The sequence below is a fragment of the Physcomitrium patens genome, chromosome 8, assembly GCF_059467195.1.
Source record: "Physcomitrium patens ecotype Gransden chromosome 8, ASM5946719v1, whole genome shotgun sequence".
NCBI classification, from domain to species: domain Eukaryota; kingdom Viridiplantae; phylum Streptophyta; class Bryopsida; order Funariales; family Funariaceae; genus Physcomitrium; species Physcomitrium patens.
Genome location: NC_143417.1, coordinates 4977218 through 5041397, shown reverse-complemented (window position 1 = coordinate 5041397; position 64180 = coordinate 4977218). Strand labels below are relative to the sequence as shown.

Below are 64180 nucleotides of genomic sequence, written 5' to 3'. Positions count from 1 at the left end.
TGGTTTTGTCAACTTCTATTGGATCTTCATCAAGAATTACTCTCAAATTGCTGCTCCTCTCACTCGATTGACATGCAAGGATAAGCTGGAATGGGAACCTCTAGTGGAGAAGGCGTTTCAAGACCTAAAGACGACATTTACTACGGCTCCAAGCTTGGTACATCCAGACTTTACAAAGGCCTTTTATTTAAAAACTGATGCTTTGGATTTTACTTTGGGAGCTGTACTTTCACAAATGGGAGAAGACAAGAAGCTCCATCTGATTGCATTCTATTCTCGAAAGTTCTCTGTTGCTGAAATCAATTATGAGATCCACGATAAGAAACTTCTTGCTATAGTGGATTTTTTTGAAGAATGGTATCACTTTCTAGAAGGAGCTGCACACCCAGTGATCGTATATACAGATCACAAGAATTTAGAGTATTTTGTGTCGGCTCGAGTTTTAAATCGACGTCAAGCTCGGTGGAGTATGTCACTATCTAGGTTTGATTTTGTTATTACTTATCGACCTAGAAAGCAACAAGGACTATCTGATGCCTTATCAACGAGATCGTATCTTGTACCAAAGGCTGGAGAAGCAGCGTTTGATCAACAATATACGACATTATTGAAGCCAGAGCAATTTCAGCTTTGCGCTACTATTGTTTCTATTGATGCTCACTTCTTGAATCAGGTATGTGCCATGACCATTGAAGATTCAGTAGCCATTGATATCAAGTAGCATGCCAATGATGACAAGTTTAAGGTGGAGAGAGATCTTTTATACTTTGAAGAGCGGTTGTATATTCCAAAAGGACCAGCACGACTCTGAGTTTTAATCTAGCCACGATTTTCCAGCTACGGGATATTTTGGATTCAATAAGACCTTGGAGCTTATTTCTTGAGATTTTTGGTGGCCCCAAATGTGGAAGGATGTGAAAGATTTTGTCCTCTCCTACGACATCTGTTCAAGATCCAAGAATCCTTGGCATCGCCCTTATGGACTTCTACAGCGATTGTCGATTCCACATCGACCATGGTCTTCAGTTTCCATGGACTTCATCACGGACCTACCATCATCGAACTCATTTGACAACATCTTTGTCGTGGTAGATCGGCTTACAAAGATGGCACACTTTGTCCCTTGCAAGAAGACATTGTCCAGTGAAGTCACAACTAGGCTTTTTCTTGATAATGTGTATCAATATCATAGACTACCAGATAATATCATATCAGATCGAGGAACCTAGTTCGTATCAAATTTTTGGAGATCTCTCTTTGAGATACTAAAGGTGGATATCAAGCTTTCTTCGACTTTTCATCCTCAAATTGACGGCCAAACGGAACGGGTGAACGAAGTCTTAGAACAATACTTATGATGCAGCATCAACTATCAGCAAGACGATTGGACCGCATATCTGTCGCTAGCTGAGTTTGCATATAACAACACCCTCCATGCATCGACTCAATACACACCATTCTTTTTCAACTATGGATATCATCCGAAGCTTGATTTATTGAGTCCGTCAACAAATAACAATCCAGCAGCTAAAGGATTTGCGAAACAACTATCAGAACTTCAAAATATATTGAAGCTTCAATTACAATCCGCTCAAGAATCCTACAAGGCGTCTGTAGATTGATTTCGAAATCAAGCATCCACTTTCAAAATTGGAAATAAAGCATGGCTTCTTCGATGGAATATCAAGACCAAGCGACCATGTGATAAGTTGGACTATCGAAGATTGAGACCATTTATCATCTAAAAGCAAATCAATCCAGTGGCATACAGTCTAGAATTACAGGCTTCTATGAAGGTACATTCAGTCTTTCATGTTTCTCTGTTGGAGCCTTATCAAGAGTCATCTTTTCTTGGAAGAGTACAATGTCTGCCACCTAGTATTGAGATCGAGAACCACGAGGAATATGAGGTTGAAAAGGTGTTGAATTTACGACGAATATGAGGCAAGTTAGAGTATCTTATTCATTGGAGCGGCTACGATATTAATGAGTGAATGTGGGAGCCAGCTAAAAATCTCGCCAATGCATTGCAAAAGGTACAGGAATTTCATCAACAACATCCTCATAAACCTAAGCCAATTCGACGATAGCTTCTTTCTAAAGCTTGCTCACCCAAGAATATAAGAAAAGGAGAGAGCACCACCAAAATTCATAGTTGATGTAGTTATTTTCTCCAAGATAAAGTAGAATTTTTTTAGTAACCATAGTTTGATCTTCTGATATGGATAGCCAAGAGATAGATACTATGCCAGTCAGATTATCTCAACCGACTAACTCACGAAGGCAACCCCGAGATGAAGAACCGCCTACACCACGACGACGACGGAGGATACTGAATAACCGATCACTAGTGATTGTATTTGAGTCCGAGCCTGCTTACAATGGTTAGCTAGAAGGCGTGTTTGTAGAACAATTTCACAATGAGGACATGGAAGTTCATGCTTGGTTAGAAGTCGAAAGAGTGGGCCACTACCGTTGGCTTCAAGGGCCGATGAACCACTTGCCCCATGAACAACAATTGGAGTTCATAGCAGACGTTATGCGACAAATCTTGCGTTGGTACTGATTAACAACAACATTGCTTCTCAGAGACCTCGAAGCTAAAGGAGAAGGTGATGTTAGGGACATAGTCATTAGAACCTTTTAGAGACAAGTTTCTAGAACCTTCTAGAAGCAAGTCTCTAAAACCTTCTAGAAGCTTCTTAATTGGTAGAAGATGTTAGGGACATAGTCCTTAGAATCTTGTAGAGACAAGTTTCTAGAACCTTCTAGAAGCAAGTCTCTGGAACCTTCTAGAAGCTTCCTAGTTGGTAGAAGTTACTTGAGAAGCTTCCTAAATAGGAGTATATATTGGAATCGAGGTTGAAGAGTTCTTCAGTCTCGACAACACATCTCTTGGAGCTCTAGCTCACCTCTCTGGTGTTGTTCTTGTATTCATCTGATTAATCTAGTTCTTGCTAGTTCTTCTCGAACTTCTTGTTAGATCTCGAGCCTGTATTTCTGTGTCCATGACAAGTCGGGGCTTCCTTGAAATTCTCACCCTTGAGAGGATCTTTCAACGGGTAGGATATTTCTCGGAACTGCATAGAGATCGAAACTGCTTGGAATAGAATCAAAGCCTCCATAATTGGGACCTCATTAGATTCTGCCATCGATTCAGGTCTCATACTAGATACAAAGCTCGTAACAAGACCTAGATTGGATGGTCCAGACAAATTGGTACATGGAACCGAATTGGGTTCCTCAATCTGTTGACGTCTCAATATTGGGATACGTCTTAATACTAATATTGGTTCATTTAGCCCCGTGGATGATGCTACTTACTCTCCTGCGATTGGTTCATCCATGTCTTAAATTGGATTCTTGTCTTTTTATTGGCCTTTGGTAAGCACTGCATTCGCCACCTCAAGACGATGTATTGGTGAGTCTCATTGAACAGGGCCTTTGTCCTTCGTCGGTTGGCTTGTTTGCATTTGTTGGTCTCGGTTATTATAATTAAAAGGCGCATTGCACTACTGATAAGTGTGACCAGACTGCTTATAATTTCTATATATTGGAGCATAGACATCACTGGCTCTTGGATTAGGACATTCACTAGCATAATGTCTGATTTGTCTGCAACGATAGCAACGAAGTAGTCTCCTACCAACTCCTTCAGGGATATTGGGTGTCTCTATTGGTATATAATGGCTAGGTCTGTTCCATGTTGGATGAGTAAAGGATCCTGATTGATCCATTGTTACTGTAGACTCTGGTATTGGCTTCGTCATGGGTAGATATTGATGGTATCCTGGTTGGTTCATCGCCAATCCATGAGTATTGGATACACCTTCTTAGTAAAATTCAAAGTTTAGGAAATTAGAATAATTCATGTTTTGTTTATTCGCTCAATTTCCATTCCATCCAAACGTATTTCCCATTTGTACTTGATTGACGTTTCACTGGGTTGGTGGGATCTTTATCTAGTTACTGAGTTTTTGTTGCTTCCGTAAATTCCAACAGTTAGTGGTAATATGCTTGCCTCTGCAAAAGGTATATTGTATAGTCATTTGGAGAGGTGAAGGACATTCTGTTACTAAATGACCTTGCTCCTTAGAATTACTGCAACAGACATTGGGACGCATTCTTGGTTGGTTTATGCTTTTTTTCTTTATCCTTGGCCAGATTCACAGCCAATTCATCCATTTTTTTTGTCAATGTTAACAGCAATGACTCATTGGGATCCCTTGATACCAATGCATTTGGCAATTCCTTTGTAGGTATTGATTTTTGATACATGGAATAAGGCGCATACGGGTGTAATGATAATGGTGGTACAGCTTACAATAGAACGACATCCACTATTCCCTGTGGAATTGTACCATAATCATTCCTTCCTAGATAACTTTCCAATGCGTCATTCCAATTTGTCATTTGATAACCTCCTTGAGATGGAATCATCGTGGCTCCAACTGTTAAGTTTTGGTCATAGTGACATTCTTCCCATACTTTTGCTCGCTCAAGAGATGATGCAATGGTGGCTGATTGGGCCTTCTTTACAAACATCTTCAATTCTGGTGGGTGTAGTCCATTAACCAATATGGACAACACAAACGATTTCGGTATTTGGTTATTTGGTCATTTTCAAAGTATATCTGCTACACAACCATAATATGATTGTACCGCTTCCCCTGGTACCATTCTGCTAGTCATTAATTTTTCTCTAAGACGTTCTTCAAAATCAATTGGTCAAAAATGGGCTAAAAATGAATTTTTTAATGCCTCCCAATTGATAAATTGTTCCACAGATTGGCGGTTATACCACTCAAACACTGTGTCTTTCAATGTCATTGGCAGCCATCTTAACCAAATGTCTTCTGTTCTTCCATTATTGGCTACACATGCTATAAGAAACTGAGACAAATGTTGATCGGGATCCGCACCCGAAAATCCCCGAAAAATAGGTAGTAGCACGACACTAGTCGTACAATCGCCTACTGCATCCATTTATACTGCAATTGAAATGGTTGGTCTTCCTGACACCATTGAATTTCTTGTTTTGCTAAACTCTATTTTAAAATAATCTCTACTTTCTCTTATTCTAATTTTCGAGGTCTCAGTGCTCCTCGATTTACTGTTATTTTCCACAATTAGTTTTATTGGTTGAATTGTAGGTGAAAACATCAGATTTTGAAATACAATATAATTATCTTTATTGACGACCAATTTGTGCCAATCTCAAGAGCCACTATTGCTTGTTTCAACGGTACCTACTACTGAAAAAATACCCAATGGAGTATCAAATTCTTCTACGCCTCCTTCTCTTTCAGTTAACGGCCTCAAGATTTCCACTGAAATGTTAACAAAATTTCCTGCGAGTGTTCTTGGCAATTTTTCTAACAGTACATATGACTATAGAATTAACACTCTGTCCGGTTCTTGATATGTTCGAATGCACCGACAAGCTTGCAACCATGATTTAATCCAATTCTGTCGATGCTTCCTTTAAAGATTACGTTCTTGCTCCTCTCTAAGCAAGTTCCTTCCTTGTGTTCTTCCTTGTCTTTCTCTCAACTGATTTATTTTCCTCGATGCAATGCTCTTGTTCTTATTAACCATAATCTTGCTTCAAACACTACTAAAATCGTCTTCCATTGCCAATTTTCTCACACGTTTGGTAATTAATTTTTAATACTCAAAGCTATTATCACTCTCCGGCAACAGTGCCAAAATGTGATTGCTCATTTTACTTATTTCGGAAGAAACCTCCTAATATAAACCCGTATATGGAGATTCAAACACGAGGAATGACTAGTTGCTTAAGCGTTCACATTAGGATCATACAATCAATTACCTCCTGAATGTATCGTCTCTATTTCCAATATCTGAACACACAAGGAAACTATAATCTCCTCCTTCATTTTAACGGTCTCTTCCTTACAGCAATTCAGTCATACCAATAACTGCTATTTCTACCAATATATTCACCCTCATAATCTCCAACTATAATACTCTGCCTTCACAACTTTCAGCACACAATTATCCTCGTTCCAATCACTAGAATTCTTCACACAAAACTGCCATTCACATTACAGTGTTTCACACAAACACAGACTCATTCTCTCTGCTGAACTACAATCAGATTTCAGCATTCAATCTTTCTTCTTCTCAAATAATACCAATCACATTTCCATTCCATAATTCACTTCACAATATTCAGAAACTCTCAATCTTCTTATTCAAAGAAAATAACAAACAAAAGAAAAGAGGTAGCACCAAGCTTACCTCAGCTCACACTATCACAGCGATGGCCCTTGGCTTACGACTCTCACAATCTGGCCCTCAATTAACTTCTACAACTCCTATATACTTTCCCTTGATTCTCCAGATTCTAACAATAATTCTGTAATTAACCACTTTTAATAACTAAATCACTCATCTGTCTTCCTGAATTTCCTATTATATGGACTATTAATATATTTTACCAATATCTTTCAAAAACGAATTAATATCTATTCTACAACGAGCTTGTCAACAATTACAAGGTGATTTGTAAGTGCATGCACCTTATTGATATGTACCATGAGGTCTTCACCTTCCTCCATCTTACATGTAAAGAACTTCCTCCTTATATAGATGATGTTGGATAAATTCTTACTTTCATAGATATTGCAAAGAATCTTCTATGCTTCCACTAGTCCTTTACAAGAGATAATGTCGGAGAAATTGACTTCATCTATATTATATGCAATCAATCCAAAGGCCTTCTTTTCATGATATTTATAGTCTTTCTTTTCCTTTGTATCAACATGCATGCTTGGAGGCTCTTTACTTTCATCTACAATATTCCATTGGTCCAAAGAAGCCAATAAAAGCTCTATTTTGACCTTTCAATAGTAGAAATTTTTACCTCTAAACTTTTCAATTGCTCTTAAGCCTTCACTCTGACTTGAAGCCATGCTTGAAGAAGAGATGTATTAAAAAAAGATCAAGAAAAATAGTCCTAAAGCTCTCAAAATCAGCAAGAAGGTGTTACTACCTTAAAATCTTAGAATGCCTTCTTTATGAATAAACTATTGTTTTTGCTATCAAAACACTCTTAACTTCAATTCTAAGACCTTGCACAAGTTCAATGATCAATATAAATGTCTCAAACCAGATTTTTCACTCTTCTATCACTTTTATGCTCACAAATCATCTTTAGATACCATAATAGTTGTTTTAAGCACCTTAAACTCTTTTAACACATGCAACTACAAAGTTAGTCTACCAAGGATCTTAACCAATAAGAAAATATAATACTAGTATTCTATAATATCATCATAAGGTGCAAATCAAATCCTAAATCCAAGATGAACTTAGGAACAAGTAAGAACAAATAAAGATCTAGATCTAGATCTGAATCTAAAAGTTAGGAATTTTAAAATTGTAACATTAGCAACAATAATATAATCTACTCCATACAAAAATAAAGACTTCATAAAAATTCAAAGAAATTCACAAAGAAATATTAGTGGGTCCATAATCTATTGAAGAAAGAGAAGTTAGAAGTGACAATACTTAGCATCAGCAAGATTGCATACAAAATGAATTGTAGACTAAGATAACTCTCACTTCCAACATTCTTTACTTATAGCTAGAGTTTACATCAATTATAGATAAATTTAATCATTTTCATCCTTCTTTCTTATATCCAATTAAATCCTAGATTTCTCTTATATTAGTTGCCACTATAGTAACATCTTTTAATTCTTTATTATCTTTTGACTATTAATAATTTATTATGGTTTCACTTTATGTGATGGCAACTATGTAGGATCTTGTTAATCTTCAACATAGTCTACTCTCTTGAAGAGAAAATAAATAGTATTAAAAAATTAAATTATTAATTTAAATGTAAGTAATTAACAACCTTCAAAATATAATAATAGAAGTAAAATACTCCATTTATTTTTAAAAATAAAATAAGAATAATAAATTAGTACTCTTATCAAAATTTTAAAGATATAAATCTTAAAAGACTAAAATATTAACATACTCTTGTTTCATTCAAAAAGATTAGAAAATCACTCAAAGATAGTATAATATTAAATTAGAATAACTTTTGCCAAAGATAAGAAGACTAGAAAGTCTTAAAATAAGACTAATGACTACAAAGGCTTTGACAAGAATGAAGAAGGCTTTACTCTTGCTCCCAAATATACTATCTAGCTAAAAGTTATGTAGCAATGTTTATAAGACCTCCAATACATGTCCAATTTGTGAGACACATGTTATAACTTGTAAGGAATTTTTTTTATATATATACCATATAATTAGCTTATACCACAAGCTATCAACATATGATACCTTTGACTAACTTGTTGACTAAGTTTCTAACCTATTAATCAATTATAAACATGTGTAAAGTCAAAGACAAATCTATAAAGGTTCTAAAAAGCTTTTCTACAAGATATTATGAAATTTATCTACTTTAATTTAATTCTACCTATTTATATTATTTAAGTTATTATTAATATATATATATATATATATATATATATGTATATATATATATAAATATATATAATTTTTAAATCTTAATCTAAATTAATAGTGAATTGTGAAGGTAAAATTCACCTCTTAATTTAAATTAAAAGATGACCTTATGTAAGAATTACATGTTATTGGCAGTGTAAAGAAGAAACAAAATTAATAAGTATCAAAGTTATAAATCACAAAAAACCAATGGATTGATACGATTTTATGTCACTATAAAAGAATATATAATTATTCAAAGATGATATAATATTGAATTATAATGGCTATTGCCAAAACAAGAAAAACTAGAAACTCTTCAAACAAAACTAAGAATAAGAAATGCATTGACAAGAGTAAGAAACTCTTCACTTTTGCTTCTATATATACCATCTAATTAAGAGATATATAGTAATATTTTATAGAACCTTTGACATGGGTCTAATTTGCAAGTTTCATACATGTGCGTGACATGGCCAACTTGTACCACAAGTTTTCAACCTACCAATTACCTAGAAATACATATAAAGTCAAATCCATGTCTATAAAGCTTCTTTAACAAATATTATCAAATCTACATACATGTATATTCTACCTAAGTCTTCTTATTTAAGTAAATATGAATGTTTGTACTAACAAGAGACAAAGAAGCATAAGAACGAAATAAATAAAAGAAATGTAATAAAAAAATTATATATTATAAAAATTAATTACACTTTATTTATTAGTTTTTTATTTAATAAAAATAAAAATAAAAAATAGTTTTTAAATAGATAAAATTTTACCTTTCTAATGTTATATAAAAAAATTTAATTCAAAATACTATAAATAATTTATAAATATTTATAAATAAATATGTTTTATTTGAAGAATAATTTGTTTAAGAAGTCAAAGATTCAAGTATTACCAAAGCTCACAAGTAATGTATGTGAGTATCTTAGAAAGGCTACAAGATCTTACTCTTATATTTTTACTTACATCCAAGGTGCTACACTCCATATGAGACATGAATACTTCATTTTCTACAACTACTTCACTAATTTCTTTTCTTCCTATTTTGTATTAGTAAAACTATTTTTTTTTTTTTTTTTGTATTAATAACTTTACCATGGTATTCAAAAGCATCTATTTTCCCTAAGAACCTTGAAGGGCCTTCTAATCTTCCTTGAATTTTTTATAATGGCCTTTCAAGTTAAATAAATCATTTATACTAAAGTCTTAAAAATATGCTATAAAAATTCTTTAAAGTAACTTTAAATTTATAATAAATTCTAAAAATTCAACTAATATTTTTATAATTATAATTTTAATAAAAAGTTTTTTTTCTCTATTTTGGTGATTTTATAATAATAGAATCAATTTAAATCAAGTAAAAATCTAACTTTCTAAATAAATAAGTCAAAAGACATGACGTTCTTTTTTATGCATCTTGTACCTATAAACTAACATTTATAGATTTTGAATGAGTAATACGTATAGATAGAAAGATAATATAGATATTGGTCTCAATAACTAAATATTAATTCTCACAATTAAGAAAATATACTAAATCAATAAAGATGATTATCTTTAAGATTCTATTTTTATGACTTTTTTTCTAATATGACAATTAAAATTATTAAATCCTAATAAAATATAAAAATACTTAGATAATCAAATAGACTGTCTAATATCAATATTTTTACATCTTATTTTTTAAAATTGTATCAGTAAAGATGCTTAAATGTGACTCACATGGACTTAAATAAAATAAATATTTAATAAAAAAAATTAAAAATATTTCATTATGAATAACTTAATATATTACCAAATAAAGATAATAAGAAAAATATATATTATGAAAAAAAGTTCATAAAAATAAAAAATACATAATCATAAATAATTTATTAAATATTTTATAACCAAAGTTGCTAAAAATTTGAAAATTTTGGTTTCAAAAACATATTTTAGTTAACAAATTTAAAGATCAAACTTTAGTAAAAAAAAAATAAAAAGATATTATAAAATCAAGTATCTAAATATATAATTTTAATAAATTTTAGAAAGTAGATATACATATATTATTATTAAGGATAAAATAAGATAAATATTTTTTAAAAATATATTAAAATTTCTATATATAAAAATTAGATATTTTTTTAATTATAATTACTTTCTTTTAAAGTCAAAGAATTATTTTTTGAAGTACTAAAATAAAGAAGATTTGAAAAATATTAAAATATAGCTATTTTATAGAGATATTACTTTAAAATTATTCAACTAAGAATTTGAAATTAATCAAAAAAATTATTTATCTAGTTACAACATTCTATATACAAAATAAGATATATAATAAATATTAAAAGTTATGCTATAACTAAAAATATATATATTTTAGAAAAATTTTAATCTTAACTAAAAAATAAACGTTTAGACTAAAACATTAATGAAACTTGTTTAAGAAAATATAGATCAAATAAAAGAAGTCTTCTTTATAGCTAAAAATATTATTATTAAACAAAAATAGAAAAATTTAGAATAAAAATAATTTTATACCAAATTAAAATTTTATTTGGATTAAAATTAACATCTTATATTCTTTTATAATTCACTTTTTACTTCTAAATTGGATTGTTAAATAAAAAAAATATAGTAGGGATTATTAATATATAAATTATATTACAAAATAGTCTTGATAGATAAATAAAGTATCAATAGCTATTGGAATTATATATGGATATATGAAAGTTTAAATGAATCTAGATTATTGAAGTAATCTCATTAAAATTTTGAACTTATTCTTGTACACTTAATTTAATTTTTTTAATCTTATGATTTTTTATTAATTGTATTTTTTAATAGAAATAAAAATTTATAATAAATAAATAAATAAATAAATAAGGATGAAATAAAGTAAAAACTACTTAAAAGAGTTACAACTTAGTTTTTTTTATTATTATGTATAAGTTTCAAAAAACTTCTTCAAGTGATTCTTTGATAATTTTTATACTATATATATATATATATATATATATATATATTCTCAAAATACTTGTTACTTGGTCAATCAAAACAAATCACAAAACAAATTCTGCTAGAATTTTTTATTTTAATTTCTATATGAAGTTTTAAAAAATATAAATAATAAAATTATTAAATTAAATGTATCTTGACAAATTTCAAAAAAATCTAAAAGTATCCAAACATTTATAATCATAATAAATAATAATCTATTTTCAATTTACTATTAATTTTTAAAATTAAATTAATTTAAATCATTTTAAATTTTAAAATATAAATATAAAAACTATAAAATATTAAAAAGTTTAGAACAAGTTTGAAAATTAAATTAAGTTTATAATTAATAATTTCTTAAGATTTAATTTGTTAATTATATTTTAGAAAACCAAATTAATTTAGAAACAAATTGTATACTAATAGTTTATTATTACAGAATTATTTATCAATTTTACCTAAGATAGAAATTTACCAAAATATTACATTTTCTACTTATAATTCATATCAAAGCTTTTATTTCAAAATTGACTTTAGCTAATTCTTAGAAGATTTACATATAGTATATATATTTATTATATTGTAACTATCATATTCAGGTTACTTAAAATATGATTATAAAATTTTACATTACTTTTTTGTGTATTTAGATCAATACCATTGTCAATATATATATATATATATATATATATATTAAAATTTTCATACTATATTTGAATTAGTTTAAAATTTTAAAAAGGATAATTCATTTGAAATTATTCATTTAGAAGTAAGAGCAAGTAAATTCTTCTAAAAAATCATAATTTTAATATAAAACAATAACAGTGTTATGCTTTAAATAGATTTTAAAAAAACTAATGTTAAGTCAGAATTGTGATTTGTAAAAAGATTAAAAACAAATTTATTTATTTTAATAATCTATAAAAAAAATATTAGTAAATTAAATATTTAGTAACTACTAAGGCATCAATGCGGTTATATTAACAATAAATATTTATATTATGTAAGGCTTAAAATATAGCCAAAATTTGTGTTTTCTGAATGTTTTTTTAGCTAAAGAAGAAAAATGTTAATTTTAGAATTAAAATTTATAATTAATTTTTGCAAAAAAAAACGTGATTGTGCTTTTTATTAAATTTATTGACTTCAGATATATATATATATATATATATATATATCTACTTGAGGTTCAAATAAAGTGGTTTAGATACACAGTGTTATTTTTAGTTTTTATCTTTTTATGTATTATAAATCAATATGTTTTTAAATATCTAATATTTTAAGAAAAATTACATATAATTTCATTTTATAAAGAACTGACTTCTTAAATCCACGTGACATTTATATAACTTTTAGAATTAAAACTAGACATCTTTTATATTCTATAACATCCTAAATCTATACTTAATACTTTTAAAAATTCAAGGATAAGTTTGACAATTTAATTATCTTTCATAAAGCATTGTTTTATGAATCTGTAAGATTTAAAAACTACATATTTGATTGGAATATAAACAAATAAATCACCTTATAACTGCAGATACACAGTAACTCATTGAAATTTTAGAAAAAAAAATTCTTTCAAACTGTTTTTCTGATGCTAGCATGACTGTAATATACAATTATGTTTGAGTTAAACAATTGGATATCAAAAATTAATAAATAACAAAAGATAAAAATAAAGTAAATGTTAAACATATTCCATCTAACAAAAACATCAGTCTTTGGATTAGTTTCTCGCATCACAAATTGATGAATAAAATTCAATCATGACCCTTTTTCTCAAATACAACAATTTATTCCATGGCCAAAAAGAGCTAAAACTGTGCAACGTTTTTATTTTATTAACATGGATTCAACTTCAAGCACGCAACAAAAAAACCTGAAACGTGAGCTACACATCCTAAAATTAATCCATGAATCACAAAGACATCAACCCAACATGTCAACTTCAATGACCACCTTACACATCCCTTAATCAACCCATCAATCAAAAAATGGTCGATCTAACTTTTCAACTTTAATGACAATCTTTCACATCCTAATTGCCACTTAACCATCATAATATGATTGTACACTAAGACCACAAAACTGGGTACACTTTAGCTGTCAACCTGCATCATCAAGCTGATATCTAGCACCCATGGAAGGGCAGCTTTACCACTAAGTACTACGCAACTTAACAATATTGAAACCCTAATTCATGATATGACGACGCCGTCTGACAACATCCACGACGAATTCAGCACCGAAATTGTCTGCTTTTGCTACATTCCAGAACAGTTGCTCGAGTTTCTATTGCTACAATCCTTTGAGTACCATTGTGAACAGAAAGTGTGCAAACAACAATTCATGCACTTGCAACTAAACGCCGTCTAGCAGTAAGCCACGGAATGGCTTGAGGGAGGACATGTTAATGTAAAAATAAAATATGGCAACATATTTAGAACACGGTTTCGAGTTCGAAAAAATAGTGACAGTTGAGTGAAGGGTGAATCTGTGTCGATATGGCTGACCACAGTGTGGTTCGTTCACATGTAATTGGAAACGGAGCGATGGGGGCATGAGAACCAAAATCTGGTTCTCGTGATAGTGTGACAATCTAGACTCTGCATTGTAAACAGAAGCTGGCAAACATGACAATGGTCTCATTCGTGTATAGCGAATGACACAATATCCCAAGTCTCGTTGTTCGTATTGTATCTGAAGAGAGAATGAGTCGGTGTTATCATGTATATGGCCGTTATATTAATACAAAGGTCACAAGGGATATAAATACAGCCTGGAGTTTTGCTCTCGCACTATACTCCGATCCTCTGTAACATCAAAAGAGGCAGCTGAGAAGGTTTTAGGGTCCTATTTCCAGAACAAGACTCTGTTCTAGAAAGGAAACTAACTTTGTACAACATACTTCTCATTCATACCAACCCGCTTCTAATAAGCGTAAGACTTGATTCTTGACCATTCTACTCCATAACTTACAAGCCTCACGAGCAGACCTATTCTCACCACAGCAAGAAGTCAACATCAGTGACGAAAAACACTGGCCGAACAAACTGGGCATAATCATTAGACAACTGTTGACATCTCAGCACGAATCTCCGAATGCTTGACACTTAAAAGCAGCAAATTCTTCTTCACCGCCACGGAATCAAGACCAAGGCGACGACGAGCAGGACGAACAGCCCAATGCCAGCGCCATCGCTCTGTTGGCTCCCAAGCACGTCGTCCCCAGTGCAGGAAGCTCTCCACTCACGGGCGTTGGGCTGGCGAGCAGGAGAACCGGCAGGGTTCATCCACTTCTGGAAAGTGGATATGAGAGAGATGCCGAGGATGATGAGCAGTGGCGACAGATAAAGCAATGGCATCTGCTGCAGCCCAAGGACAGTTGCGGAGACGCAGCTTCTGATCCACGGTAGAAACGCCATGCCTACCATGGTCGCAACAAAGAAGAATGGAATAATCGGCGAGGGTGCATCATAACGCACCATCTTGCCACAATTATTCGCCGCTTGACAGTCTCCACCACCACAACAACTGTAGAGCACGATGCTAAGGAGAGGTAACCAAGCAGATGAGCACTGCTCTAAAGCAGGACACACTTTATAGCAAAGATCAACACAGCACCACAAACGAATGCAGTTCAAGCACACTAGAAACTGAGAACGGTGGTGAAGGGCGAGAAGAGGGCCCAATGTGAGGAGCAGAAAGATGGCAATCTAAAGGGAAGAGAAAACGGCGGGAGCCAGCCAAACGGGAGCTTCACTGCATGCAATAGAGGGGCAGGAAACTAAATGGTTGCAGGCGGCGGTACAGGGAACATCACGGCAACATATCTGTGCGACAGAGGGAGCAAACGGGGAACGACGTCGACGCCGTCGTCGTCGGGGCGTATTCATACTTCCCGGCGTCGTTGACGAGGTGGAATCCAGCTACAGTGCGGGACTTCACATCACCAACCTGTGATGCCATCTGGGGAAACGGTTCAATTCACAAGGAGAACGCATTCCAGACGTATTGCGCTTGCATTGAGGCGGCGAGTCTCGGAATCTGGACTCGCGGCGTGAGGCCGAATCCTTGATAGGTAACTTAACAACAGGCTCGCGTCGAGAGCAGCACCTGTAGCGTGAGCATTGCGGGGGGTTTACAGGATAATCTGGTTCCAGTATCCGAGAGGAGCGGCATCGGATTTAGAGCACTGAGCGTGAGATGGGTAATGGCGTCGCATGCGGAGGGAGCGCGGGGTGCAGGTGATGTCGACGCCATCGCCGACGAGTTTATGAGCAAAGCGTGTAGCAGCAGACAGCGGCACACTTCGCATTCATGGGCCGACGCCGCCTTCGAAAACCGTGAAAGTGAACTTTTAAAGCTAAAGTTAACGCAAACGTAAAAAGTCGGATACCATCAAAAGGTTGGCGTGGCTTTGTGGTGCCAAAGTTGGGTGGTCCGAGTAAATTAAATATTTAGTAACTACCAATGTTTAAACTTGTTATGTATCTACCAACAACCGATAAGTATAACAAAAGTGCATATGTTGTGAATAAATTTTTATTAGATCTTGTAATGAGAGACTTGGTTTAAGTGTTGTTTGTTAAAATAAATAAGTAAAAGTGAAAGTAGAATAAATTACCTTATAGATTATATTATCTTAGATACGTTGATAATGGTGAAAGGGTTGGCTTTTGGTATGTGAAAAAGCTAAGAGATAAGAAAAATGAATGGACAAAGGATCTGAGGAATATAGAAAATATGATAAAAAAATAACTTCATAGTAGATAAGATATCAATGGATAGTTTCTATAGAATCTTAGATAGATGTATTCATCAAAGGATGGAAGTTGTTTATTAGAACAACTACTACCTATAAGTAACAAGTATTGTAAATGAGAGTTATCTTACTCCATACTCTCTTTATATGCATTCTTATTGATGCTATGTATTATGACTTCAAAGTTTTTTTTTTTTTTTTTTTTTTTTTTATAGGTTATAAGTCTATTCACTCTTACTTATGAATTTTGAAGTTATTTAAAGTCTTTCTTGTTGAATGAAATACATCTTATAGTTATTGCTAATATTAATATTTGATATCTTCTAACCATACTTTTGTATCTAATTGTTGATGTAGTTTTTTCTTACTTGTTGTTAAATGCATTCATAGTCTTAGAGATTATTAGACACTTTAAACCAATATTTTAAAACACTAATATTATATTTCTTTGCAAAGTTACATCATTGGTGTGCTAACATTATGTTTTAATGTGCTAAAGTTCTTAAAAGTTCTTCTTATAGTAATAAGAAGTGTTTTATGAAATTAAAAGCTTTTTATGAGATTAGATGTAATTAAAGAATGATAAAACTTATAAAAGAAGTTTAGATACAGTATGATTTATAATAAGTCTTATTAATAAAGTTTTCATAGTATATTTAATCACTTGTTTACTCACAAAGAGGATATTTTGGATTTTTATGGCAGCAATATCTTTATCTTGATTTTGAAAGCTCTATCTCATCTTTTTTTTAATTCTCTTAGATATACCTCTTCTTTAAACATAGCTTCAAGTGTGGGTGAGGACTTTCGAATGATTGAAAAATTTAGAAGTGACAACTTCTAATATTAGAAGAAAAAAATATAGTTTTTATTGGTTTTATTATACCTTTGAAAAATTGTTGATGAAAGTGAAGAGCCTTTAAGCGACTATGATGATATCAAGGTGAAGAAAAAGTACAAACATTGTGAAAATAAAGATTTTGGATTAATTGTAACAAATCTTCATGATACCAATTTTTCACATGTAATTGCTTGTAATAGGTCAATATAAGTATAAAAGATTCTTTATAATATCTATGAGAATAGAAACCTTTCCAATATTCTATAGACAAAGAAGAAGTTCTTAAGAATAAAGATGGAGGAAAGAAATGACTTCATGGCACATATCAACAAGATAAAAGGACTTCTAAACCAACTAGCAGTTGTTGATAAGCTAGTTGATAATAATGACATTGTATTAACATTGCTCATGAGTCTTTTGAAGTCCAATAACTATTTTATTGTGGCATTAAAGTTAAAAGAGCTTACATTAGATTATGTCACATCAAAACTTGCCTATAAAATAACTAAGAAGAAAGAGAAAGAGCTTCAAATTGATAATTTGGCTTTATTTTTAAAATAAGATAAAGATAGCTATTTTTATCAATATAATAATTTAAAAAATTATTAAAAATATTATTATATTTATAAAAAATTAGATCATTTTTAAAGAAATTTCTATATAATAATATATATATATATAATACAAACAATACTTGTAATAATTTTTATAGAAATAACTATGCTTTCACAGCAACTGAAAGAACCTCTATGGCTGCCATATCCAAATGGATTATAGATTAGGTGCTACTAAGTACATGATATTGTATAAGTATTTATTTGACACTTATAAATCAATTTTAGTAACAAAAGTGTGGTTGGAAGAATATGGGATGGTACAAGCCATTGAAATTGGCTCTATTATAGTGAAGATTGTTATAAAGGACCAAACTAAGAAGTTCAAATTAATGGAAGTCTTATATGTTCCAAAGTTAAATAAGAAATTTTTTTCAATGAACAAACTTATATCATATGGTTGTTAGATTCAATTTAGCATGAATGAGTGTTTTGTGAAGATATTGGATGGATAAGATATTGCCATAGGCTTTAGAAATGGCAACATCTACTTCATCAATTGTAAAAAGGTCAATAGAGTTGAAATAACAATATTTGCTGAGTTTTTACAAGATTAAGATAAGTTTGAAATTTAGCATCAATGATTTGATTATTTGAATGTCAAAAATATGAAGGAAATCCAATCTATTATAAGTTACTTAAATCTTAGTTAATTTAGCCATAATACCATAATACTTGCTTGTAAAGATTGTATACAATATAAACAATAAATAGCTTTATTTCTAAATGGAATTACAATATATACTAGCAAATTGTTTAAAGACCAATGAAGATATCATCAATTGAAAGAGCAAGGTATTTTCTCACATTGATTGATGATTTTTCAAAAAAGATGTGGATTTACATCCTTAAAGCTAAGAATGAGTATTTTTTAAGATTTAAAGATTTTAAGGTATTTGTAGAGAAGCAATATGAATGTAAGATCAAAGGTATTGCACATAGTATCATAATATAATTGTTTATAATATGTTGATTGACACCTACATCTTAAGAGAGAGGTTCAAGGTAACAAAGTTAGGATATAATTTTATCCTTGGTATGCCATGGCTAGAGGTAGGAAATAAGTAAGTTGATTGGATAGTAAGGACAATCTCCTTCAAAGAAGGTGGATGCAAGGTGACTCTTTGTATCTTTGCATTGAGTGAAGAGAAAAAATAATTTGCAACTAAAGACTTACTCGTAGAAATGACTTTTATGAAGAAGCAAATATAACATAAGCAACCAGTATATATGGTGGTTTCAAATCTTGTATCAATGGTAGGAAAGACAACTAAAGGAATAAAATGGACAAAGTAACTCATACGAGAATATCTAGATGTTTTTCCAATCAACCTACCTAGTAGCATGTCTCCTTATCAAGGTGCCCCTTTTCAAATAGAACTATTGTCACGAGCCAAATCAATAAGTCAACCAATTTATTGCCTAGCACCAAATGAACTTGAAGAGCTTCAATATTATAATTTTTTTTTTTATACTAAAATTGAAGATGTATTTATAAATATATCATTACTCTCACTTGGACACATCTTTAAGTGTTCACAAGTACTCTTATACTCCAAAAATTCTACATCAAAACTCTTGAGGATTTTTTTAGTTTTTAAATACATTAGCCTATATGCCTTAATACCTTCACAATATTCAATAAGAATATATTTTGTATCTTTTGTATTAAGTTTAAATTTCATATATTTTAGTATTTTTTTAAATCAAAGTAAAGAGCTAAAGAAGGTAGACTAAAGTGTGTCTATAATTCTTATACAAGCAATGAAAAAAATTAAGACATTGAATATGATGATGATGAAGAGTATCAATCTTTAAATATGAAGGAATAAGTTTTAAGAAAGAAGAAGGTTATAAAAAACCTTAGAGTGCATGGAGGTGAATCTTCATCAAGTAAAAAGAGATATTTTATAAGAAAAAAGAAAAAAGAAACAAACAAAAAAAATTAACACCAATAATAACACAGTAAATGATAAAAGAATGACATCTTTTCTTAAGTAAGTAAAAAACATATCAATATTGTATTCTTTACTAATCCATTGAATTTGTGTGATGCAATGAAGTTTATAAATACTATGAAGTGAGAAAATGCAATGAAAAAAGAATACAAATTATTCATGGATAATAAAATATGAAAATTGCTTTAACTTCTACCAATCAATCTTCAATTGATTATAAGTGGGTGTTTAGAACCAAAAGAGATTCAATAGATGATGTTGTGAGATATAATACTAGATTGATTTTCAAAGACTACTTACAAGTTGTTTGTATTGATTTCAATGAGATATTAGCTCCCATGGCTAAATTCACCACCATTAGAACTATTATAGCAATTGAGATAACAATAGACTTGGAGATGCATCAAATGAATGTAAAGACAACTTTCTTATATGAAAAATTGGAAGAAGATATATACATGAATTAATCTCAAGGATTTGTTGAAAAAAGCAAACGATACTTTATTTGTAAGTTGAAGAAATCCTTATATGATTTCAAACAATCACCAAAGACATGGTACCAATATATTGACACATTCTTTGTGTATAAAGGATTAATAAGAAGTGAAACTAATTATTCTATGTATATAATGCAATCAAATGAATTCTTATTGATTATCATCTTCTATGTTGATGATTTAATCATCTAAATAAATACCTTAAAGATTATGAATTGATTAAAAATAAAAATAAAAAATGAGTATGAGATGAGTGATTTGAAAGAACTTTACGATTATTTAGGAGTGGAGTTTATTAGAGATCAGACTAACAAAACTATTACAATGAGCCAAAATAAGACATTGAAGAAGTATTGAAATGATTTAACATGAGAGAATGTAAGTCTATTAAAAAACCTTTCAAAGCCAATTTGAAGTTGATAAAGCTCATAGATGAGGAATTTACTAAAATTGAAGATGAAATACGAGGTGTTCTATATAAGGCAACAATGGCTTTATTTATGTATACAACAATTAGTACAAAGGTGGATTTTGCATATGTCATAAGTATTGTAAGCCAATACATGTCAAAAGCTGAACCAATCCATTGGATAATCATAAAAGAATTATAAATTATTTAAAAGATACTTTATACTTTAAATTGTGTTTTGGAGGTGATAATATTACTTTGTATGGTAATTGTGTTGATGATTGGATTAGAGATGCAAATGATAGAAGATAAAAAATAAGTCATATATTTTTTGTTGGAATAAGAGCTATTTCATGGAATTGCAAGAGACGACCAATAATTATAAAGTCCACAATGGATGTGGAGTACATAGCAATAAGCCATGGTACAATAGAAGCAATATAATTAAGACAAATTTTTGAAGATATTAAAGTGATGTAATTTGAAGCAATTCTAATGAAGTGTAATAATCAAGGATGTCTTGCTTTTGCAAAGAACTCAAAACATCATTCAAGAACTAAAGACATTGACATTCAACATCACTTTATAAGAGAGAAGATTAAAATGGAAGTGATTGAGATATAGTATTGTGCAACAAAAGACATACTTGCTAATTTGTTGACAAAAGCATTAGTGAAGGATAGGCATCACATATTGACAAGGATATTAGAAGTGAAAGTCTTTGATTAATAACAAAGTAGAAATATTAAAGTAAGTAAATAAAAATAAAAGTAGAATAAGTTATCTTGTACAGAATATTATCTTAGATAAGTTGTTAATGGTCAAAATATTGATTTTTGGTATGTGAAAATGCTAAGACATAAGATAGATGAATGGACAAAAGATCTTAAGAATACAAAGAATATGCTAAAGATATATCTTAATAATAGATAAAATATCAATAAATAATTTTGGTAGAATCTTAGATAGGTGTATTCATCAAAAGATGGAAGTTGTTTATTAGAGCAATAACCACCATCTTTTAGTAATGGATATTTGAAGTAAGAGTTATCTTACTTTATACTATATATTATGACTTCAAAATTTTCTTTCTTCAATATTATTGTTGTTTGAGTTGGATGATGAGTCAAATTTATTTGATGAATGATTTAAGCTTATATAGTTCTAATCAAATTTCAACTATAAAAAATCAAAATCTGATTATTAAATTTAAAAATTTTATTTGATATATTTTATATTATTAAAATAATAATAATTTTTGTTGTTATTTTTAATTAATTTGTAACTTAGATATTATAATTGAAAATATATAGAACTTAATTGATTTTTTTTATATTTTTGGGAAGTTCTTTGTTTTAAAGAATATTATAATAATAAATAATAAAATTAAAAAATAAAAAATACACACCATGAAACATACCTTAATATGTAAAATTTTATATAAGCTCGTTCCAAAAAAAATTTAATCTTTCATACATCAAACCAAATTATATGTATATATTGAATACCATTAAAGTAAATAAGTTTGCAAGTTTCCTCAGAAATATTCATACTAAAACCAACATTAGTATACAACAATTTCAATTTCTACATGACTTCTAAAGTTCACTTTGTATTAATGCAAAATTTCCTCTTTCAATACCAATGTGCAAGTATTCAATGATTTGATTGTGTAATCACTCTATCTTGTTGCACAATCTCACAAACATCTCAATTACGTCCATTTTGTGTGAAAAATACTTAATCATGTACAACTAATAATATCTCAACGTTTGCATTAGTTGTACAATATAATTCAGATCTGATCAGTTTCTTCATTGATATCCGGTTTTGATGTATAATTTTATTACTGTACTTAGAACATTTTACAAGAAACATTTTAAAATATCTGCATATTTGTAAGAACACCCAACTCCCTGAAGTTGAGGACTTTGTTTAATCTTTCATATTCTATACAAGATTTCTACACCTTAAAGCTTCAATTACTGAAAAACTCAATTTCTTCTATCAAAATTGATTTGGTGGGTTTGAAGGATGCTTTATAAAATAAATATATGACAAAATAAGATGTCCTGAGAAGAATGTGAATGGAAGAAACTGCAGAATCTATTTTACACCAACCAGCACAAGAATCAAGGAACTCGGTGCATTTCTGAATCATGCGTGCCAGATATGATGCATTATTCGTTACTGTCATCAACCTCATTTCATAACAGTGTCTTTACATATCCTTTCCCTGAATCAAGGAACTCTCACCATATATGAACATATGCACAGCTTTGAAAGCACAGACACCATATATATATATAGCGAGAGAGAGAGAGAGTTATCAACATCTGATGGTCTGTCTTCAATGCCTGGAACATTGAAGTGTGCGTTGCTGCAAACATCTAGATTTTAGTTTTCAGAAGGCAGTTTCACACACCGTTACACAATCTGTCATTATCATTATAGTAATTTGTATACTATGTCTGTTATCCTTATAAATAAGGGGGTTCGAAGCAAATTCCCAAAACCTGGACGCAGCTAAGAACATACAAACAGTGCCCTTATTATATACTCCATCAAAATTGACTCATTCCTGTGGCAACAGACGCAACATGATTCAAGCACCACCTCTACAGAAAAACGTTGCTGCGTACACATCTCATTGTTCGTATAGACCATGTACATTGTAGTTTTAATTGTGGACATGTGGGTTAGTGACCTGGTGGATGACTACATCAGCCCCAGCTTCTCCACAGCCTTCTTTGATGATGGCCTTGTCACTCATGCACCTCTCCTTGTTGGCTTTGCACCAGCTCGTTTTTTTCAAATTTTCAGCTGCCTTCATCCACTTTTTGGCGCTCATAGCTTCAATGAAATCCTTAAAATCACTTCCCTCAAACGCATCTTTACCTGCAACCGAGTAGTTGACCCTATTAGCAAGTATGTGAATGACAACGTGATTAATACTAATGTGAGTATTGCTCTCTTGAGTTGTTCTATGAGAATCGACCCGAAGGACATGTGGTATAGTATGCTTCATACGAATTGTGAAAAAGAAGTAGTACCTGATGGAAACAGCAACCAAAACCAGTTTAAGATCTCTAATTGTGAAAATTTTAATTGTCGTAACTACTAAGACGTATAAGTTCGGTTGCAGAATTACCCGCTGAGTGCTGGATGTCGCCAAAAACAGCCATGACAGCGCAACACTGCTCATCCAAGGACTTCACACTTGCAGCTGCTCTGTCTAATGCACGTCTCGTGTCAAGGGCGAGCAGTGCGCTGATTTGGACTGCGTTTAAGCAGCTCTCGCCTATGTAGACCTGCCAAGGCAGTCAACCTTCACATTCAAATCACAAATACAGAAGAAAAATCACAACAGTTTGACAATGAAGATTATAACTAAGTTTTAATTAAAAGATAACTAACAATAAATAACCCTAAAAGCGATCGAGATACAGGCAGTTGGGTTACCTTATCATAGTCTGCAAGGACAGTGCTAAGCTCCGAGCGCCGAGTTTCCACATCGTCGTCCAAATTGTATCCCACACCGGCTGCTCTGTCGCCGTTAGTCAAATTGTAAGTACATTCGTGTTTTTGTTCGTACTCTAGCAGCAACGATTCCGTCCTGGGAATACACCACGCGCGGATGGCAAAGGAGACCGCTCCTCTAATCAGCCTCCTGCTTGCCACGGCAGGGGTAGGCACGAAATTGCAGAGGAGAAGACAACACAGCAACACTGCGGTTAAGCTCTCAGCCCTAACCATGATGATCAACTACGACGTTCCAGGAGCTCAAATTTCTGCATCAGATAACTCATAAACAACCAGTTATGCTTCAATTGGATGACATGTCTCCAGAATACTCTATGCAAATGCGGATTTGTGCAAGTTGGATTTCCTTCACAAAGACAGTCCCGTCAGCAATGTTCATAGCTTCTTTGAGAATGTCGGATTATTTCATCTAGAAAACCGTATTCTAGCGACACGTCCTAGAATCAATCCTAGCCATTCTCAACCCTGAACACGACATCACGTAGCAAGACTTCCAACTTCCATGTGCGCCGTTTCATTTTATTACAATCACATCGAAGCATCATACATAAGTTCATCAGCAGGCTTGTAGAAATCCTACATCAGATCCTGCAGATGGTAACGGATATATCTGTAGTCACCCCAACAATCCCCTTCAAAACTCCAAAATCGGTCACAAACCTGCGAGAAATCAAGCACTACCTACATGTCTCGCACATGACACTAACCCTGCAAACCAAATCACACATTCTACGAGCTAACTTACTGCAGTACCTGAAACGTCGACAACTTAAGACTGCAGTAATTGACAAGCGAGACGTGATTGAGTAGCGACGTTGGTAATAGAGGGAGGAATGGAACCAAGAATCATTTAATGAATTGCGCAGCAGGGTCGGAATGCTGACGCAAAGGCTATGTGGGCGCCGCGGCAGAGCGCAACACCAAGTGGCAGCCTCTGCGGGCGCGGAAGAAAGGCTTTGGTCATATCTCCGCACACCCACATGTCTAACCATTCGTTTGTTGGGTGGCGCGACTTTTTCCGCTTCTCGAGGTTGGCGCATGGCCTGTTGCCTAGCCCTCACAATCCTACTGGCTCCACAGATGAATATAAGTGATATGCATCCAACACTTTTTCCAGTCGGGAAACAACTCCTCTCGCTTATTCTCATCCTTGGCAACGATTTCCGGCATCCGTCCACCTCTCCCAACGAAATTCGTGCTGCGAATGCTTTTCGAAATATCTTCGAGCTTTTTCTGCAAACAGGTCAGCTCTTACAGTCCAGTGGCGAGGTGCAAGGGCTTTGTATTGTTTAGTTTTGTTGCTGTTGCATGCGTTACATAGAGCATGTTCTCATTAATTGGTGAGCTCTCCCTCAGTTGCCGGATTTCGAAGAGTTGATTTAACAGATTTGCATTTGCTGCTGGATTGTTAGGTTACTGAAGTCAAGTTATGTCGCTCTCCCTCTCTTTTTTCTCTAATATCTGCTTCCTGTAGAAAGCGTAACCGTTTGGATTTTGTCAAGAGTTCATTCCCGAGTCGAACAGGCAGGTTGGGAATGAAAAATCGGAGTTCGGCAGGCCATCAAGCTCAAGTCTCATGAAAGGTAGGCCGTGTATTGGAGGCTCTGAGGCTCCGGGCAGGAATTTGGCCACGACTCAGCTTGATTTAGGGCACATTCCGGCTGCGGCTGCTTAGAATTCAAGACAAAATGAGGATAATCGGATTCTGCGATGTGTGCAGAGCCGTTTGTGGAGGGATCTGACCAGGTGTGCGAGTGACCTCCACTGCTTTGAGCCGCACAAGACAGCCCCGGTTCAAGGATTTGCCTTCACGCAGTCCCTGTGAATGGTCTAACGGGGGGATTCATGCGAATCAGGTGATCACAACTGGCTGTTTTGCTTACAATTTAGCTGATTGTGCGAAAAATTACACGAGGAATCCTTCAAAGCGCATCCATACACACACCCACATACTCAGCTTCATTCCATTGTTGTTTGCCTTGCAAAAACAGAAACAAAATTAGAAGTTATGATAAATAATATCTAAATTGTTGAATCCCTATGTTCTAGCTAGTGAATTCTTCCTACAATTCTCTATTAAAAGTGTAACCTAATTCAATGATTTTTTACTTATATTTGCATAGAATATATTATAACCAATCATTCTGTACACAAAAGATTTTTATTATTGTTGTGTTTGGTTCACCTTTTTGTTGTTTTTATTTCAAAATCTCTTCAAACTTCTCAATTGTAAATTACATCAAACAAATATTTGCATTTACTATTTGCATTCTTTTGAATTTAGACCTTTGAACATCTTTTTAGGGTGTGGTTAATGCCACTAAATTTTTTGCTGCTGCCACCATAAACTGCCTTAAATTTGCATTGCACACTATAATGCATTTTATATAGCATTCCTAAGGTACACCACAATCTTTAGTGTTCTGTAAAGTACATTGTGGTGTGCAATGTAAGTTCAGAAAAACTTGTGGTGGCATGAGCAAAATCTACTATAACATATGATGGATGGCAAGTTGCAATGATAGTAGCAAAAATTGTGGCATTAGCAAACAAACAAACAAATCAAACAAAAAATTACCTACTGAAACTGCCTGTCACAAATTTCTCATCAAGCTTTGACTGGAATCACCGCAATTATGAGAGGTGTACAACAAGCAAATCACTGTTTTGCAACTTCAACATGCTCGCCAAGGTGAGCTAAATTCGTTACAGTTCGATGGAGTAACAGTTTCGATCAAATGCAAAATTTGTGGTTGAGGTCAAGCTGCAATAATCTGGTGTTGAATAAACTGTGTCAATATTGCGATGTCTACCGTGAATGATGTAACTAGAGGAGGAAGAAGAAGAAAGAGCATATAGACTTGCGATTAATTGATTCGGCGTCTCGTGATAAATAAAAAAAATGCCTCACAATACTGAAGATTCTTTGTTAAATTTGTTAAATCATATGTTGCGAATGTCAAATATAATTTCATGCTTGTGAGATTGATGAAGACTGTACCTGCGTGTCGTTGAAGCTCTTCGGAGACGTGCTTGAAGTGGTTTTAGCTAGTCTCCTCGGAGCCTTCGTGATCTCTGGGCATCTTTGAGGCATCCTGCGGGGTATGGCAACGAAGTTCGTATCATAAGCATCACCATTGAAACAGTGCACCTTGGCGAGTGAAAAGATGACATATAAGATTTCCGTGAGCATGTTCAGGATTCCTTTCGCTTCTCAAGTCATCGGAGAAGGCATGAGGCAATATTGTGGCCGAAGATGAGGATCAGAGAAGAAGCGTCGCAACCTAGAATCACCGTGTTGTCTGCATTTTTCAATGGCGATGCTTGTGATACAAACAGGAGTTGCTCAACGACCTCACAACAATGAGAGCCGATTAGATTGCCCCCGAAGTGCGTAATCGTTGCACAGGGATGCAATCGACAAAACTGATTCAATTTCCTAGCGTTGCAGGCAGTGCAAAACAAATGCTCAAGACGTGACAAATGCAACCGAATTGGAAATGCCGAACAAAACTAGATTCAGGACCAAAACTTCATACCCGGATAAGACCCGCGTTCATCTGTTGAAAGGCACATACCCAGGCATCGGTTGAGAACGGGTATCAATCTTAATACATTAAACAATCCCTGTGTTCTTTTATTTTATGTCTACATATAATGTAATACAGTATACTTTGCTTATTCTCTTCGTTTCGTGGCTCTAGAATCATGCAATACAGTAAGTTATAAGAAATAACTAGTGCTTTTTTTGATCAATCACATCCATGCACTTCTTTTTGACATTGTGAGTAAAACTTCAAATGTGTGGGAAAACCACAATAAGTACCAAAATCGATTTTCTTACTTCTTCTAATCAAATTGGTATTTGTGCTAAGTTTAACCATGGTGACTTTTGTAACATGTCATGAACAATACCTTCATTTAAAATAAGACAAAGATGATTGATGAGAATGTTGGTGTTTCAAGCATGGTAGTTGAATGGTTTGACGGATTTTAGATAATGTTTTTTTTAAAAAAACAAAAACAATCAAATTATTACACGAACCTTATAAATATAGACCACTATAAGCCTCATGTAGTAATATTTATTTTATTTTCAATCAGGAATCAAAAAAATGAAATTCAGTAATAAAAATTCATGTGTTTAGCACTTTAAAACAATATATATATATATATATATATATATATATATAAACTAGAAGAAATCCATTTAGCTTGTCAATGCATTAATAACCTTGTTCTGCTTGCAATTCATCAGAAACACCTCAAAACAACAGACTCAGTTACGTTATACAAAGAAGTTCCTCAGTAATCAACTTTTGTGAGCGCTGCTTATTTGTGTTGCTCCTATTGCATTGTCTCGTTCTCCCTGTTCTTCTCTGTTCATTTTGATCATTGTATTGTGTAGCCTCTATGCCTGGTGAGTTACTGTTTCGAAAACAAAATCTCATAACCATGCTTGTGCGTTTATTTGTTTCTAATTCTAATTTGCTACTTGTCATTGTGGTGCTAGCAGGTGGCTTCACAAGTAAGAAATTTTATAATTCAAATACTCATTTTTTTTGCAAAAATACATAAATGTGGATCCAACAAGAATAAAGATCATTTATTTGTACTATTAGCATTTAGATTAGATGAATATAGGTCCAATAAAAGAAGAGATTATTTATTTGTGCATTTGGGATTTAGATTTCTATGCAAATTATTAATCTTTTGAATTAAGACAACACTTGCAAGTAATAGAGTTGCAAATGAGATAGAGATTGTCATGGATACCACAACCATTGACAACCATCTCACTATTATTAATGAGGAGATTAATTTTCAAATTGAAGGTGTTGTATTTGCATGTTACACAACCATTATCTTAGCCTAGTAATAAATCTTGATTTTTAATTTTTGTTTAATACATCATATCACACTTATTGTTATCAAACATGGAAAAAGCCCAAAGCAATCAAAAGAAGATAGGCTTACAATATCAAACTTGTACACTAAATAAAGCAAAATTGTGATTTCTAGCAATGCCCATATTCTAATTCTTAGAGACAAAGATTGTCACAAGCTTGTTGTCTACTGTTGTTACTTCCAAAGTATAGATGTTTTTATCAATGTGCTTGAAGCTCCTAAGATTTCCTCTTGATATTGTGACATTTAAAGAATTGAATTTAAAAGCAAGTTTTGTGAATTTAACAACAAATGGGAGAAAAATGTTTTTTTTCCTATCTTTGCACAAATGAACAAGAAAAACATGTTTAAACTTGGCATCTCCTAATATTTGTCATAGGTACCATAAGCAAAACAAATACTTCAGCTCTCAAGAGTTATGTTTCAAATTAGAAGTAAAACATGTTTTTGTCTTTGTGCCTATGTTTCAAAGTAGTGCTAGCATGTTGATGAACAAACAATCTTGTATGACAATTAAGACCAATGCTTGCACATTTAAATTGCAATAAAATTTCAATAAAAATCTTTTCTCATCCCCCTAAATAGTAAATTAGCAATCTTACCAAAGCTAGTATGGGCTCATACAAAGAATGTCTTTTATTCCATATCTACTATAACTTAGAAATTTAAAATTGCAAGCTTCCACTTAAATTATAAAACCTCACATTATTTATAAAATTTCCATCTACCAGGGTTTTAAATACAGCAAGGTACCTTTGTATATATATATATATATATATATATATAAACAGATCTATTATTCCTAGTGCATGAAGTTGAAAGTCTAATACATGATTAAATCAATGATTACAATGTATTCCGATTGATTCGAAAAAAAAAATTCACAAAATATTTTCCAATTAGCTTAAATATTAAGAATCATTCTTTCTGAAAAAAAATATATTGTGCAGAATTTTCTACTGCCTTATTTTAACATTTCAAAACTTTTGCAGTAACTTCACCAGTCGTTTAAAGTACATAATTAAAGACGATAGATACATCAATCAAAATAAATTAATTTAAGTCATTGACATACATAGGAATAATAAGGATAAATGTAAAGCTTGAGAATCATATCGTGGATGTAAAATTCTAAAAAAAAAAAAAAAAAAAAAAAATCTAAAACACTGTGATAACTTTTTCTTTCGATGAGTACAAGCTCAAAGAACAGTCTTAATTTTTACTTTATTTTAATAAAATAAATCAAACTCTCGTAGATTCTAAGAAATTAGAATTTTCTTAATTTCAAGAAAAAATCTTCTTACGTTTATTCATTTAACTATTATATTTTAGCATTTAAAGATTTATTTTTATTTTTATTTTTTTGCCAGATGAAGTTCTAATACAGATTTCGAATTTTTACAACTTGGAAGTTTAAAGTGGTGCTTACAGAGGTAATGTTAGAAACTTTTATGAACATTCTTAAAATAATATCAATTAAAAATTCATTTTTTTAAATGTATTTAATCATACAAGGATTTTGTAATTAAAATTAAATAATGGTTTCATTCTTTTGTAATTTATTTAGCCATCATGATAATTAAATGTCTTTTTATTGCAACTTGTTATTTTATATTATTAAATTTCCATATATATATATATATCAAACTATATTATTTTTATTTATTTTGATCTAAAATCAATATGTTATACAATTCATATTTTTAAATATGTATATATTTTTATGACTTTACCAAAAAAAAAAAAAAAAAAAAACTGCAATCAAAATAATTTTAAGGATATATATATACAGAAAAAGTTAAAATCTTAACATAAATCAATAAAATAATATAATATTAATATTGAAATTAGATTCTTGTAAGATCTTATAAAAGTTCGTAATAGAAGTTTAGACAATAAAATTTCTGGGATATTATTCTTAAAAAATTCGTCTTGCAGCTTAGATAGCAAGCTTATTAGAATTCTTCTCAAATATGCTTCTTATACTAACTTGTAAAGCAAGTCATTAGAAGTATGGACAACATGTTTGTAGATCTGCAAATTGGTATGAATAGAAGTAGGACCAAGCCTATCCTTAATTTCTTCAAATACATATATTTTTTATTTTATTTATCTAGTTTCTCTTGCAAACATTAGTATTTAGGCAGAGAAAGAAAAATAGGATCTCAAAGCATATTTAATGTTGTCAGGTGTATTCTCAACATCTACTTGAAATGAATTCAATTCAATTCAATTCCTTGTTCATTTCTTTGTACTTTTCAGAAGCATGTCTTATTCACAAATGTAATTCTACCTGCTACCAATGCAAACCCTAACCACCACCACACCCATGTTCTTGTCACATCCCAAGCTTAATTTTTTTTTCCTACTAGACAATAAAGCTTGGCAATGGTTTCAAAATATTCATTACGCTTAGAACTTAACATAACTCTTTTTCCATATTTCTTAAATACCTGCAATGGTCATAAACTCAAATAATTATTCAACCTTCAACACTGACTATCAAACACACACTTTGTTCATAAAACAAACCCCAGAACCTTCCGTTATGAATGACAGTGAGTCTGGATGGGGGTCAGCTGTTGAATATGACTGGTGGGTAATATGTAGTAGGCATGTGCTATACACTCTTTCCTCTTAAGCCAGCATTGAGTGAAAAACATTTGTCAACAAACTGTTGGCTCTCATACTGTTGGCTCCTAGTTACCCATTCCCCATATTTCCTTTTTAATGTTTCTTAAAAAATACATAAAAAAATAAAAACTTCATGGGTTCTTAAATCACCCATTGTTAGCATTTCTTCATCCATTTCTCCCCTGCATGGACGGCGTTTGAAATGCAATGGGATTACATTCATTCATCCATTGGCAGTGGTGGTCCCTCAGTAGTCCACCCCTCCACCATCCAGCAAAAGAGAGTACATAGCCCTGTCAGACGGATGATTGTGAATTATCATCCACTGAGAACGAACGAACGAACGCAAGAAAGAACAGAGCCCAGCACACGCTGACAACCAACCCACCCTCCCAACCAACATCCACGTTAGTCGCACAAACCGGACACGCTGGCGGGGGGGGGAGGTGCAACGCAACTGTTTGCTGCACCTCTACTTGCCTTCGCCGAGGCACCCACTAACAATCCTCCCCCTCCAACCTCCTCAATCAATCAAGCTCCGCCCCGAGAAAACGCTGCAGTTCAAGGGTCGTCGAGGAAATCCAATCTTGGAGGGGAGGAATGCGCTGCCGGGCGACCTACTTGCCACGGATTGACATCAGAGAAAGGCGGCTTTAATGGCCGGCACCCGAAACCCCGGAGCCCCTCACTAGCGGACGAATGCACCCGCCGGACCACTAGTTCACACCCGGGTTGATAACTATACGTGATCATCAAGAGTGAGGGTGATACCATGGTGTTATTACCCAGACAAGGGTATCGATCCATGGAGTCGGACGGAAACAGGCTGGCAGGGTTTGCTTGAAGGAGACGACCGAGGAGGGGAACGGAAAGGGTTAAAAGAGGGGTAAGGAGACACAGCAGAGCCCACTAGTCTGTGTGTGCTAGAAGAGTGTCTGGCGCATCGCCAAGGCAGAGAGAGCCTTACCAGACTGGCCCTACTGCGGAGCATGCCTGAGTGTGTGCATGCCAGCAGGCTTGAGCCTTGTGTCACTCAAACCGTATTGGGAATTACCGCAAACCGCACTGTTCGGAATCAGAAATAACACACTCCTTTATGGTGGGTTTCTTCCTCTTTGCGGATGGGGCTCGCATCGCCACGCTCTCTCTCGGACGCAGGGGATTTAACTAATAGGGTGTAATCAGGGCTGAAATCGAGCAAGGCTAATTGCTGCGCGGATTGCGTGTGTGTGGAAACCTAGTTGTTGAAGGTGTGGAGTTTTGCGTTCCGGAGAGTGGGGTTGGTCGTTTAGTTGGATATTTTAGCGTTTCAGGGTCAGAAATAAGCGACTCGGACAGTTTGTTTGTCCGATCAATTCCGGCTGCCTTCCCCTGTGAAAAATCCCTATCGTGGGTTGGATTGCCATGTTGTGACATCGTGACGAGGTTTTAGGTTGTGGCTGAGAATTGGGTTCTGGTGGAGGTTTGCCTTTGGTGTCTGCAACTTTTGCCTGCTTGGGTTGGGGAACCCTAGTTTTGGGGGACGGGGAGTGCTGCTGCATTGGATCTTGAGGGTGGTTTAAGGGCTCTGTGAGGACGGTCTGAAAGTTGGGGCGATGAAAATCTTAACTTAAAGAACAAGTTCTGTCCCTTAGTCTCTTGCTTGGGGTGACGTGTTGTTGAGGTTAAGTGCATCAGGAGCAAGGTTTATACGAAGTTATCGTTCAAGTGGGGGAAGAATTCTAATTTATTGAGTGATTCGGAGGAAAGAGAGACACCCCTATTTCTGGGGGAAAAAAATACCCACTAAGTATGGACTGGGCTGCACAATTGCTCAGGGACGGGGGTTTTTGTGGACGTTGAGGGCTCAGCTCGGGGCAGCTTCCTGCTGTGAAGATTAAGATGATCGAAGAGTTATGTTGAATGGCCTAGACTGAACCCATGGTCGGAATGAATATGTAGGGAGCCTTGAAAAGATACTCAGCGGAGGTTGTTACTTGGCTATCATGCCCATTCTTCCATTTCGTGAACACCATTGCTGCTTGATTACCATCTGAGCAAACTTAGTTGACGGCCTTGTGACATAAAAGTGCTCCTCTGCAGTGTGAAGAATCTTGGAAAAAGTGACTCAGGGTGTGTGGGAAAGCTGACTTCGACGAACAGCTTGCAAAGTTAAATCTAGATGCATATCTTCTCAGCTTTTTCTTCTGCGGCGTTATACTCCCAGTGTGCCGCACCGATACCATATCGGAGAAACTGGCAGGATTCTTGAGCATCAGCGAATGAGGTTATCGGGGACCTTGTCATTCTTGTTACACGGATGCTGTTCGACTGTCAAAATTCACATCTGCTGGAGCTGGTATCATCGGATGGGAATCGATAATTCGGCTATCTAACTCCTCAACGATCACTGTAATCAGAAGAGGAGATAAACACATTGAAATCAGTTTCACGAAAGGTTCTCGAAAGAGAAAGAAGACCGGTGGGCAACAGAAATTATTAAATTTGGAAACAATCAGAACAGCGCGGAAGTGAAGGGAGAAGCTACACAAGGAGTAGGATTGAATGTGGTGACATGGTGCAGCAGTGGCAGTGGGGTACGCCTCCATCCGCTGGGTCTGGGCAGTCTCCTTGCCTCTGCGAGCTGCTGCACTTTGGTCTACAAACAAATAGAAAATGTCTCGCTGCTATCCATTCCCGCCCCCGGGATACCAGAAGAAGGCACCTCAGCTCCCTGCTGATTTAGCTCAGCCTCCCAAGGACAAGGTTTGATTTGCTTGGCTGCTTTGTGGATGTTAGCCTTATTAGTAGATCGGGTGGTCTTTGCATGGCAATGAAGACATATGTTGTGACATCTCTCGTAAAGTCGAGATCTCAAGGTGTGATACCAATCACTGCGAATCATTGGGTAGGAGAAGTTTTCGAAAGCCTTGTCTGGTGCTCAAGTCGACCCCTTGCAGGTGTAGAGCTGTGGTGCTGTTACTCCACTGATCGTTGTAGCCGAATCTTTTCATTCAAATCCGAGATTTGGGGTTTGAAGGGAATTTGTTTGTTAAACTATCAAGTTGTGTAGATCGGCCTCTTATTTTGAGCGGAGGTTGAAGATAATCCAAAGGTGGCGATCATGTTTGAGTCCCTTGGTCTTACTGTCTTCACACTTGCCCATGCCCTGAAATCTGCGCGAAGCATCTGTCGGCAGCATTACGTTTCTTTGATGGATTTGTTTCTCTTAATTCTATTTGTCCATTGCGTTGTTGTTGCGACCATCATTTCTAAGCCATCTTGTTTACATTCATTTGGGATCCAGTCATTATTGGCACAGATGTGCGATGTGGCCCTTGCTGTACAAACCCAGTTTACTTCTGATGATGGATGCTGCCAATTTTTCAGAATGTGTTTCGGTCTCGTGATCTCTGGTCTAACATGCGAGCGTTGATTTGTTCCTACTTTGTGCCGCAGAAGGACAGGAAAGACAAACATAAAGACAAGAAGAAAAAGAAGAAAAAGGATGGGGATACGAATGGGGATACCCATGGTAAGTCATTCTCCCTTCTGCTCTCGTCCTGTTGTACAATGATGCCAAGTGTGCTAAGCAACTTGCCAGAGTGTACTCTCTGTATAGAAGTACCCTAGATTGTAGATCGGACCCTATTTGTGTAAATATTCAAAGAGATCATTGGATTTTTCTAAGATTCCAGAACTTAGTAACCACCGCTAGAAATCCTGTGATCATAACGAGGAAATTGTTTAGTTGTGAAATAGAAAAACTACATTGACGAAGTAAGCTCGGATATGTGTGATTTCATTAGCTTTTGTATCAGCACCTGCCTCCGATGCAGTGCCCTTATGTTGACAAGGAAACAATCCCTCCTACTTTTGCATTCGTCCTTGGAACTTAGTCAAATTTCAAGGGCTCTTTCTCCCCGGTCAGCTCTGTAGATCAATGTATGCTATATCAGCAGGGCGGTTGCTGATGTCTGAGTTCACTATCGCTCTGTGACACATTTTCTTGACGATACTCAACATCATTGGGTCATGGGTCCGCTCTTGCCTCTGGTACAGACAAGGACTCCTTGCGGCCCAGTAAGCAGCCACGGACTGTTCTTATCAGCGACATTCTACAGCCTAAAGAAGAGAAACAGAATGGGAAAGTGCGGGATGTTCCTCCAACGGCTGTCACTGAGCGCCCACTTATACAGTCAACAGCTGCTGCTGTTGAGCCATCTCTTGTCAGCAAGGGCGAGGTCAGGGATGGCGGGAAGACCCTAGCCTGGAGTGTGCTGGAGAGGACTCCTGTAACTCTTCCTGTAATTCCTCAACCATTGTATAGTAAAAAAGAACCCAATGGCAAGGCTTCTGATGTTAAGCCAGGCTTAGTTTTGCCCCCTGAGAGTAGCGCTAGTATTGGGCCCCCCGGCAGTATTAATAACCAGCCTGCGTTGTCCAGCGTTAAGTTAGAACCACAAAGACAGTCTCCCAAGGCTTCTGAATTGCCTTCTCCTCCATGTGAGATGATGATCCTCAAGCCCACAAGCTCGTGGTCAGACACTCCGGATGAGGATTGGTTGTTCGCAGGCAGGCCCCTTGGGTCTCACCTGAAGCCAAAGGCAGAGGTGGAGAGGGGGGCAGGGGAGTCCTCGGTGCAGGTGTGGGCCGAGGCGGTCTTATTACCCTCCTGCGACCTGTATGCCCTGCCTTATGTGGTCCCATATTGAGATCTATTTGACTTACTGATTCGTCCATTTGTCGAAATTTTGTCCTTAAGTTCCTCCTCACTACCCTCGGGGCAGCAACCATCCGCCTATGACAGCTGTCTCGACTTCCTCACTCTCAGAAGCTTCTTGTATGTTCAAATCGGCCATGAAGCTGTAGCTAGGTATGGCTTTTTTGTGTTCTCGGAGCTATGATGTGGAATGTCTTATTTCCCTTCTACCTGCGTTCTGGACCCAAGGGTGCTGAGAATTGGAGATTCATAGCTGACAGTCTCAATCGGTGTGTGAAGAAACTCCTTCAGAAGAGGCTGTAGAAATTTTAGTAACTGAGAACTGGAACTTGGTAGCTTAAGAACATGGAACACCACTGACACATGTCTCTGTGGTAGAATCTTTTTTTGTTACTGATTGAATTGTGTACATATTGTGATTGTTTCAAGGTTGGTAAAAGGTTGCTACAATTATTTTAGGCACTTTTGTGTTGAATTAGGAATTGGTGTGTACCAACTATATTTTTTGTGCTCCATTTGCTATGTGGCAGTATTTTGTTTAACACTCCCTTGAGCATGAATCTGTTATGAAACGTTCTTTTGTTGAATAATGTAACTCCTGCAGCATGTTACGCACTTTTGGATTGCAGAGTAAGAGAAGAGACTCTCTGGTGCCTCTAAACCGTTGTTTTATAACTGGCTACTTTGTTTCATTTGTCCATCCTTTCCTTGATTGTAAATCTCTGAAAGTGCATGTTTGATGATTTGAGTAATGTTTTGGATGGAACATTAGGGTTGTGAATTAGGGTCTCTACACGAAACCGCTACACACAGTGACAAATCAACATGTGGAGTTTGTGAATAGACTTTGTCAGAGTTTATCCGACTTTGCGAATGTCCAAATCCGTGTCTTGGACCCCTTATTCTCCACACCGGGACGCTGTGGATGAAAAATGGTCATGAGTTTCCAGTGAAAATCAGGTGGAAAACTGAATTTTGCAGTGGTCTTCAGAGCCACACTTTAAATACATACGTATGTGCCCTTGAGAAAAATACTGTGGTTTAAGGTATGTGGAGGTTTGAGTGTTCACAAGGAAAATGGGAACTCTTACGATTTAATAGCTTGTTTTCAGACAGCAGTAAAGACGATCCATTATGCGCAGTCAATCTAACTTTCTGGCAGTATATGCCTAATTTACGTCCACTTCATTTTGTTAACGACGTGTGGATTGCAAGCTGTCAATAGATCTAGATGTGAATTGTACGGCGATTAACGTTTCAGTTGAGCTAGATGCGCTTGCAACAATGATGCAACAAGCAGCACATAGATAGAGTGTAGGTGATGAGAATCAAAAATCCCCAAAACACTAAATTAGTTGCTGATTTTGAATGCAATTGAAGAAGCCCACGACAGTATTCTGAATGGAACCAATGCTTTCATCTCATTGTTCACTCCGAAATTCTGACGTGTAAATTTTGATAAAAATACGTAACTAGACAAGGTATGAAAATTGAGGTAAAGTAGACCGGAATTTACTATTTCAAGTTCTAGTATAAAGTTAAATTTCGGTCATTAAATAGTAAATTCCGGTCAATACCCGGCATGTGCATTACACCTCAGTATTAATGACATGATTTTCGCTTCGGAACTTAAGTATTAGGGTGCCTTATATTAACTCTTGAGTTGCTGGAAAAAGAACAGACTTGCAAGTTGGTGTCCGCATGAGCAGGAAACACGTCCCGGAGATCAAGACTCTCTGATTCAGAAATTGCTCCAAGAAGTAACAAAGGATAAGTTGGGTGCAATAACCACTTCTGAAAAACTCACAGCGGCACCATATAGTAACAATCTCTGTGGTACCTATCTGCTGTGGATATGCCCAGCTCAGCCAAGTACATCTGGCGTTACACTCTACAAACAACAGTACGCCGGTGTTCTGGAAAGTCTAACTACAAAATAACGATTGATTAAGTTTCGTGGATCATTCCAAGGTCCACTTAGTTGGAGCAATCGAAATATGCTGATCTGCTCTACATAGTCGGTGACAGAGGTATAAATGGTGGTACTTCGGGTCTACCCACATGAAAGAGGTGAAGAGGCGAATATGTCAACCTGTGACAATTGCGTAAATAAAACATGTGCTTGGAACATACATTCTTGAAGCAGTGAAAACTTCAGAATGATATCCAACTGGATGGGCTGTTTGGTGGAAAGCGACAGGGGTCACGCATCGTAAGATTTTCTCGATTGACTTCACAAAGTCATGGCTCAACACTTCAGAGGCTTCGACTTGAACATCTGAATCAATCCGCAGTTATCCTTCTAGCCAGCCGCGAAATTAGGTTGGCAATCTACCAGTAGTCTCGTTATTAACAAATTGAAGTTTTGCAACATCCATCAAAGCCCTGCGACGCTAAACAAGCTTTCATTAAAGCACATCCGTTACCTGAACCGAGGCATTTGTATCCTCAGACTGATGAAGAGCAGAAAATTGAGGACAACAATGAGTTGGAACACACTGTTTGTGCAGGTGGATAGAACGATAGCTCTGCTGCAATCAGTTGCAACAAACTCACGTGTGCAGACCAACTGTCCAATTTAAGGGTTCCTTCAAGGGCAGAATCGAAGGAATGACAACCTCCAAAACGCTAGATCTGATGACACTAGCACATAATCATACTTGTGGACCACTTTGAGCTGCCAAAGCTAAACATTCATTACGTCACGGAGAACGAGAAAACATTTGGAAGTTACCTTAACTGCAACCCTCTGTGATATCGGTGATGCTCTCTCACCGGATCTAAAAACAACGGCGTATTATGCTGACTTGAAACCACATTCAACTGACTGTTGACGCTATCTATAAGTCTTTATTCTTCTTTAAAAAGACGTTTCAAATGCCAGGAACTCGATCTGTTTCATTCTCCTGGAACAAAAAAGATGTTTAAGAGAATTGATATCCCTAAATTCAAAAAATCATAGTAAGAGATGAATATGAGAGCAAGATCATGTGATGCAAAAATATTTCAACAGCACGAAACGAACGTTGCTGTTGGAGTCACCTGCACCAACAAATACGACTACATGTCAAAGAGACCCCTGGAACACGTGTAATATAACGACAAGTGGGTACAAAACATTGTGGATGATAAACACCAACAGAATAAGTAAAATGTTGCCAAATTTAATAACAGAATAGGTTCACTATCGTTTCTATGACTTGACATGGATGAAAACACAATAAAAGTGAGGAAACAAAGAGCAAGTATCCATCTCACCGGTGCAAGGCTGAAGTCACATGGCGTTCAGTGCCTCTATTTCAAGAAAACATAAAATGATCCGATTAAACACCGGTGCAGACTATTCCCCGCAGCAAAAAGAAACAGGCGAATAGTCTAAAGGAAATCATGAAAATTTTGAAATCAGAGAAGAGGAAGGGAGTGAGGACTAAGATCTCATCTACTTGTAGACGAAAGTGAGAGCTGTAAACAAGCAGTATCCATTATGTGGGAATTATTTACCAGTAATTATTCTACTTAAAACCTGGGCAGAACACAATTCCATGCTATCTCAAAATCTTTTACAACAGCTCCTGACTTTCGTGAAAACGAGATCCAGAAAATACCTGGTGATGATCATGACAAAAAGGACGTAGGCAACTGAGACATTTAAGTTTGGCATTCGTCAACTGCAGTTCATTGCTAATTCTTAAAGGAAGAACTTTCTGTACATAGTGATAACATTTCAGGGCACCCAGAAAGGAGCAATCATGATGAGAACCACGGTACAAAGAGAAAGATGACATAAAATCACGGAGAGTAGCTTGTATCCTATGCGCCTCACTCTGTGCATCAGAAGCAACAAAGAAGAGTCCATGAAAGTCAAAATATTAAAAAAAAAGAAAAAAAAAGAAAAAAAAGGGTCATTATCTAGATTATTCCATGAAGCATATCTTGGCTTGCGTTTGTACAGGACAATAGCCAAGAGATTGCTTTCAGTCAAAAAAATAAAGGATAACACGGTGTTCAACTAGTAATTTAACAATGTACAGCGTAAAGAGGCATTCCTGACCCTTCTTCTTCCAGAACAACATTCTCTCGAAACTCAGGATTCCGTTTCCGTAAATCTGATTTCTGCACATGCAAGTTTTTAAGTTTGTCACGGATTGAAGTAAAGTCGCTTTTAGAAATCAGAGTCACGTCCGGGTCATATATTACTGCATGCAGATGTCCTCTGTGATGCTCAAGACATGCAAAATCCGGCTATCAACCGGCAGAGCGACCAAGAGGGTGCTACACACAGTTGGAACTAGACCAAAGCACCCCATGAGAGCCTCGCTACATGAAATCCCCCCCCCCCCCAACAACATTCTGCCAAAGCCAAAATAACCCACTGCAAGCCTAATTTTCTTATTTGCTAAAAATGACGAGATGGGTATTTGAGTATTGTCAATTTGTCGTTGCGAAGGGGTCATCGACGGCAGTTGCAAGCGAATCGTGGCGCTGATGCACAAGAATGACGGCAAAAAGTCAAGGTAACGTATGGCTGGCGTGACTGCTATGGTCGTGGATGCACAAGGGGAGAATTGGCGGGAGCGTGGCGGGACGGTCCCTTCAGTTTTCCCGCGTTGGGGTCTGATCTCGCGGGAAATTTTGGGGAACTCATGGGGAAGTGATGTAGAACTGCAATATGACTTTTTGGGTTATCTCTGGATTATTCCTCTATCAGTGAGTAAATTCTTTTTGAAACAGAAAAATCAATATTGTACACTATTTTAAAATTTTCAATTGTATTGTTGGCATTTAAGTTTAGGCTGTAGCTAATGGATAGATGGATCCAGATTTATCAACTACTTTCAATAATTACATCAATATTCTTATATAATTTTAGCTCAAAATAACATGTCATGTCTATATAGACACACATGTCATATATATATATATATATGTTTGAAGCGTGTGGGCCCATGACTATAGCACAAAATGAAATTTGAAGTAGTGTGCAGAATGAGGATTTGGAGGAGCACTAAGTATCAAAATTTGAAAAAAAGTAAGCAACATGATTCTAAGTAGAGGATTCAATTCACTCCTTATGCTTGAATGTCTGCTTGGCCTCTTCTAGCAACTTTTGAAATCATGGCATCTGTGTTGAAGTCAAAGTGAAAGTAGAATAAATTACATTGTAGAAGATATTATCTTAGGTAAGTTGCTAATGGTCAAAAGGTCGACTCTTGGTGTATAGAAAGAAAATCCTATGGATATAGGTCAAAGTTAAGGGCCAAGAGTCAAAGTCAAGAGGATAAAGAATTAACTAGGAAATATCCAAAGACTAGATAAGAGTAATTAGTACATGTTATAAGATACCCTGAAAGTTAGTGAGTTGCCAAAAGGATCCTAATACCATGTGTACAAAAGTCAAAGAGTGAAATTTGTCTTTTTGGACAACAACCACTATTTATAAGTATTGGGTGTTGGAAGTGAGACATATCTTACTCCATACTCTCTTTGTGTGCAACGTTTCTAATGCTAAGTGTTGTGACTTCAAAGTGCTTATTCTTCAATAGGTTATGGACCCATTCACCTTTAGTTGTGAGTTTTGAAGTTCTTTGAAGTCTTTGTTGGTGTTAAAAATAGATCTTATGATTATTGCTGATGTTAGAATTTGGTATCTTTTAAACCTCCTTTTGTATCTAGTTATTGATGTTGTTATTGCTCTTACTTGTTATTAAGTGCATTCATAATTATGGAGGTTGTTAGACACCTTAGATTGATGTTTATGGACACTTATATTGTATTTTTTTGTTGAGTTTCATCATTGGTGCTCTAACTTTGTGCTTTTATGTACTAATCTCCTTAAGAGATCTACTTATTGTGATAAGATGTGCTTTGTGAGGTTAGAAGTATTTTGTGAAAGAAAAGAGGTGATTAAAGAGAGGCAAAGCTTATATAAGAGGTTATGATAGAATATCAGACTTGTGAGAAGTCTTATAAGTGAAGTTGAAAGTGATTCAGGAATGAAATCACTAGTTTACTTACTAAGAGGGCATTCTAGATTTCTAAGTCAGCAACATCTTCTTGTTGATTTTGAGAATTCATTCTACATTTTTTTTGATTTTTTTTTATACATCCCTTCTTTAGACATGGCTTCAAGTGAGGATGAGGATTTGAGAGTAATTGAAAAGTTTAGAGATGACAACTTCTACCATTGGAAGAAAAAAATGGAACTTTTGTTGGCTTCATTGAATCTTTGGGACATTGTTGATGAAAGTGAAGACCTTCTAAGTAACAATGCTCATGTGAAAGTGAAAAAGGAGTATAAACAATGTGAAAGGAAGGCTTTTGGGATGATTGCAGCAAATCTTGATGATGCTAATTTTTCACATGTAATTGCTTGCACTAGACCAGCAAAAGCATAGAAGACTCTTTGCAACATCTATGAGAGTAGAAACCTTACTAACATTCTATGGACAAGAAAGAAGTTCTTAATAATAAAGATGGAAGAAGGAGATGACCTCATGGCTTATGTCAACAAGGTAAAAGCACTTGCAAACCAAGTAGCAATTGTTGACATGTCAGTTAATGATAGAGAAATTATGTTGACATTGCTCATGAGCCTTTCCGAGTCTTTATCACGGACATATGCATGTAAGCCAGTAATTACATGTATAAATAGGTAGAAGTAAATAAAAGTAGATAAAAATAAGTTAATTCTATATTATTTTCTATAGAAGCTTATAAGAAGCTTCATAGATGCTGTTTTGACTTTATAGGTGTCTTTAATTGACTTTTTGGATTAGAAACGTCGTCAATAAGTTGGCCATGTGCCACACATGTTGTTAGCTTGAAGACCAAGCTAAATATGTGGCCGACATGTAGAAAAACTTGCCTTGTAAGTTAAAGCATGTATCTTATAAAGTCAACACATATTAGAGGTCCTATAGAATATTGCCACATAGCACCTAGTTGGATAGTATATATAGAGACAAGAGTGAAGCCCTCTTCACTCTTGTCAACTCCTTTCTTGTTTCTAGTCTAGTTTTAAGGGTCTCTAGTTTTCTTGTCTTTTGGCAATAGCCATTCTAATTTTTTTTTTAATATATATAAATATATATATATATATATATATATATATATATATAAATATATATATTAAATTATTTCTATTTTGTCATCTTTCTTTGAGAGAAGTCTCACTTGTTTATTCATTTTTATCAAGTTCTTGTCTTTGACAAATTAATAAGAGTACACTTATAATATCAGAGCTTTATCAAATCTTGATTAAGAGTGGATTATCCCTTTCTCTTGATAAGACATAAGCGCATTAAAAGTTATGGATTACCCTCTTCTAAACTGATATTGTCCTTACTATTTTCTTTCTTCTCAAGTCCTTTCTTCTATTTGTCTTGAGCAATATTAGACATTTTCTTTTTAAGTGTTATCATGGCAAAACTTATTGAAATGAAGAGTGTAATGGTATAAATACAAGAGCAATTGAAAGAGTTAATACTTACAATACATCAACTCAATTTACCACCATAAGGAGCAACAAGATTGGCAGGAAGTGAAGATATAGAAATGATTGGAGTTGCTTCAACATCTGCACTAAATCATGTCCCTTCTGCTATGGTCGAATGTCCTTCCATTCTTAGAAAATCTAGAATTATCCTATCCGAGATGTTTGATGGCACCAGATCAAACTTTAAAGGATTTATCAATCAATTAAAACTTGTGATTGAACTTAAACTCCAAAGCTATCCAACTCCAGGATCATAAGTTAGATTCATTGGTATGCTTCTTTCAAATTCAACATTATCATGGTTTTCATCTTTTTGTGAATGATAAGATCTAATATTGGATAATTTGAAGGCTTTTTTGGCGAAGTTTTGATCCATGTATGGAAAACATGATGCAATTTGCATTGCAACCAACAGGATCCATATTTTGCAATGAGGCAATCGATTAGTAACATTGTATGCTTTATAATTTTGACAACTTGTAATTAATATCAAGTGGGATGATGTTGCACTTGTTAGCCAATTTTTCTAAGAATTAAGATATGAGGTAAAAAAATTAATGCTCAACTTATTTGATCCTCAAACATTGACTCAAGCAATTGACTTTGTTGTGAAGTGCGACAATCATCTTTTTGAATTCCGATTTGAGAACCATACAAGTGAACCTCAACGTTACTATAATTCAATGGCAATACCAACATCTCTTCAATACATACATTCAAAAGTAGAGGATATGCAAATTGATGTGGTACGTTTCAAATTTCTTACTAAGCAAGAAAAGACTTGTAGTCATCAAAAAGGATTGTGCTTATATTATGGAGAATCAAAGCACATTGCTCAACATTGCCCAAAGAAGCGACGTAACTATAAAATGAGGAGTACGGTGATCAAAGAAGATAGCATGTTGGAAAACAAATTTGTTCAGCTACAATAGGGACCGTGCAGTTGGAACCTTGTATAAGCCTAATGAAGGTCCTATTCTCTCTTTAGAACCCTTTCCATGTTTTATGATAAATGTTATTCTAGGACCTAAACATCACAAAGCCTCTACCTTGTTAGATTCAAGAGCCTTAGTATGTTTCTTAGATGAAGAATTTGCTAAAAAATATAGCATACTTTTAGTGAAGAAAACTAAATATGTTCATGTAGAAGTCATAGATGGTCGTCCGTTGTCTTCAAGAAATGTTACTCATGAAATCCTTCCTATAGAAGTAGCAACTAATGATTATAGTAGCTTTGTAATATTTAATATCACTAGATCTCCCTCTAATCTAGTCATTTTAGGTTTATTATGGTTAAAAAAAAATAATCCTAAAATAGATTAGACTTCTCGTAGTCTTGACTTTCCTGAAAGTATAACTAAGAGTGTAGTTAATTAAATAAAAAGTCATAAGTCTAGTACAATTAAACCTGTATTTGTAGGCGCAAGAGCTTTCTTGCATGCTGCAAAAGAAGGATCATCTTGTGTTATTTATGCCACACTTATTTCTACTAGTAGAAAGACTTCAAGTTACATTTTAAGCCAATATCAAGATTTTTAAGATGTATTTGAGAAGAAAAATGTGGATACTCTTCTAGAACATTGTTCCTATGACTGCTCAATTGAACTTCAAGAAGGAACACAGTCGCGATTTGGACCAATCTACAATTTATCTCAAAATGAATTGAATGAACCCGAGGAGAATATTGAAGAAAATCTGGCCAAGAACTTCATACGCCATTCCAAATCTCTAGCAAGAATTCCAATTTTATTTGTGAAAAAAAAAAGATGGATCATTGTAGATGTGTGTCGATTATCGAGGACTCAACAAAATCACCATCAAGAAGAGGTACTCGCTACCTTTGATATTTGGACTCCTTGATCAATTGAACCAAGGTAAGATCTATAGAAAAATAAATCTACAAAGAGCATACAATCTGGTATGCATCAAAGAAGGAGATGAATGGAAGACTGCGTTTTGAATAAAGAATGGATATTTTGAATACAATGTCATACCTTTTGGACTTATAAATGTACCAGCAACATTCCAACATTTAATGAATGATGTCTTTCATGAGTTTTTAAATGATTTTGTTGTCTACTATCTACATGATATCTTAATCTATTCTAAGAACATAGAAGAACATGAATTTCATGTTTGTCATGTATTACAAAACTAAGAGATGCGAGACTCTATGCCAAGATAGAAAAGTGTATATTTCACATTACTCAAGTTGACTTCTCAGGATGCATCATTTCAAATGATGGACTTATGATGGATCTTAAGAAAGTTCAAACTATTATGGATTGAAAGATCTCAAAAACGATAAGAGATGTATAATGCTTTTTGGAATTTTCCAACTACTATCGGATCTTCATCAAAGACTTCTCTCAAGTTGCAGCTCCACTTACACGTTTGACTTGTAAAGACAAACTTCAATGGAATCAAGAAGTGGAAGTAGCATTTGAAGCTTTGAAGATAGCCTTTGTTTCTGCACTAATCTTGTATTGCGTTGATTTTTTTAAGCCATTTTTTATAGAAACACATGCATCAGACTTTGCTTTGAGTGCTGTATTGTCACAAATAGAAATAGATGATAAAATTCATCTAATAGCTTTTCATTCCAAAAAATTTTTAGCAGTCCAGATCAATTATAAGATCAATGACAAAGAACTTCTTGCAATCGTGGATTCATTTCAAGAATGGCGTCATTATCTAGAAGGTACTTCTAGCCGAGTTACTGTATATACAAATTATAAGAATCTTGAATATTTTATGTCATCGCGTATTTTGAATGGTTGCCAAGCTCGTCACAGTATGTCTTTGTCAAGATTCGAATTCAAGATCACTTATTGACCAAGAAAATAACAAGGTTTGTCAGATGCACTCTCTAAACAATTCTACCTTACATTAAAGAAAGGAGATGTTTCTTTTGATCAACAATGGACAATTCTCTTGAAGCTAGAGCATTTTCATCTTCGAGCAATGAAATCAATACTAACTATTGATTCAACTTTCATTAAGCAAGTTCAGTCAAGTATGTCTTCTGATCCTCTTATTTGTGATATTAAAAAAAATCCTTCAAAGTTTCATGATACTTCCAAGTTTGAATTCAAGAACAATCTATTATATTTTGAGGACACATATATATTCCACACGGTGAAGCTCAATTACATGTTCTTCAAGCTCATCATGACTTTCCAACAACATGACATTTTGGGTACAATAAAACTTAGGAACTAATATGCAGGGACTTTTGGTAGTCCCAAATGTGGAAAACAATCAAAGATTTTGTATAATCTTGTGATGTTTGTTAAAAATCAAAAACTCCTTTTCATTGACTTTACAAACTTCTTAAGCCATTACCCATTCTAGAACAACTATGGTCTTCTGTTTCTATGGATTTCATCATAGATCTTTTAATCTCAAGTTCTTATGACTCTATATTTGTGATAGTAGATCTTTTTATTAAGATGGAAAATTTCATACCATGTACAAAATCCATCATAGGTGAAGAAAGAGCTTAGCTTTGTCTTGACAATATCTATCGCTATCATGGATTATCCAAAGATATTATATCAGATAAGGGAACTCAGTTTGTATCAAGATTTTGGTGGACTCTTTTTAAGATTCTAGAAGTGGATATAAAACCATTTTAGGTATTCCATCTTCAAACTGATGGACAAATGGAGCATATTAATCAAGTTTTGGAGTAGTATTTAAGATATACTATCAACTACCAACAAGATAATTAGACAACTATTTTGCCATTGGCAGAGTTTGCTTACAATAACATCGTGTCGTATGGCGTGATTTGCTATTTGGGAATACACTAGATATCTAGTTATAGAGAATGTAGCTAAAACCTTTATATGAGTCTTGGCTTAGCCTCCCAAAACTCCTTTATTTTGCATAAAACTCAAAATATTACAAAATCCCTTCAATACATATTTTTCCTGCAAAAGATTTTATTTTTAAAATTTTAGAAATTCATAACTCTTGATCTAACCGTTTAGTTTGTCTAAGATTTATAGAATAGGTAGAATTCACTCTTAGGTTTTATTACAAAAAAAACCAAATACAAATTCACTCTCGATCTTTTGGCATCTAAGAAACCCTAGCAGATGCTCTAAATCCTAATTTACAAGCACCCAAACACTATTTTCTTAATATCTCAAGAATCCAATACTTAAATGTTATAAAACTTATGCATAAAGTTTACTAATTGAAAATTACACATTTCTTGAGATTTTGAGCTAAAACCTTATCAAATTGCTTAAGATACAATTGAAGACACAACCACTAGTAAATCGGGTCACTTACTACCCTTAGATTGAATGCATTGACTTCAAAATACAATAACTCCTTCCTTTCAACTTAGAATCCAGTAAGTAGTATATGAAAAGTGTAGCCGCAAAAGTGCTCTCTCTAGTCACAATTGCCGATCCTCAAGTGCTATCTGTATGCGTGCGTTATGCCAAAAAGAGTGACAATAGCTTCCAAATCAATACCTTAACTTTGAGTGCTTATATCTCCTTTATATAAACTCCAAATCATACAAAACTTGCACCAAAACCATAGCCAAAAACCTAAACCTGCTGTCCTTAGCCTTCAAAGCTCAAATGGCTTCGAGAAACTAACCCCAATCTCTAATATGGCCTCGGGCAACCTCCTCAAAGCCCATTGGTCATGATTTTTGACCAATAGGAATGGAGATTTTCATTATTCATCTCTATTCACCTATATTTGTGCCCTAATTACTCCCTTTGCTACCAAAATCCTTCTTCAATCCTTTTTCTTATAAGATTTTCATAATATATGCTCTAAATATCAAATAGAAGAACCAAAAGAAGTTTTCAAAGGTCACCAATGTCTAACAAAAGTGATTCTAAATATTTAGAAGTTACTATCAACCAAAACCAATCTTAAAAGCCACTATCAAAAGGAAATTAAAATTATACAAATTCTATAGTAATCTTTTTAAACAACCTCTTCTCAAGGTAATAATCAAATTATATTCTACAACCAACTAAAATCTATTAATATGGCTTTCACCATGTTACTTAATAAATTATATATTAAGTACATAATTACATTATTTTCATATAGTAGCTGAACCACAACATGACAACGATACATTCTTCTACAAAATAAACACCTTTCTTTACCAATTATGGTTATCATCCATGACTTGATACTTTTGACTTTCAAAAGTTGATAATCCTGTGGCAAAAGATTTGGCAATTCATTTGTCAGAGCTACATGCAATGATAAAGGCGTAGTTAAAAGAAACTCAAAAACAACAAAAGAACAATGCAAATGTCTATCAAATTGAACAACCATCATTCTACATAGGTGAAAAGATATGGTTACTTTGTCGCAATATTAAGACCACTCGTCCTTGTGACAAGTTGGACTATCAAAAGTTTGGACTATTTTCTAATTCTACACAAATTAATCTAATTGCATATTGTTTATACCTATTGGAGTCAATCAAAATCCACCCACTATTCCATGTATCTCTTCTTGAACCATACAAGATAGTGGACATATCAGGAAGAAGACAAGTTCCACTTCCTCCTATAGAAGTGGATTATAATGAAGAGTTTGAGACGAAGAAGTCTTAGATTTAAGGCAGCACCAAAATAAATTCGAATATCTTGTCTATTGGCATGAATATGATATTAGTGAATGCACATGGAAGCCAGTATAGAATCTTGTAAATGTAGCAAAGGCGGTGGAGGCTTTTCATCGACGACATCCATCAAAATCAAAATAAAAATCTTCCTTATAAAGAAAAACAAGATCTAAGCAAGATAACATTCTACTTTCAATCCTTGTTTGTAGCTTCTTTGTAGTTGTGATGTTGAGAAGATGGAGAACCAACAACAAGCAGATTTGACTCAAGAGCCTTCGTTTGCTGACCTGCTGGACGAGACATTATGATTGTCACAACCTCCAAGACAACACAATCAAGATGAAGATCTTGAAGAATGACATATTCTTCTTCGAATAGATGGCGAGATACAACGCATTTGGTATCACGACCTTAGAAGGAACTCCCAAAATTTGGTGATTTTACTATAAGTAGGAACAACTCCAAACGGTGTTCCAAATGTTTTATTCGAAGGAAGTTATGAAGGCCTCAACAACAATTAAATAACTCGGTGGTCTTTTCGCCATGATATATGACACTATTGATGGTTGAGAGGCCCTATCAATCATCTTCGAAGAGAATAAAGATCAAAGTATGTAGCAAATATAATATGCTGCATCATAGATTTCTTCAACATATGATGATTGCTCCTCATGGAATTCATCCCTAGAAGGGGGAATAATGTCATGGATATATGCATGTAAGCCAATAATTACATGTATAAATATGTAGAAGTAAATAAAAGTAGATAAAAATAAGTTAATTCTATAATATTTTCTATGGAAGCTTCTTAGGAGCTTTATAGATCCTACTTTGACTTTATAAGTGTTTTTAATTGACTTTTTGGATTAGAAACGTGATCAATAAGTTGGCCATGTGCCACACATGTTGTTAACTTGAAGACCAAGCTAATTATGTGGCCCACATGTAGAAAAACTTGCCTTATAAGCCAAGGCATGTGTCCTACAAAGTCAACACATATTGAAGGTCTTATAGAACATCGCCACGTTGTTGTGTTGTAACACGAGTATACCGTGAAAATATAAAGAAAGGGGACTTTTATTAATGTTCAGTTACCTCGAATATTGGGAGCAACGACCAACTCCAGTGCAAATACTGAGTGGCCAGGTTCAGTCACCCTGTTACAGTCAGCCAGGGCATACTGAAATGCTCCGTTCGATTCCAATAACGGGAGTCACCAGGAAGGAAAAGGACCAATTCATGCGACGGGTGAGCCTGGTTCAAAGAGCCAATTGGATCTAATTTCGAGAATCCAATCCGGGTCCTCTTACCCAATATGAGACCTGCATTGGTCGGGCAACCCAATGCAGTCTAGTTACGGGAACATCCAGGTTACTACTGGTCCTCTTACCCAATATGAGACCTGCATTGGTCGGGCAACCCAATGCAGTCTAGTTACGGAAAAATCCAGGTCTTATTACGGGCCTCAGCCAGTCTGGTTCAAAGAGCCAATTGGATCCAATTTCAAGACATCCAATCCGGGTCCTCTTACCTAGTATGAGACCTGAATTGGTCGGGCGACTCAATGTGGACCCGAGTACGGGGTTTCGATTTTGTTTCAGTGTGCCCTGTTCTTTGTGCCGTTTCAGGGAACGTTGTTTGCGGTAAATGGATCTCTTAAAGGTAAAAACGGAGGAGAAAGCCTTGATGCCGAGAGCCAATTCCGGATCTAAGACGGAAGATTGAAGAAATTCAGAGGATAAGGTTAGGGGGGAGTTTTTGGAAGGGGATTAGGGAGAGAGGAGCTACATGCTTCGGGTCGGGGAAGGAAAGACATAGAATTTGGATTTTTCTTCTTCGTAGAGTTTTGGGACGACTGAGGCAATCATTGCTGAAGTCAGTATTGTAATAGTGAATCGGGATTTTAATGAAGTGGGTTTGAATACTCTTGACTGTTTTGTGAAATCGAATTATGTCTGTGATTGAAGGATTAAAAGGGTGTCTATAGGATTGAGTATGTGGAGTGAATGAAAATTGTTGGGTTAATTTAACGAGACAGTCAGTGGATACAAGATCGTAAGTACAAAGCGATATCGGAGATTAGCAGATTGTGTTGTTTGGGGTTCTCTGTAACGTCTAGAGACCTATCGGCTGGGGCAAAAAGGACTTCGACAAGCAGTCGAAGGGCATCCGTATAGATTTACGGTGTATTCTTGCAATCGTTTATACTCCAATAGTCAAAACTGATAGACTACTTGACTATCGGAATCTCCATACTACCTTCTACAGCCAGACGCCCGGCGCGTTCTCGAGCAGGAAAGCACGTAATACGACAAAAAGTGGTGAACCCGACGTGAAAGTTTGAGGTGGAAGGTATTGGATTTCGGTTGATATTATCTTTATTTTATGGAAAATGAAAATAAAAATTTTGAAGGATTTTTGGGAGGAGTTTCTGGTGGGGAGTCTTCTAAAGGACAAGGTATGCACATGGATCCGTCTATTGCTAGTTTGTTTCAAGCCTTCTCATTGTCAATGCAGCAACAGCAAAGCAACGATCGAAAGGAAGCTTTGGCAACCAAAGCATTGCAAGCAGTGGTCAATAAAATTGATCAATTTGATGGGAGGAATATTTCAAGGTATTTAAGATGTTATGTTCGTGAAATGGAATTAAATCGGGTTTCTGAGAAGAAAATGGTTGCACTATTTGGACTTGCCACGATATCGGAGATAAGAGACCACATTACATCGATTACGGATCGTTATGGGAATTCATGGGAGGATTTTTCACATGCATTGAAAGATGAATATTTCTTGGAAGATGCTGATCGCGTTACTAAGAAGCTGTTTCTTGGATGGATTGAACGGCCCAATAAGAATTTGCAAGCAACAAAGTTACTAAGGGAATTTGAGAGGCAGTACTCTCAATTATCGAAGGTAGAAAAATTGACATTGGAGCCGAACAAAGTTGATCTATTTCTTCAAGCTGCTGATGGAGAATTGCAAGAGAAATTAGAACCCCTTCTTGAAGACAAAGAAGAAGATGAAGGATTGACAACGAAGTGGAAGAACGTTGAAGATGTGGTGGGGTTACTTACGAAAAAAGAAAGGAGGAAGGATAGGAGCAATATTCCGAAAACAGTACAAGCACCGAAAGCTCCAGTATGTACAACTCCACCAACAATGCCTACAGTTCAACCTTTGACGTCCTTATCAAAGAAAGCAGATATGGGGATGGAAGAAATTACACGAGGAATGCGAGATCTTCAAATCAAATTGGCAAGACTTGAAGAGAATACTTCTATAAACAATTCGAAGAATGTTTCAAAACAAGGATATGTACAAAGATGCATTTGGTGTGATGATGCTTCACACACTAGAAAAGATTGCAATGAATTTAATAATATGATACGGCAGGGAATTATTTGCTGAAAAGATGGGAAGATAACATTGAAAAATAGAGAGGATCTTCTTCAAACCAATTTTGGCAAGGGAAGAATGAGAGCATTGGTTCAAGATTACCTAAAAGAGCATGAAACAGCAGCACGAGAAAGTGCAAGTTATGGTGCTAGAGTAGACGATGAAATTGGTGGAAGTACGGAAACTAGTGAGTTTTGGGCTTCTGCCGTTTGTACAATGCAAGAAGGGAAATTACCTCGAGAAGCGTTATTGAGAACTGCAGCTACAATACGAGGTAGAACAGGTTGGGAGGATCTTGTTGAGTCTCTTTCAGTTCATGCATATATTGCTAAGAGCCAACATGAAGCTTTGATGGAAGAAAAGAGACGAGGAAATTTTGATGATACTAGAGAAGGAAATTCTTCTAAGAGGCAAACTCGAGGAGACAGGGCTCGGGAGGCAGCTTCACAAGAATTGCCTGTAGAGGATACCTCAGCATCATTGCGAGAAAAAACAACGGAGACAAAAGATAAGGGCAAATCAATTGCTTATAAGCTACTTTCTGACATTGAAGCGGCAACAAATTTGAAAGGGGTGCTGAAAGAACGTATATTAAACGCTAAGGTGGAATTCACATTGAAAGAAGTCTTGGGAATTGCAAAGAAGGAGTTTTATGATGTTATCATTGACAGCATTAAGCGAAAGAGGCAATTAATGGGCGAAACTGGAATGAGTCATGCTATTGATGCAAGAATATGTAGAGATGAAGAAGAGGTTGATATTGGTTACAAGCAACCAACAAATGAAAAGAATGGGTATAATCAGCGAGTACGTTTTGAAGATTCTAGTGACAAAGAAATGGAAACTTTGAATCATTATACTCGAAAGCATTGGGTAAGGGCAACTACCGAGGTATTGGTGAAAGTAGGAGATATAGAAGAACCAGTAGTTGCTTTAGTCGACCATGGTTCTGAAATAAATCTCATGTCTAAAGATCTTTATAAGAAGCAAAAATGGCCAATTGATATGGAACATGGATGGGCAATTCGAGCAGCTAATAACACACGGGGCGAATTATATGGAGCTTGTCCAAATATCAAAATTCGAATTGGGGATGTTGCGATGGAGCAACATTTCTTTGTTCAGGATACAACGTCTTATCCGTTGATTTTAGGACAACCTTATATCATGGCAACACGGATGGAAACAAAGGTACTTGACGATGGTTCTGCTTATGCAAGGGTACGTAGCGAGGATGGGAGGAAAGTTGTACAATTTCTAACAGTACCTCCTAACCATGAACGGAATCGAGATAGGTTGAGGGAGAAACCATTGCCAAAGATTGTTGAAGGATTTAAGGATTTTGGGGAGGTACCACTGTAAAGCGAGATTATGGAGGTACAAAAGAGGAGGTACTCTCGCGAGATGAAGGTGCCTTTGATGCGAGTTTTATTGGTATATTGGAGAATGGAAATATTATGTATAAGAAAGTTGATGATTTTAAAAGAAAAGAAAGAAAAAGGTTATATGATATTGAAGGAGAATTACGCAAGTTAGGTACATTGCAAGATGATGAGAGGATTTTGGGTGTTTATGAAGAAAATGGACTAGAAGATTGATTGGAATTGATTACATCTATTGGGTTAGGGGATAATGATAAGATTGTTGAGATTCATTCGAGAGAGGTTTATACCATGCTTGAATCTTTTCAAGCACCAGAAGTCACAGTAGAGACGAGATATAAAATGGCAGATAAGAAGGTAAAGCCTGTTGCCGGACCATTACCAGAGGATTCTAAAGAAGAAATGGGAGAAGCATCAAAAGAAGCAAGTTTAAGAGATCCAATGAGTATTGGACATTAGTTTACTAAAGAGACTTTTGAAGAATTGAAAATTGGTTCTGATGGTTCTTTATTGCCGGAGGAAATTACTTGCTTCAAAAAGATGTTGGCTAAACAAGGTAGATCGTTTGCCTTCGAATCTCATGAAATTGGGTGTCTAGATCCAAATATAGTAACGCCTATGGTTATCTTCACTGTACCACATGTACCTTAGAATCTAAGACCGATTTCAGTACCGAGGGCACATTTACCTAAATTGGTTGAACTATTAAAAGAAAAGATAAAGATGAAAATATTGGAACCTTCATTTGTGCAGTATTCTAGTCGATGGTTTACGGTACCTAAGAAGAATGGGTCACTACAGTTTATTCAAGATATGCAACTGGTGAATGCAGTAACTGTCAGGAATGCAGGAATTGGACCTATTGTGGATGAATTTGCTGAGGCGTTTGCTGGAAGGGCGATCTATTCAATGGGTGACTTGTATTCAGGTTATGATCAATTTCAACTTGCCGAAGGAAGTAGAGATATGACAACAATGAGGACACCACTTGGATTGGTTAGAATGTGCACTCTTCCTCAAGGCGCGACCAACTCACTTGCGCATATGATGAATGGGATGAATAAGGTATTGAGAGATTTTATTCTGGAAAAGACTATGCCTTTTCTGGATGATGTTCCTATAAAAGGGTGCAGAGAAGGAAAGAAGGATGAAACTTTAGACACGAGGGGATGTCGCAAATATGTTGTTGATCATATACAAGATTGTGAAAAGATTTTAACTCGGCTTGGAAAAGTTCATCTTACATTATCGGGTATGAAGTCCGTATTTGGAGTACGAGAGGTTGTAATTGTTGGACATTTATGTGGATCTTACGGAAGAAAACCAGATCCGACTAAAGTTGATGCAATTGGAAGGATGAAAGAGGATTGTGATTCTTTAACAGAGGTTCGCAGGTTTTTGGGTGCATGTGTATTTTATCGAATCTGGATCCCTCATTTTGCTCACATAGCGGATCCATTATATGAAATGTTACGCAAGGGTTACCGATTTAAATGGGAAGAAAGGCATATTCAGGCAATGCAAAGATTGAAGAAATTATTGATGTCACCTCCAATATTGAGGAAGGTTGATTATAAGTGCAATAGACCAGTGATTCTTACTGTAGACGCTAGTCCAATTGCCGTTGGATGGGCTGTGGATCAAGATGATTCAAATGGGAATAGATTTGCAGTTCGATTTGGGGCTAAAGTTTTAAGTATTCGTCAACGTGTATATTCGCAAGTCAAAAGAGAACTTTGGGGAGTCGTTTCGGCAATGAAAGCTGAAAAGGACTATTTGATTGGGGTAGTAGTAGTAATTGAAACAGATTGCTTGCCATTGCTTGGAATGATTATTAACTGTTCAACGCCAGATATTGCAATGTTGAGATGGATTGCTTATATTAAGTCACTAAATCCAGAATTTAAGCATATCACTGGAAAGGACAATTTAGTAGCAGACATGCTATCTCGAGCAAGATACGAGAGGGAGGACGAAATGGTTGAAGACATTGATGATGTCGGATTGAAATTCTATTCAATATCAAATCTCAACAGAGAAGACAAGCTATTTCTTGAAGAATCTTATGAAGGAGAATTATTGGATATTGGTCATTATTTGAATACCTTGTCTAAGCAGGAGAATTGGTCTACAGAAAAATTCAAACAAATAAGAAAAAAAGCATATGGATTTTTACTTCGAGATGGATTCTTATGGAAGAGACCAAAGAAAGGAATTGGGATGCCACAGCGAGTGATAGGCAAAAAGGAAGAAAAACTAAAATTATTAAAGGAGTTTCATGATAGTTTATGGGCAGGGCATAGAGGAATCTGGGCTACTTTTGCTAAACTCAAGGAACGGTATTGGTGGAAAAATATGTATCGAGATGTGCTCTCATTTGTAGAGTCATGTGAAATCTGTCAATCGTATTCTAATATCCGACATCGAGATGGTCTTCATCCTACGTATCCCCTGGCTATTCATTTTAAATGGGTTGTTGATTTGGTTATTATGCCGGTTGGGTTATGGCAGATGAGATATTTGGTTTTAGCTCGTGAAGATTTATCAAATCAAGTAGAAGGAAGAGCATTGAGGATAAAATCTACAAAGGGGATTTGTAGGTTTTTGCTCGAAGATGTCATTTGCCGCTACGGGTGCGTAGGAAAAATCACTGCAGATCGTGGAGAATTAAATGCACAAGAAGCTCGTAAGTTCTTTGAAAGATGTAGAGTTAAACTATCACTGACTACTGCTTATAATCCGGAAGGGAATGCAAAAAGCGAACGCGGTCACCCACCGATTGTGAAAGCATTGGTTAAAGCTTGTAATGGGAAAGTTAAAGAGTGGCCACGGCTTTTGTCATTTGCATTATGGGCTGATCGAACAACACATAGTTCGGTGACAGGATATATGCCAGTAGAACTTATGATAGGTCAATAACCAATTATGCCGATTGAAGAAAAGGTACTTACTTGGAGTATGCTACCATGGGAAAACGGATTGATAAGAGAAGAACTTTCTGCTATTAGGATTCGACAATTGGAGCAAAGAACGGAAGATGTCCAGATAGCATTGGAAAGGTTAAAAAGAGCAAGGTTACAAAACAAGGCGTGATTCGATAAGCAACATCGATTGAGACCAAAAGCAATCAAGGAAGGTGACTGGGTACTTGTTTATGACAATAGTCTGGATAATCAACATAGTACCTTGCGAAAATTCTCAAAACGTTGGTTTGGACCATATGTGGTAACAACAGTTCATGATAATGCGACTTACTCATTACGGGAGTTAGATGGTACAAAATTGAAAATACCAATTGCAGGGAAGCGAGTAAAAATATTTAAACAAAGACACGCAGAGATGAATGTGGACGACCATAATGAAGGTATAGAAATTCAGCAGCAAGAAGATGAAAGTGAATTGGATAATAAAGGTGACGAAGACGAACAAGACAAAGACGTAGAGGATATATTCTGAATCAAACAGCAATTGGGTAAATTGGTGCATACCGGAGGATGCACAGGTTCAGATGGGGTGGATGTCGTGTTGTAACAGGAGTATACCGTGAAAATATAAAGAAAGGGGACTTTTATTAATGTTCAGTTACCTCGAATATTGGGAGCAACGACCAACTCCAGTGCAAATACTGAGTGGCCAGGTTCAGTCACCCTGTTACAGTCAGCCAGGGCATACTGAAATGCTCTTTCGATTCCAATAACGGGAGTCACCAGGAAGGAAAAGGACCAATTCATGCGACGGGTGAGCCTGGTTCAAAGAGCCAATTGGATCTAATTTCGAGAATCCAATCCGGGTCCTCTTACCCAATATGAGACCTCCATTGGTCGGGCAACTCAATGCAGTCTAGTTACGGGAACATCCAGGTTACTACTGGTCCTCTTACCCAATATGAGACCTGCATTGGTCGGGCAACCCAATGCAGTCTAGTTACGGAAAAATCCAGGTCTTATTACGGGCCTCAGCCAGTCTGGTTCAAAGAGCCAATTGGATCCAATTTCAAGACATCCAATCCGGGTCCTCTTACCTAGTATGAGACCTGAATTGGTCGGGCGACTCAATGTGGACCCGAGTACGGGGTTTCGATTTTGTTTCAGTGTGCCCTGTTCTTTGTGCCGTTTCAAGGAACGTTGTTTGCGGTAAATGGATCTCTTAAAGGTAAAAACGGAGGAGAAAGCCTTGATGCCGAGAGCCAATTCCGGATCTAAGCTCTGACGGCGGGAGCCAATTCCGGATCTAAGATGGAAGATTGAAGAAATTCAGAGGATAAGGTTAGGGGGGAGTTTTTGGAAGGGGATTAGGGAGAGAGGAGCTACATGCTTCGGGTCGGGGAAGGAAAGACATAGAATTTGGATTTTTCTTCTTCGTAGAGTTTTGGGACGACTGAGGCAATCATTGCTGAAGTCAGTATTGTAATGGTGAATCGGGATTTTAATGAAGTGGGTTTGAATACTCTTGACTGTTTTGTGAAATCGAATTACGTCTGTGATTGAAGGATTAAAAGGGTGTCTATAGGATTGAGTATGTGGAGTGAATGAAAATTGTTGGGTTAATCTAACGAGACAGTCAGTGGATACAAGATCGTAAGTACAAAGCGATATCGGAGATTAGCAGATTGTGTTGTTTGGGGTTCTCTGTAACGTCTAGAGACCTATCGGCTGGGGCAAAAAGGACTTCGACAAGCAGTCGAAGGGCATCCGTATAGATTTACGGTGTATTCTTGCAATCGTTTATACTCCAATAGTCAAAACTGATAGACTACTTGACTATCGGAATCTCCATACTACCTTCTACAGCCAGACGCCCGGCGCGTTCTCGAGCAGGAAAGCACGTAATACGACAAAAAGTGGTGAACCCGACGTGAAAGTTTGAGGTGGAAGGTATTGGATTTCGGTTGATATTATCTTTATTTTATGGAAAATGAAAATAAAAATTTTGAAGGATTTTTGGGAGGAGTTTCTGGTGGGGAGTCTTCTAAAGGACAAGGTATGCACATGGATCCGTCTATTGCTAGTTTGTTTCAAGCCTTCTCATTGTCAATGCAGCAACAGCAAAGCAACGATCGAAAGGAAGCTTTGGCAACCAAAGCATTGCAAGCAGTGGTCAATAAAATTGATCAATTTGATGGGAGGAATATTTCAAGGTATTTAAGATGTTATGTTCGTGAAATGGAATTAAATCGGGTTTCTGAGAAGAAAATGGTTGCACTATTTGGACTTGCCACGATATCGGAGATAAGAGACCACATTACATCGATTACGGATCGTTATGGGAATTCATGGGAGGATTTTTCACATGCATTGAAAGATGAATATTTCTTGGAAGATGCTGATCGCGTTACTAAGAAGCTGTTTCTTGGATGGATTGAACGGCCCAATAAGAATTTGCAAGCAACAAAGCTACTAAGGGAATTTGAGAGGCAGTACTCTCAATTATCGAAGGTAGAAAAATTGACATTGGAGCCGAACAAAGTTGATCTATTTCTTCAAGCTGCTGATGGGGAATTGCAAGAGAAATTAGAACCCCTTCTTGAAGACAAAGAAGAAGATGAAGGATTGACAACGAAGTGGAAGAACGTTGAAGATGTGGTGGGGTTACTTACGAAAAAAGAAAGGAGGAAGGATAGGAGCAATATTCCGAAAACAGTACAAGCACCGAAAGCTCCAGTATGTACAACTCCACCAACAATGCCTACAGTTCAACCTTTGACGTCCTTATCAAAGAAAGCAGATATGGGGATGGAAGAAATTACACGAGGAATGCGAGATCTTCAAATCAAATTGGCAAGACTTGAAGAGAATACTTCTATAAACAATTCGAAGAATGTTTCAAAACAAGGATATGTACAAAGATGCATTTGGTGTGATGATGCTTCACACACTAGAAAAGATTGCAATGAATTTAATAATATGATACGGCAGGGAATTATTTGCTGAAAAGATGGGAAGATAACATTGAAAAATAGAGAGGATCTTCTTCAAACCAATTTTGGCAAGGGAAGAATGAGAGCATTGGTTCAAGATTACCTAAAAGAGCATGAAACAGCAGCACGAGAAAGTGCAAGTTATGGTGCTAGAGTAGACGATGAAATTGGTGGAAGTACGGAAACTAGTGAGTTTTGGGCTTCTGCCGTTTGTACAATGCAAGAAGGGAAATTACCTCGAGAAGCGTTATTGAGAACTGCAGCTACAATACGAGGTAGAACAGGTTGGGAGGATCTTGTTGAGTCTCTTTCAGTTCATGCATATATTGCTAAGAGCCAACATGAAGCTTTGATGGAAGAAAAGAGATGAGGAAATTTTGATGATACTAGAGAAGGAAATTCTTCTAAGAGGCAAACTCGAGGAGACAGGGCTCGGGAGGCAGCTTCACAAGAATTGCCTGTAGAGGATACCTCAGCATCATTGCGAGAAAAAACAACGGAGACAAAAGATAAGGGCAAATCAATTGCTTATAAGCTACTTTCTGACATTGAAGCGGCAACAAATTTGAAAGGGGTGCTGAAAGAACGTATATTAAATGCTAAGGTGGAATTCACATTGAAAGAAGTCTTGGAAATTGCAAAGAAGGAGTTTTATGATGTTATCATTGACAGCATTAAGCGAAAGAGGCAATTAATGGGCGAAACTGGAATGAGTCATGCTATTGATGCAAGAATATGTAGAGATGAAGAAGAGGTTGATATTGGTTACAAGCAACCAACAAATGAAAAGAATGGGTATAATCAGCGAGTACGTTTTGAAGATTCTAGTGACAAAGAAATGGAAACTTTGAATCATTATACTCGAAAGCATTGGGTAAGGGCAACTACCGAGGTATTGGTGAAAGTAGGAGATATAGAAGAACCAGTAGTTGCTTTAGTCGACCATGGTTCTGAAATAAATCTCATGTCTAAAGATCTTTATAAGAAGCAAAAATGGCCAATTGATATGGAACATGGATGGGCAATTCGAGCAGCTAATAACACACGGGGCGAATTATATGGAGCTTGTCCAGATGTCAAAATTCGAATTGGGGATGTTGCGATGGAGCAACATTTCTTTGTTCAGGATACAACGTCTTATCCGTTGATTTTAGGAAAACCTTATATCATGGCAACACGGATGGAAACAAAGGTACTTGACGATGGTTCTGCTTATGCAAGGGTACGTAGCGAGGATGGGAGGAAAGCTGTACAATTTCTAACAGTACCTCCTAACCATGAACGGAATCGAGATAGGTTGAGGGAGAAACCATTGCCAAAGATTGTTGAAGGATTTAAGGATTTTGGGGAGGTACCACTGTAAAGCGAGATTATGGAGGTACAAAAGAGGAGGTACTCTCGAGAGATGAAGGTGCCTTTGATGCGAGTTTGGCATGAATGAATAAGTCATTTGAATGCCAAATGTATGAAGGAGCTTCAATCTATGGTAAGTGGCTTAGATCTGGGTTATTTCAGCTACAATACCATGACACTTGCTTGTGAAGGTTGTATATAAGACAAATAATAAAGGAATTCATTTCTAAATAGAGTTGCAACATGTGCAACCAAATTGTTGGAGATTATGTATTTTGATATTTGTGGACCAATGAAGATACCATCAATTGGAAGAGTAATGTACTTTGTTACATTCATTGGTGATTTTTCAAGAAAAGTATGGAATTATATCATTAAAGCTAATAGTGAATGTTTTTCAAGGTTTAAGGAGTTTAAGGGACTTGTAGAGAAACAATGTGAGTGTAAGATCAAAGAATTGTGCACGGACAATGGAAGTGAATACATGTCAAAGCATTTTGATGAATTCTTAAAAATTCAAGGTGTTGTAAGACAAAACTCTACTCCTTACACTCTACAACAAAATAGAGTTGCTAAAAGAAAAAATTGTAATATTATAGAGATAACAAAGAGTATGCTTTATGCACAACACCTTGGGCATGATTATTGGACTAAAGCCATCGTTACATCAATGCACACAAGGAATAGATGCCCTATAAGTGTACTGACATCAATGATTCTATAAGAAGCTTGGAATAGCAAGAAATCTTATGTTTCACATATAAGGTCTTTAGATGCATTGCTTATGTAAAGATACCAGATTACATGAAGTCCAAATTTAATGCAAAGAGTACAAAATATGTATTTGTTGGATATTGTGAAGGTATAAAGTCATATAGGATAATATGTTTAGAAATCAAGAAGATCATTAAAAGTAGTGATGTTGAGTTTTTGGAGTATAAGAGTGCTTTTGAGTACTTGGAGATATATTTCAAGTGAGAGTAATGGTATGTTTATGGACACATCATTAATTTCAGCAAAGAAAGAAGAAGAAGATAATAGTGACAATGAGGATGGAAGAAATACAAATTAAAATAAAGTACCAAAGAAGGTAGACCATAGTATGCCTTCAATTATTAGAACCAGTAATGAATACAATGAAGATATTGATGGTAATGATGATGATGAAGAGTATTTATTTTTAAAAAAAAAAAAAATAAGCTTTAAGAAAGAAGAAGCTTGAAAGAAAGCATGAAGTGCAAGAAGATGAATTATCTCCAAATGAAAGGAGATATGCTTTGAGAGAAAAAAAAACCACGTGGTGAATGGTAGAAGGACCACATTTTTCCTCAAATAAGTGAAAAACATGCCAATGTTGCTCTTCTTACTGAATTTGTGTGATGCAATGAAGTCCATGGATGCTATGAAGTAGGAGAATGCTATGAAAGAAGAATACAAATCACTAATGGAGAATAGAACATGGAAATTAACTCAATTCCTACCAAATCGATCGTCTATTGGTTGTAAGTGGGTGTTTAGAATGAAAAGGGTTGCAATGGATAATATTGTGAGATACAAGTCTAAAATGGTTGCCAAAGACTACTCTTAAGTTGCTAGTGTTGATTTTAATGAGACATTTGTTCTTGTGGGAAAATTCACCACCATTAGAACCATTGTGACAATTGGGGCAGCAATAGACTTATAAATGCATCAAATGGATGTGAAGACCACATTCTTGAATGGAAGCTTGAAAGAAGAAATCTACATGGATCGACCTCAAGGATTTGTATAAGAAGGCAATCAACATCTTGTTTGTAAGTTGAAGAAATCTTTATATGGGCTTAAGCAATCTCCAAGAGCATCGTATCAATGCATTGGTATATTCTTTGTGAATAAAGGGTATGTAAGGAGTGAGGCTGATCATTCATTGTATGTCATACTATCAAATGAGTTCATATTAATTGTCATCTTATATGTTGATGATTTGATCATCTTAACCAATATTATGAAGATGATGGATTGATTGAAGATAAAATTAGAAAATGAGTATGAGATGAGTGATTTGGGAGAGCTTCACTATTGTTTAGGAGTAGAATTTATAAGAGATCATGCTAAGAAAACCATTACAATTAGCCAAAGCAAGTATATTAAAGAGATGTTGAAACGATTCAACATGGAGGAGTGCAAGTCTATTGGAACACCTTTGGAGGCTAATTTGAAGTTGATAAAGCTCACGGAAGAAGAGTTTGCTGAAGTTGAAGGACAAATATAAGGTGTTCTATATAAAGCAATAGTAGACTCACTAATATATGGAATGATTGATACAAGGATGGATCTTGTACATGCAATGAGTGTTGTGAGCCAACACATGTCAAAGGCTGGATCAATCCATTGGATAACCATCAAAAAAATCATGAGGTATTTAAAAGGCACTTTGAACTTCAAATTGTGCCTTGGAGGTGATAACATTACTTTGCATGGTTATTGTGATGTAGATTGGGCTGGAAATACAAATGATAGAAGATCAACAACAGGATATGTATTTTTTGTTGGAGTAGAAGTTATATCTTGGAATTGCAAGAGACAACTAACAATTACAAGATCAATGATGGAAGCAAAGTATATGGCAACAAGCCATGGTGCAATAGAAGCAATATGGCTAAGATAACTTTTGGAG

At 35.4% G+C, this 64180-nt stretch overlaps 3 protein-coding genes and 2 long non-coding RNA genes across 8 annotated transcripts; 2 read left to right on the top strand and 3 right to left on the bottom strand.

The window, feature by feature from the left end:
• Positions 1–23004: 23004 nt before the first annotated feature.
• LOC112286129 (uncharacterized) lies at positions 23005–24931 on the bottom strand. Of its 2 annotated transcripts, none has more exons than XM_024527751.3 (4): positions 24701–24931; positions 24040–24368; positions 23729–23888; positions 23005–23475 (listed from the first exon to the last, which is right to left on the bottom strand). In XM_024527751.3, exons 2-4 carry the CDS (start codon positions 24331–24333, stop codon positions 23258–23260), a joined length of 672 nt encoding a protein of 223 aa, XP_024383519.1. In that variant the 5' UTR covers positions 24334–24368; positions 24701–24931; the 3' UTR covers positions 23005–23257. The 2 variants fall into 2 exon arrangements, with proteins under 2 accessions (XP_024383519.1, XP_024383520.1); XM_024527752.3 differs by having other exon boundaries at positions 24874–24931.
• On the bottom strand, positions 24603–27593 carry LOC149988439 (uncharacterized). Its single transcript, XR_016504426.1, has 3 exons — positions 27122–27593; positions 26306–26894; positions 24603–26098 (listed from the first exon to the last, which is right to left on the bottom strand). It is a non-coding gene; the product is annotated as an uncharacterized LOC149988439 (long non-coding RNA).
• On the top strand, positions 24997–26159 carry LOC112286130 (uncharacterized). 3 transcript variants are annotated; one of them, XM_073535793.2, is made up of 3 exons: positions 24997–25363; positions 25595–25703; positions 25841–26159. In XM_073535793.2, exons 1-2 carry the CDS (start codon positions 24997–24999, stop codon positions 25657–25659), a joined length of 432 nt encoding a protein of 143 aa, XP_073391894.1. In that variant the 3' UTR covers positions 25660–25703; positions 25841–26159. The 3 variants fall into 3 exon arrangements, with proteins under 3 accessions (XP_073391894.1, XP_090108522.1, XP_024383521.1); XM_090252396.1 differs by lacking the exon at positions 25595–25703; XM_024527753.3 differs by having other exon boundaries at positions 25595–26159.
• Positions 27594–32577: 4984 nt separating the features above from the next.
• On the top strand, positions 32578–36826 carry LOC112285825 (uncharacterized). The gene is made up of 3 exons (XM_024527056.3): positions 32578–34407; positions 35101–35176; positions 35704–36826. Exons 1-3 carry the CDS (start codon positions 34318–34320, stop codon positions 36354–36356), a joined length of 819 nt encoding a protein of 272 aa, XP_024382824.1. The 5' UTR covers positions 32578–34317; the 3' UTR covers positions 36357–36826.
• A 1358-nt stretch (positions 36827–38184) lies between these two features.
• Positions 38185–40869, bottom strand: LOC141045716 (uncharacterized). Its single transcript, XR_012218089.2, has 3 exons — positions 39623–40869; positions 39099–39406; positions 38185–38749 (listed from the first exon to the last, which is right to left on the bottom strand). It is a non-coding gene; the product is annotated as an uncharacterized LOC141045716 (long non-coding RNA).
• Positions 40870–64180: the final 23311 nt, after the last annotated feature.

Coding starts and splice junctions, on each gene's coding strand:
- LOC112286129 (XM_024527751.3), bottom strand. CDS start 24,333: ATGGTTAGGGCTGAGAGCTTAACCGCAGTGTTGCTGTGTTGTCTTCTC. Junction 23,889..24,039: donor TCCTTGCAGACTATGATAAG/GTAACCCAACTG, acceptor CTGCCTTGGCAG/GTCTACATAGGCGAGAGCTG. Junction 23,476..23,728: donor CGACATCCAGCACTCAGCGG/GTAATTCTGCAA, acceptor ACTCGGTTGCAG/GTAAAGATGCGTTTGAGGGA.
- LOC112286130 (XM_073535793.2), top strand. CDS start 24,997: ATGCTGACGCAAAGGCTATGTGGGCGCCGCGGCAGAGCGCAACACCAA. Junction 25,364..25,594: donor CGAGCTTTTTCTGCAAACAG/GTCAGCTCTTAC, acceptor TGCTTCCTGTAG/AAAGCGTAACCGTTTGGATT.
- LOC112285825 (XM_024527056.3), top strand. CDS start 34,318: ATGTCTCGCTGCTATCCATTCCCGCCCCCGGGATACCAGAAGAAGGCA. Junction 34,408..35,100: donor CTCAGCCTCCCAAGGACAAG/GTTTGATTTGCT, acceptor TTTGTGCCGCAG/AAGGACAGGAAAGACAAACA. Junction 35,177..35,703: donor TACGAATGGGGATACCCATG/GTAAGTCATTCT, acceptor CCTCTGGTACAG/ACAAGGACTCCTTGCGGCCC.